Here is a 72,089-nt window from a genome sequence, read left to right as displayed (position 1 = left end):
GGCCTACCTCCAAATACCTTCTGATGAGCCTTCCACTAACTTGGCCGTCATCAACACACTTTTTGGCTGTTCCGGTTGAACCGTCTCATGTATGGCATTGGTAGTGCACCAGCCATATTTCAGCATTACTTGGAACAGCTCTTGCGGGATGTGCCCAGATGTATCAACTACCTCGACGACATCGTCGTCACCGGCTGTACCGTGGATGAACATCTCAGTCATTGTTCCTGTGCCTGCGGACTGCGGGCCTAAAATGCGACCTTGCTAAAAGCTCCTTTTTTCAACCTTCTATCTCCTATCTGGGTCACATCATTTCCCGAAATGGTGTATCTCCTACCTCCTCCTACATCACCACTATCTCGTCCAAGCGACGTCCACCAGTTGCGGTCTTTCCTGGGTACAATTGCGTACTATTGAAAGTTCATTCCCTCCGCCACTCACGTTGCAGCGCCCTTCCTTCGCCTATGCCGAAAGACTGTGCCATTTCATTGGTCCCCGGCTTGTGAATCGGCTTTCCGAACCTTAAAGTGGGGGTTACGCTCGGCGAGTGTCTCACGCCGTATACCCCCTCTCTTCATCTTCTATTGTCTATGGATGCCTCAGACTATGGTGTTGGGGCTGTCCTTTCGCACCATCTACCAGATGGATCGGTAGCATACATATCTAAATCCCTTACAGGGGCCCAATGCAAATATTCCCAAATTGAGAAGGAGGCCTTCGCCATCAAGTTTGCCTGCACCAAATACCTCCCATACCATTATGGTACGTCTTTTCGTTCAATCACTGACCATATGCCCCTTCTGGCCTTATTTTCACCAGTAGCCCAGTTACCCACGAAGACTTCCCACCGCCTGCAGCGATGGGCCCTATTTCTTTCACGATTTAGGTACACTATCCATTTCTGACCCACTGCCCAGCATGTCAACGCCGATGCCTTGTCTCGGCACCCCTCCAGCCAGGATTCGGCATTTGACTCATCGGACATCCTAATTTTTCAGGTCGATGAAAACATACAGGAGGCGTTAGCGGCATTCCGTGTCACAGCTGCGCGGGTGGCCGCCACGACAACTGCGGATACGCTCCTGCAACTGGTGCTCCGCTATGTTATCCGCTGCTGGCCGACACTTCCTCCGCCTCGTATCCAGGCTGACCGCCGATTCTTTTTCTCCATCTGCCATCAACTGGTGGCTACTAATGGGGTGCTCTTCCATGTGGAACATGATGCCAATTCTAGAGTCATCATACCAAATTCCCTGCAGTCCTGGCTTCTCAACGTCTTACATCAAGGTCACTGGATGTATTGCCCGGATAAAAACCCTTGCATGTCACCATGTCTTCTGGGTAGGCATGGCGGCGGACGTGAAACGCATGGTCTGGGGATATCAGAAGTGTACCTAGGTCCTTCCTGCTCCACGCCGGTCGTTCCAATTCTGGCCAGACGCTTCCCTCCCCTGGGAACGCATCCATGTGGATTTTGGGGGACCCTTCCTTGGCGCTTACTGTTTGTACGTCACGGTTGCCTGCTCCCACTTCCCTTTCATTGTCTGATGCTCCTTTATCACCTCGGAGACTACTATCTTGGCGCTGTCCAAAATATTTTCCATTGAAGGCCTTCCCGTCACCTTGGTTGCTGATAATGAACCGCAACTTCACAGCCAAGAGTTCGCCAAATTCTGCCACGATAATGGAATCCACCATGTGTTTACTCCGCCTTTTCATCCACAACACAATGGCGGGGCGGAGAGCCTTGTTCGCACATTTAAAACTCAGATGCAGAAGTACACGGAGGACCGTTCTCTGGAAGACGCTCTTATGTTATTTCTCATTTCCTACAGGTCCACGCCACTGTGTGACAAGAGTGCAACGGAACTGCTCCACGGTCGCCAGCCTCGGATTCTACTCCATCTCCTCCTGCCGTGGGTGGCACCTCGCGCCCGGTCCGGTGCTTACAGATATTCATCCGGCTCCACAGTGTGACCGCGCGGTTTTGGGTACCGGCCCCGCTGGCTGCCGGGAGTCGTTCTCCGGCCCCGTGGTCGACAACTGTTCGACATCCGCCTGGACGACAGGATGGTTTCGCGTCGCTGCAACCAACTTCGTCCTCGTTTCCTCAACTAGCTGCAGCCCCAAACGCCGGCTTCTCTCCCGTTGCTGGTCCCTTCCATGAGGCCTCTGTTGCTGCCTTCTCCTCAGTTAGTGGGGGATCTTCCAGGAAATGCCAATAGCCGCCGGCTGCTAGCTCCGGGCCACCGCCGCCTCCTCCGGACCTGGGGCAACCCCGGTATCTTCCCCGAGATCCATTTCCCGGCCCCTCTTCGGCGGCGCCCCGGTTGGACGACGCGAACATTCCCATGCCACTTGCCCAGTTCACCGTCGCCTTGCAAGTGCCACCGCTTCGACGTTCCCTCCGCGGAAGACGGCGCCCTACTCACCGGCGACCGGTTTCCACAGCCTCCTTCAGGACGACTTAGTTGCTGATCGACCTACGGCACCAGGCTACATTGGTGCTCTGTCCCCCGCAGTCGCCTGTTCCGCTCCAGCTCTTCCAAGGGGGGAGGAGTGTTACGCCGTCGCCAAGGTAGACCCTGTGGGCCGGCAACACATCTAACACCACACAGGACCGAGGTTGTCTATGCCCAAGGTGTAAGCAATGGTAAACATCGGCTGTTTTGAAAACAGGCATTCCGCGTACTACTTCCTACAGAGGCAGCTCGAGGTGGCCTGCAGAAAGTATTCTACAACAACATCTGATTGACTGGCCATTACTATTTAGAGGCCAGAACCAGCACAGTTCACACCGAATACCGACCTCAAGGACGCCTCCACAGAAGACTACGTCTTCGCCATCGGAATTGGACTTGTGGTGTCACCGCCAGACACTACACTTGCTAGGTAGTAGCCTTTAAATCGGTCGCGTTCCGTTAGTATACGTCGGACCCGCGTGTCGCCACTATCAGTGATTGCAGACCGAGCGCCGCCACACGGCCGGTCTAGAGGGACTTCCTAGCACTCGCCCAGTTGTACAGCCGACTGGTTCACTGACTACATACGCTCTCATTTTCAGAGACGACAGTTAGCATAGCCTTCAGCTACGTCATTTGCTACGGCCTAGCAAGGCGCCATATTCAGTTACTATAATTACTATCTTCAAGAACGTATTCTGAACAGATAATATAGTGAATCATGTACCGTCAAGAGCGACGTTCATCATCAATGGGTTAAAGTTAAGTATCAAACTAAATACGTCCGCTTCCTGAATTCTCATTCAAAAAAATGGTTCAAATGGCTCTGAGCACTATGGGACTTAACATCTGTGGTCATCAGTCCCTAGAACTTAGAACTACTTAAACTTAACTAACCTAAGGACATCACACACATCCATGCCCGAGGCAGGATTGGAACCTGCGACCGTAGGGTCACGCAGTTTCAAACTGAAACGCTTAGAACCGCACGGCCACACTGGCCGGCAATTCTCATTCCTTGTCATGTTCCAGACCTCACGTCAGTATAGTTCTTCCCTCCTCACGCCAGCCTGCGTGAGCTAAAAATCGTGCATTTCGGCCTCCACTCGTAACACGGTGTTGGCTCTTCTGCTAACACAAAAGAATTAAGTGTATGTGTGTTACTTTGGACTCTTGTGGGAAACTTAGAAATTATCTTTTGTTGCCTCTAGTAGGAAATTCTTACTCGCTTTGTGATTGTGACTTTTCGTTGTTATTCAGTCATTTCCATGTAGACTCACGTAAATAAAAGTTGTGTTGTAAAAACTTGCAAATTGTCAGTTACATGAGTAACCTAAAATCATTTCTGACTTGTGTGACTTGTGCACATAAATTACAGTGAAGAAGAAAACGTCACAAGCACTGGAAATTATATAAACACTGAAAAGTATTTTAATTCGCGTCATACTCTTTGGCTATCTTGTAAACAAGTTTGATAAGGGGCGAAATGAGACTACCTATTTGTAGTTTTCCATTGGAAAAGACAGAAATGCGGAAAAATGTCTGTTGCGGTCCGTAAAGTATTCGCTAATGAAGACCGAAAAGAGCATCTTAAAGGACATGCCTCTCGTAGGAAATCATTTCGGCTTTCCCCTTGAGAGATTCTATGAATAAAAATCTCTCTGAGTCGACACCGAGCACAAAATCGTTCCCGAGGAAACACAGGGAAATGACAAGTAACGGCATCCATTCATTCTCTCTCCAGTGGAAAACCGCTTATTCCAGCAAGAGCCCCAGGTTCCGTAGGACTGTCACTGTATACAATTGTCACTTCGTACAAATTCCAAACCCGCACTAACCTTTCTACTGCTTTTTATGCCGTGAGGTGGGGGGCGACTCCCCGGCTCTTACGTTGTCCATTCTGAAATGGTGCCACTCGAGCACACCGAGACAAGAGGTCTTACTTCTTGCCATTGTGGTCACAAAGCCAATGTGAAGCATAAAGCTTATTTTCCTTCAATGGTCCACGCCATCTTGGGACTATATCTCTCATAATATGTTTAGTGGGTATCAAAATTATCGGAGCCTTATCATTTGATGATCCTATGCTTCAACAACACATCGGCCAGTCCGGAATCCCTAGCAAAATTAATGTCCTAGAAGAAATTTCCTTATTAAGTTTTCCAACTCATTTGTTATGCACGCTATCGATGTGTGATCGTAGTCTATGGTTTCATAATATCCCTTCTGTGCGAATCTTGATTGGATTTTATGTCAGCTGAATAATTCGACACTCTTCCGTTGTAAGGGCTGGATGAAATGGTCGCTAAGGCTTCTCCATGAGTTTCCGAAACATCTAAGAAAATTCTCAGATTCATGATTCTACTACTCTGTTAAAGAACTCTTTTGTGTATTTATTTATCTATTTCTTTATATGTTATTTATTTAGCCTGATCAGATTAGAACTTTACGGCCTTCTCTTACATCTGATCAGGTAATAACTAACACAAATAATAATAATGATAAAAATACTGAAGGTCCTTAAAAATTATATACAGTGTGATCAAAAAGTCAGTATAAATTTCAAAACTTAATAAACCACGGAATAATGTAGATGGAGAGGTAAAAATTGACACACATGCTTGGAATGACATGGGGTTTTATTACAAAAAAAAAATTGCGACAGATGGCGCTGGACAGCAAAACTGCTACCGTGACGGTTGACAGGTACGCCGATATGTTTCAGAATCGCATCATCCCCAGCCTGGCTGATATACACCTGCTGGAAATTACGATGTTTGTGCAGGATAGCACTCCACCCCATATTGCTAGAAGCGTGAAAGATCTCTTGCGTGCGTCGTTTGGTGATGATGGTGTGCTCAGCCGCCACTTTCGTCATGCTTGGCCTCCCAGGTCCCCAGACCTCAGTCCGTGCGATTATTGGCTTTGGGGTTACCTAACGTCGCAAGTGTATCGTGATCGACCGACATCTCTAGGAATGCTGAAAGACAACATCCGATACCAATGCCTCACCATAGCTCCGGACATGCTTTACAGTGCTGTTCACAACATCATTCCTCGACTACAGCTATTTTTGAGGAATTATGGTGGACGTACTGAGCATTTCCTGTAAAGAACATCATCTTTGCTTTGTCTTACTTTGTTATGCTAATTATTGCTATTCTGATGAGATGAAGCGCCATCCGTCGGACATTTTTTGAACTTTTATATTTTTTTGGTTCTAATAAAACCCCATGTCATTCCAAGCATGTGTGTCAATTTGTACCTCTATGTCTACATTATAATCGTGATTTATTCCGATTTTCAAATTTATACGGACTTTTTGATCACCTGGTAGATTAGTTTAGCACATATGATCCCATCCATTATAGAAGCGGATGGGATAAAAAAAGAGGAGAAGATGGAAATGGCAGAGAGAGTGGCTGTTAGGAAGAACAGAATTCAAATAAAGAACTCTGCTGACATTGGGGAGGGAGAAGGTTTGACGAGATTAAGCTGTAGGCTAGCATATGGAAGAGATGTCTATTGTGACAGAAGAAGGGGCCAATAACTGTATTTTGAAGTTTGGAAGAAATTTAATTTCTTGACATTTTGATGAAGATTTTCCGGAGAAAGCTTCCTAATACAAAAAATGACTTAGAGAACATGGGAGAGTTACATGATGGTACAGATATTATTTTAATTCGTTGAGAACGAATATTTCTGCTGTGCTTTTCAGGTAGCAGTTTAAGAGTTGGAGTTATATAAGGGGGAGTGCAGTGATTGAGAAGACGCTAGAGCAAACATACAATGTAACTACTGTGTCCAGACTAAGCGCCTGCAACTCTCGCTTCCCGCGAAGCAGACCGGTACAGCGGGCCCCGGACCGGGTAGGGGTCAGTCTGGCCGGTCGTCCCGGAAACACTGACGCTTCTCAGAGACCACAAGGAGGCGTCCACGGCGCCGCAAGAGGTCGCTACAGCCGCGGACCTCTATCCTTCCACTCGACACGTGACTGCAAATAGAGCCAGCTATATCCACGCGCCAAGCAGTATTTAGGCTGGCGCAGGAGCCTGGAGAGGGGCCGTATGTGGGGTCTGGACCCCTCCACCATCATCCACACCTACATATCCCTCATCCGCTCTATCCTCTGCTACGCCCATCCTGCCTGGATCTCCGCCCCCCCCCCTAACTTTTACAAATCCCTTCAGATCCTTGAACGCCATGCTCTCCGCCTCGCCTATCGCATCCGTCTCCCCTCCACCACGCGGATCCTCTACGACCTAATTCCGATCCCCCACCTCCTCCTTTTCCTTGAAGGGATATGGATCCTCTACACCTCCCGAAAACTCGATCCTCCTCACCCGCTTGTCTCCCCCATCCTCTCCCACCCCCGCCGGCTTCCGTGCCTGTATTCCCATGTCTCACCTGCTCTCCATCTCTCCACCCTCCTTACCCTCTCCCAAGGTGGCTTCCGCCAGCTCTCCCTCCCTGATGATGCCCTCCTCCCTACCATCTACCCCTCCTACCAACTTTGATCCTCCCTCCCTCTTCCTGTGTTTGTTCCTTTCGGCATCCTCCCTCCCTTCTCTCCCCCTTCCCTCCCTCCTCCATTTCTCCCCACTCCTTCCCTGGGCTTCCCCTCCCATGTCCCTCTACTCCTCCTCCCATCTCCTCAGCCATTGGCATCTTTGTTCTCCTCTCCCCCCCCCCACCTCACCCTTCTTCCCTTCTTGGCAGGTCCCCGGAATCGCACACGCTATGTGGACATTCGCGCGCCGGAGATCATCGCCATTAGCGTCTCGTGTGTGCCGTCGTGTTTAGTGTTCAGTGTTCACCGTCACACTCCATCGTTTACCTGTGCCATCGACATCTTCAGTGTTTGTGCGTCGTGTCAACGGTTTGTAGTGTGGATTATCGTCGAGTGTGAACGGCTCCATGTTTGTAATTATGTGTCTACTGTTTCATTACCCACCGTTATGTAACTTATGTGTATTTATCTGTTTTCCCATTTTCTATTCGATGGCTGAAGAGCAGCGTAGACTGCTGCTGACAGCCTGCCTGTTGTCCAGGTTTTAAAATAACAATAAAGAAAAAAAACCCTGGAGAGGCAGTTCACGCCGAGCGAGCCCACTGGTGCCATCGTAGCCGCCGCGTCATCGTCAACCGTCGCCAGCGTACCGGAGCCATCCTCGCAGGGCCTCTACTCGTCCTCGGACTCCGGTGACGGCAACGTGGACTCCGCGCCGCTCTTCACGAGAAGCCCGGGTCTTGGTTTGCTGAAGTTGTATGGTTACTACAGACAGTTTACGTTTGGAAGAATCTCTGATTTAGTTATTGGTAGGCTTGGAGGATCAGTCCTACCTCACGAGTATTGTTTTGTAAATTTTGAAGAAAGACTTTAGTTTAAATAAAAACGCAATAAATCACACTCTGAGATTTTCCTATCCGCGGACGGCGGATGTATTAATAACTGTCTACACTTATCGGCACGCAGCCATGATAATTATTCATAGACGTGAGCAGGATGGTAGAAATGGCGTACGTCACAAATGTATCTCACACAAGCATTCATCGGCAGTTCTAGCCTGCGTGTGGTTTCGTACGTACGTTCTTGGAGAATAGCAACACCATAGTTCAGTATGGGGAGTATAGCTCGCCCGGCTAGCAGCGCAGTCTAACGCGCTGTTTCCTGTGCCGGAAGGCGTACCTGTTCCCGGCACGAGTCCACCTGGCGGATTAGTGTCGAGGTCCGCTGTGCCGGCCAGCCTGTGGATGGTTTTTAAGGCGGTGTTTCGTCTGTCTCGGCGAATGCGGGCTGGTTCTCCTTATTCCGCCTCACTTACACTATGTCGGCGATTGCTGCGCAAACACTTGTAAGTAGGCTGTTTATGTTTTCTTAGTGGCAACGTTACATAGCGCTCTGTATGAAAATCACTGGCTGTGCTGTGTGCAGTCTGTGGCTAGTTTGCGTTATTGTCTGCCATTGTAGTGTTGGGCAGCGGCAGCTGGATGTGAACAGCGCGTAGCGTTGCGCAGTTGGAGGTGAGCCGCCAGCAGTGGTGGATGTGGGGAGAGAGATGGCGGAGTTTGGAAATTTGTAAGACTGGATGTCATGAACATGTATATTATGGTTTTTCAACACTATTAAGGTAAATACATTGTTTGTTCTCTATTAAAATCTTTCATTTGCTAACTATGCCTATCAGTAGTTAGTGCCTTCCGTAGTTTGAATCCTTTATTTAGCTGGCAGTAGGGGCGCTCGCTGTTTTGCAGTAGTTCGAGTAACGAAGATTTTTGGTGAGGTAAGTGATTTGTGAAAGGTATAGGTTAATGTTAGTCAGGGCTATTCTTTTGTAGGGATTTTTGAAAGTCAGATTGCGTTGCGCTAAAAATATTGTGTGTCAGGTTAAGCACAGTCTCGTATACAATACTTCATAAGGGGACGTTTCACACTGTCTCCACGTACTCGTACACCATAATTGCTCTACCACGCAAATATTTGGGGTTACACTCGTCTGGAATAACCCTGGGTTTGGTGTGGGGCGGCGGTGAGATGGGTGGCCTGTTGTGGGGTTGTGAACCTCTGAGGGTTACGGCGGGACGAAGCATCACCTTCGTTTCTAGGTTCCAGGTTAAATACACAATACACACAATGGGGAGTATTAGTGACTCTAAGACCTTGTTTTTAAGGATATTGAAAATCTTTTATCTTGTGCAATTCCTGAGAGAATCGGGTTGGTACTTACTAATATCATTCTGGTAAGAAATTCCATATCTCATTTTCAGATTACGTAACACTATCACGGTCAAAATTTGATAAACTTAAATTATATTGCTTGGTAGAGGTAACGTTTACTCACGACACGATCATGATTAGAAGTGTTTGTTTCCATTGTGACAAAAGTAGTGTTGTAGAGCTGGATTACTACAAGTTCTAGTTGCATGGTTACATTTTAGATATTCTGGGATAGGAATGCTACTCCTGTCTACTCCTGTGGAGTATGAGTCCTCTGGGTTAAGCGCTGCGGCACCTCTGTTGGTCTCTGGTCTCTGTTTATCTTTATGTAATGGAGGGTCACAATATTAGATTTTGGGCATCTCACAGAGGATATGTTGTAGTATTACAGGGCTGGAAAGAAAGACACACATCAGGATGTTACTTTTCATTAGACTCTTGCTGCCAGTCACAATGCCACTGCTAAACAAAAATGACGACTCTGCTGCCGGATTTTTCCATTCATCGAGCTGCCCGATTCACCCCGAGAGAGCGAGAGAACCCCACCTGGCTGATGTAGGTCAGTGCACCCTCGGGAAATCGATTCACACAAGGGTGTGAGCGACCCCACCACCTCCATCTCTGACTAACCTGTTGCGTACAGCAACAGGTCTGAGACAACCAGTGCCGAGGACACCTTGCTGTTTCCTGCCTTGCGTGATCCCGCAAACGATGACGTGAAACGGCTCCCTCTCTAGCTCTGCTGTGTCAGAGCTGAAAAGATCCTTGTTCGTATAATGTGACTAGCAGAGAAGCATGTGCTGTCCTGGTCAGACTATGCCACATATTTCATGTAGAGAGCTATAAATATATCTTAATGCTCACAGAGGAAGAGATCATGAAGCTTGGTAACGGCTACCAGCACTGCATCACTATACACGGTGAGCCACTAACTACTGTCACCTAGAATAACTCCGAAAGTATGATAGTAGCTGAAAAGTTAGTGGGACAAATGTTGCATGGGACAACGGGTGCCTCATAATGACGTTGGTTTTTTGTTGCTAGGTGGGGTCGCGTTAGAGATATGAAGGTCAACTTTGTTTTTTTAATGGGATGCTATAGTTTGGTAGTTTTTTTTTCTGACAGCGGCTATCGAGACGAATCCAATGATGTGTAACGTAACGTCTTTGAAGGTCAACTAAGGTCAAAAAAGTGGCATGGACGTCCATTTACAGATGGTGCCAGAAGTGATGACCATTGGTATCAATGCAGTGCTGCAATCTTCTTATCATGGATGGAGTGGTATTCCTAATCACTTTGGCACTTATCAAAGCACATGCTCTGAGAATTCTCTGTCCTTCTCATAAGCCGCACATAATGCCCGTAAATGCCGAACGACGCCTTGCTTGGAGTAAGGAGAGTAAACATTGGACGACTGAACAGTGAAAAAATGTTGTATGCAATGACGAATCACGGTACATAATGTGGCGATCTGATGGCAGGTTGTTTGTATGGCGAATGCCCGGTGAACGTCATTTGCCAGCGTGTGTAGTGCCAACAGTAAAATTTGGAGGCGGTGGTGTTATGGTGTGGTCGTATTTTTCATGGAGGGGCTCGCACTCCTTGATGTTTTGCGTGGCACTATAACAGCACATGCCTACAATGATGTTTCAAGCACCTTCTTGCTTCCCACTGTTGAAGAGCAATTCGGGGATAGCGATTGAATCTTTCAGCATGATTGAGATCCTGTTCGTAATGCACGGCCTGTGGCGAAGTGGTTACACGACAATAATATCCCTGTAATGAACTGCCCTGCACAGAGTCCTGACCTGAATTCAATAGAACACCTTTGGGATGTTTTGGAACGCCGACTTCGTGCCAGGCCTCACCGACCGATATCAATACCTCTCCGCAGTGCAGCACTGCCTGAAGAATGGGCTGCCATTCCCCAAGAAACCTTCCAGTACCTGACTGAACGTGTATCTGCGGGAGTGGAAGCTGTCATCAAGGCTAAGAGTTGGCCAACGTCACATTGAATTCCAACATTTCCGATGGAGGGCGCCACGAACTTCCATTTTCTACTACTGAGGTCGCTGATATGGAGTACCTGGCAGCGGGTGGCAGCGCACTACACCTAATGTGAAAAACGTATTATTTGGGGGTGTCCGGATACTTTTGATCACATAGTATAGGAACAGCAGAAATGGTCGACCAGTAGAGCTCTATGACTTCGAATGTGGACTAGTCATTACATGTCAGTTGCGTAAGAAATCTGTCGGTGAGATTTCAACCTTTTTAAAGCTGCCCAAGTCGACTGTTGCTGATATTATGATGAAGGGGAAACGCGAAGGAACAACCACAGCTAAACTAAGACCAGGCTGACCATATGTGCTGGTGGATAGGGTCCGTGGAGCATTGCGGTGGGTGGCCGTAAAAAGTCGCGTGAAATCCACAGAATGAATCACCCCTGATTGTGAAAGTTCTACCATCAGTCCAGCTAGCATAATGACTGTGCGTATGGAATTAAAAAGGTAGGGGCACAATGTTCCAGCAGCTCCTCATTAGTCAAACGTTTCTGCAGTCAGTGCCTTGCGTACGTTGAGATAGAGTAAAGAGTTACGTTACTAGTCGGGGTTGACTAGAAGTGACTAATTGGGAGTGCTGAATCACGCTATACCCTGTGGCAATCAGATGGAAGAATTTGGGTTTCGCGAATGCCTGGAGAACTTCAGCCCACCAAGTTTTCCGATGGCGCTAACGCGCTGCTTCATGGACTCGGATAGGTGCGCCGGCCCCGGATCAAATCCGCCCAGTTGGTTAACGACGAGGGCCAGTGTGCCGGCCAGCCTGGATGTGGTTTTTAGGCGGTCTTCCACATCCAACTAGGCGAATACTGGGCTGGTGTTCATGTCCTGCCTCAGTTACACAACTCGCAGACATTTGAAAACTTTCGCACTCTTTCACGGCTTCCACTGGACACAGACAGCTGGGGTACACTAATTCCGTCCCAGGGGGTTTGCAGTGGCGGCGGGAAGGGCATCTGGCCACGCCTTAAATTTAACCACGTCAAATCCGACCATAACCATGCCGACCTTTCGAGAACTACTGCACAAAGGAAAAGAAGAAGAGAATGCCTGGAGAACTTTGCCTACCATCATTCGTAGCGCTAACAGTGAAGTACAGAGGGAGTGGTTTTTTCAGTATGGGGATGTTTTTCATGATTTGAGAGTGGGCTTCTTACTGCGCTTAAGAACACGCTAAATGCGAAAGGATACGAACACATTTTACAGTATTTTGTACTGTGTGCAGTAGAGGAACAATCCGGAGACACTGATTGTTTGAATCAGTATGACAATGAACCCTTTCGTAAGGCAGCATATGTGAGGCCCTGGTTTTTGGACAATAAAATTCCTGACATGGACTTGTCTGCTCAGAGTCCTGACCTGACCTGAACCCAGTGGAACACCTTTCGGATGAGACAGAACGTTGACTTTGCTCCATACCCCCAGCGTTCCCGACAGAGTTAATGCCGTCATAATGGAAAATGGAGTAAACACCCCATATTAATATCCTCTAATAGTTGTTCAGATACTTTTGATCAGATAGTGTACGAGTGACCTACAATGGCCTCAACAGACAGCGAGGTCTATAATGCTACCACTACTATTGTAATTTAGTATGATTTTACCTAAATAACAGAAAACACTTTCTCTATCTTTCCACGTATAGCCCTCTTACTAAATTTAGTTTTGTTTCCAAATAAAGCAAGCTATGGGAGGATAGTCCTGTTAATAGGAAAAGCTAATCAACAGAGTTACTTTTTTTACAGGATTTGACCGTGTGTTATGTGTAGAGAAAAGTAAATCAGACTATTCAATTCTTTTCTTAAGATCTTACCCAGCGGTTAGAAAGAAACGCAGTATGAATAGTATTATATTGAAGCTAGGACAACTCAGTTCCAAGTTCATTTAGTGTTTTAAAACATGTACTAACTGTCGCCAGCCTATCCAGGTAATGAAACAGTGAAGAATTGGAAAAGCAGAAGTATGAATTTGGCCTATTTTCTTGCTTTCGTTTAAGTTGCTTCTTCAAATAAGTATTACTCCACTTAAACAATGTTGGACTACACCCTTATACATTACGTTTTTAAAAGAGAAAAAGCCCAGTAGATACTTCAAGGAAGCTAAAAAAAATTGGCCAGGGGGGACCTTTAGAAAAGCACTTTCCGTAATCAACAAACTCAAATACTAAAATACTTAGATACTAAGCACAAACGTTTTATACAGAACATTTCACTTCACGAAGACCTCTTGCTTACTGGAACTTAGTTTCAAAACCTATTATTCTTTGAACTAACTCTGTATAGTCATTTAACAGATTCTAGTAACTTGGTTTCACTCTCATTGAATTGTAAGTAAGCAAACTTTCATTATAACACTTTGCAAAAGTTGAGAAAACTTTGTTATTATTAACACAAAGACAAGTCAAAATGGTGCCTCTTTATATTAACTTGGCAATTCATAAGTCTGTAAAAAAAAAAAAAAAAAAAAAAAGGATTCTCGGATTAATCAAACACCAGGAAGGGACCCTATATTGGTGTATGATTAGGATGAAATGACGGGGTAAACCAGTTTCTTTAAAGTTGAAGTGTTTAATTGAAACACAATTTAAATTATTGGTCCACGCTGTACAAAAGTAAAATTTAAAGAAAAAATCTTATCTGTTGGCTGTAGGCTTGGGTGTGGGAGACAATTATGACGGCTACACTACCCACAGTATGGCCTGCAAGTATCTTGCTGTATGGGCTCAGTTTCTCTTCTTGGCGTCGTTCAATTTTACATACAATAGCCCAACAACTCGCAGCTATGACTTAAGCCTTTTGCAGTCCTCGTCCGAAGCATTTGTGTGCAAATTTGCAGGCAAAGCTTCTCCTGATCTAAAAGGGTGTTGCCTCAATCGCTGCTGCCAGACATTGTATGACTTACTTCGCACGCTTGCTCTAGGCAGCGCGCCAATCCGTCCTTACCACCTTTTCCACTCCTCAGAGTCATTTTCGTTTCAAACAAAAGCACACTGGCTTTTACATAACACCTATCTCTTAAGTTGTCCTAAGCGTGACCATTTCTTACAATTGTCAAATTTACATCAACATGAACAGTTTATACACACAAATATTTTTAAATGCAAATGTTATCAGAAAATTATTTAAGGTAAAAAACAATTTAAATAGTATTTTACATACATTAGCATAAGACATACATAGTATAAGACACTTTACATATACATAAAATATAGTACCAATAAGCTAAAATTTGAACCATAAACAGATACTATTGTAAGTCCCCAACGAAACTGCAGCCGTCAGCAACCAAGTGTCCCGCAGCTCCTACATGAGGATCCAGTACGTTAATATTTTGTATTCTATATTAAAGTCTCGTAATTTGTTATTCTGCCAATACCTGTCTGATGCTTTCCAAACCACATACAAGCTTTTCTGCATACCTTGTTACTTTAGCACCCTGCCCTAAAGCTCCATATTTGCAAACACACTACTTTAAAGTAAATGATTCATTTTAATAGCAATCTTCCCCATCACTGAGAATGGTACTGGCAGTATTAGACCCTCCGGCAATAGGCGTGACCGTATTATATGACATGGAGATACACTATACTGCCCATTAGTTCCTTTAACAACTGGAAATCGAAGAAAGAGATTCCGTCTCATGGTGTCTGGAAATGTCAGTTTGTACAATGATTAATCAAGGCTAACCATGGGAATGTCCATGAACAGAAAAGGCCGACCATACTATAGTCGTAAACCTGATAAGAGCTCATATTTCACACGATGACTGAAGTCCAGCGCGCGCCAGATTTACATACCATCAGGTTTCTCTGGATAACAAAAATATATATTTTAAATGCAAGCTTACAAGTTTATATCTTGTGATATTTTCAGTGGCACGAGAAACACTGAGCGATAGTGGAACTTAGCTAGTCTGTAGGTAGCAGTTGACTCCGGGTTGCCGATTCATCTCTCGATTAAATCACGAAGTCGTTTTGTTCCATGATCAACATGAGATGCTCTTACTAATTCTCTGAGTGCATACGCTCTCACCTCAAGACTATGCCAACGAGGTTCATTGCGGTGGATACCTACTCCACGACCTGAACTTTAAATTCATCTGCCTTAAAAAGCCAATAAGAGCGTTCCTGACGGGTCCTGTTTAATAACTCGCTTCCAGAAATAAATGATACTGTAGTCATTGGTATTAATTTCATTTACAACCCTAACTGGACGTTACTACAAGAAATCGTTCACTTTTACAAGTGAGGTCTGACGGAACTCTGCATATCTGTTAGATTTCCATTGTCTGGGTGGCCCTAATCGTCTACGTATCTTTACGTTCGTGGTTTTCTAATTCACAGAAAGAGACTGCTTAACGATTACCATATTCTTACTGAAAATTAATAATTGCGAATTAGAGGAATTACATGGTACTAAGATCACCCAAAAATACTTTCATACGTAACGAATTACACTGGGTGGTTATAATTAAAGTTAAACTTTCAAACCGCTGTAGAAAGAACACCACTGGTCACAATGACATAAAATTGCGACAGAATATTATCGGAGAGGGAGAAAACGCATGAAAAATAAAACTAAACTCCTCCCACACAGCCCATGAAGGCCCAAAGGTACCGACTGGCCGCCGTTTCATCTTCAGCCCACAGGCGTCACTGGATGGGGCCATGGAGGGGCATGTGGTCAGCACACCGCTCTCCCGGCCGTATGTCAGTTTCCGAGACCGGAGCCAGCCGCTACTTCTCAATCAAGTAGCTCCTCAGTTTGCCCCACAAGTGCTGAGTGCACCCCGCTTGCCAACAGCGCTCGGCAGACCTGATGGTCACCCATCCAAGTGCTAGCCCAGCCCGACAGCGCTTAACTTCGGTGATCTGACGGGAACCGGTGTTACCACTGCGGCAAGGCACAGAAAATGTATGGCAGAAGAAAAATAAATAGTTACAGATCAAGCAATAGATGGCGCTGAATGCATAATAATTTTATAGTGATCGACTACAAATGACAAATGAATCATACAACAATGGCCAAGGTGTAAGTTTGGCGTTAAACAAATCAGTGTGGATGGGTGTACGGGTGTTATACTGTTAGTTACATAAGCCCATCCACCACGGCAAGGTCATATCACATCACGAAGGAACTTGCCCCCCGCCCCCTCCCCCCACTTCTTGCAGCGGTGTACCGTAGGTCTCTAGAAGAGCGTAGCGTTCCAAAGGATTGTAAAAGGGCACAGGTCATCCCAGTTTTCAAGAAGGGACGTCGAACAGATGTGCAGAACTATAGACCTATATATCTAACGTCTATCAGTTGTAAAATTTTGGAACACGTGTTATGTTCGAGTATAATGACTTTTCTGGAGACTAGAAATCTACTCTGCAGGAATCAGCATGGGCTTCGAAAAAAGACGATAGTGTGAAACCCAGCTCGCGATATTCGTCCACGAGACTCAGAGGGCCATAGACACGGGTTCCCAGGTAGATGCCGTGTTTCTCGACTTCCGCAAGGCGTTCGATACAGTTCTCCACAGTCGTTTAATGAACAAAGAGCATATGGACTATCAGACCAATTGTGTGATTGGATTGAAGCGTTCCTAGATAACAGAACGCAGCATGTCATTCTCAATGGAGAGAAGTCTTCCGAAGTAAGAGTGATTTCAGGTGTGCCGCAGTGGAGTGTCGTAGGACCGATGCTATTCACAATATACATAAATGACCTTGTGGATGACATCGGAAGTTCACTGAGGCTTTTAGCGGATGATGCTGTGGTATATCGAGAGGTTGTAACAATGGGAAATTGTAGTGAAATGCAGGAGGATCTGCAGCGAATTGACACATGGTGCAGGGAATGGCAATTGAATCTCAATGTAGACATGTGTAATGTGCTGCGAATACATAGAAAGAAAGATCCCTTATCATTTAGCTACAATATAGCAGGTCAGCAACTGGAAGCAGTTAATTCCATAAAGACGGCCGGTGTGGCCGTGCGGTTTTAGGCGCTTCAGTCTGGAACCGCGTGACTGCCACGGTCGCAGGTTCGACTCCTGCCTCGGGCATGGATGTGTGTGATGTCCTTAGGTTAGTTAGGTTTAAGTAGTTCTAGGTTCTAGGGGACTGATGACCATAGATGTTAAGTCCCATAGTGCTCAGTGCCATTTGAACCATTTGAATTCCATAAATTATCTGGGAGTACGCATTAGGAGTGATTTAAAATGGAATGATCATATAAAGTTGATCGTCGGTAAAGCAGATGCCAGAGTGAGATTCATTGGAAGAATCCTAAGGAAATGCAATCCGAAAACAAAGGAAGTAGGTTACAGTACGCTTGTTCGCCCACTGCTTGAATACTGCTCACCAGTGTGGGATCCGTACCAGATAGGGTTGATAGAAGAGATAGAGAAGATCCAACGGAGAGCAGCGCGCTTCGTTACAGGACCATTTAATAATCGCGAAAGCGTTACGGAGATGATAGATAAACTCCAGTGGAAGACTCTGCAGGAGAGACGCTCAGTAACTCGGTACGGGCTTTTGTTGAAGTTTCGAGAACATACCTTCACCGAGGAGTCAATCAGTATATTGCTCCCTCCTACGTATATCTCGCGATGAGACCATGAGGAATAAATCAGAGATATTAGAGCCCACACAGAGGCATACCGACAATCCTTGTTTCCATGAACAATATGAAACTGGGATAGAAGGGAGAGTCGATAGAGGTACTCAAGGTACCCTCCGCCACACACCGTCAGGTATGGATGTAGATGTACATGTAGATCGGATGGGAAAAATAGGTTATTAACTGTCCTGAAGCCAAAAACCGAATACAAAGCATCAATCAAAATCAAATCGGATTATTAATTTGCCTGTGACTGGTGCAAAACATGTTCAGTATACTGTCCACAGTTTTCTGCAACAAGCTGAAATCGAGAAACAGCATGTTCCACAAATCATCGAAGTGTTTCCGGGGTCACGTTCAGAATGCGTTGCGCAATGCATGCCTTCAATGCAGCTAATTTTGCAATCGGAACTCTGAACACATCTTTCAGACAGCCCCACAGACAGAAGTCACACAGATTAAGATCAGGTGATGGGAACGCCCAAGTTGTAGGGACATGGTCGCTAATAATTCTAGTATCTGCGAAATCACGCTTCAGCAGCTGATTAACTGAATTTGCAATGTGCAGAGGTGCTCCATCTTGCGCAAACATGATCCCATCCACACATTCACGCTGTTGGAGAGATGGAATGACGTGGTTGGGCAAAAGACATTCACAGCGCTTACAAGTGACGGTATAGGTAACAGGACCGGAAGCACCTGTCTCTTCGAAGAAATGTGGCCCTCTAATAAATGATGCCGTAAACCCGCAATACTCAGTGACCTTTTCAGGATGAAGTGGTACTGGTTGATTTGCGAGTGATTTTTCCGTTGCCGATATTCGACAGTTCAGTGTACTGACGTATCGTGTCAGATGGAAGTGGGCTTCGTCTGTCCACAAAATCTTCCACGGCCAATCATTGTCCACTCCCATGGGAGCGAGAAATTCTAAAGCAAAGGTCTCTCTTGCTGGTAGGTCAACAGGGAGCATCTCGTGCACATGGGTAATTTTGAATGGATAGCAAAGAAGAATGTTTCATAGGATTTTACGCACCGTGCTCACGGATAGGTCCAATGTTCGGGCAATTCTCCGTGCACTACACATTTGCACACCGCCACTCGTCTCCTCCTTCATTGCTGTGACAACTGCTTCCACTGACGTCGAATAAATTTATTTCCGCCGGCCGAAGTGGCCGTGCGGTTAAAGGCGCTGCAGTCTGGAACCGCAAGACCGCTACAGTCGCAGGTTCGAATCCTGCCTCGGGCATGGATGTTTGTGATGTCCTTAGGTTAGTTAGGTTTAACTAGTTCTACGTTCTAGGGGACTAATGACCTCAGTAGTTGAGTCCCACAGTGCTCAGAGCCATTTGAACCAAATTTATTTCCTCCCTCTACCAGGCTGCACACCAGAAGAACCCGTCTTTTCGAATTTCCGAATCAGTTTCTCCAGACCCACGGCAGTCATAGGACCAAGGCCTTTTTCAAACTCTTCAGTGTCCGAAACTTCTGCAGAGCGACGAAAGCACAGTCATCATTCTTGTAATACAACTTTACAAGCAGAGTGCGACCCTGCATTGAGACTGTCACGGCGAACGTCCCAGAAGGGAAAGGAGGAAAAACCGTGTGCAGTGGGTCGTGCGCATGACAGATGTTTTCATTTACACATTCTGACACGTATAGCGCCATCTATTGATCAATTTTCACACTATTTTTTCTTCTGGCATACGTTTCCTCCATTCTCCGAAAATATTCCGTTGGAATTTGACGTCATTCAGACCAGTGGTTTTATTTCCATAGCGTTTTGAAAGTTTAGCTTTAATTATAATCATCCTGTACACTCCAAGAGATAAAAAAATGGGCACCTCGAAGGAGTTATCCGAATGGGCCGGAAATCGCTAGATGTGTTTTACATGTACACAAAAACAAATAATTACAATTTCAGAAAAAATTGGTGATTTATACATGAGAATGATCTCCACAAGTTGATGAAGTCAATAATGTGTTGGTCCAGCTCTGACCTTTATGCAATTAGTTATTCTACTTGGCACTGACTGATGAAATTATTGGATTTCTTGCTGAGGGATATCGAGCCAAATTCTATCCAATTGGCGCGTTAGATCGCTAAAATTCCGAGCTGCTTGGAGGACTCTAGGGGGGTTGCCTATAATGTTCAAACTTTCTAAACTTGGGAGAGATATAGCAAACTTTTTGGTGAAGTTACGATCCAGCAAACACGAAGACAAGCAGTAGAAACTCTCGCCTTATGCGGATGGTCATTACGTACCTGAAATGTAAGCCCAGGATAGTTTGCCATGAAGGGCAACAAAATTGAGCATCGAATATCGCCGACGTACCGCTATGCTGTGAGAATGCAAGGGACAAAAACCAAACGGGTCCCGCTGCGAAAAGAAATGGCCATGGGGCGGGCGGCAAACAGATTGGTATGCCGCCGCTATCCAGGGTATCTCCAGACACATATTCGGCCTGTAATCTCTTGGACTGGAGTATAAATGTTTTCCCAGTGAATCCCGCTTCGAACTGACAAGTGAAGACGTGTCTGCAGTCAGGAGTGATGCTCTGGGATACGATTCCTTTCCGTAGCAGGATAATTTTGGTTGTCATCCGCGTCCTTACAGTACAGCGGTACGTCGACGACATTCTACGCCCCGTTTTGATGTCCTTCATGGCAAGAAATCCTTGGCTTACATTTCAGCAAGATAAGGTCCACCCGCACACGGCGAGAGTTTCTATCTATTGTCTTCGTGCTTACCAAAGCCTACCTCGGCCACCAGTATACCAGGATCGCTCCTTAACTGAGAACGCTTGGAACATTATGGGCAGGGCCCTCCGTATAGCTTGGGATTTTGACGATCTAACGCGCCAGTTGGACAGAATTTGGAACGATGTCCTGCAGGTCATCCAACAACTTTACCAATCAATACCAAGCCGAATAACTGTTTGCAGAAGGGCTATAGGTGGATTAACGTGTTGATGACTTGCTCAGTTTGTGAAGCTCTTTCTCCTCAATAAAGCGTCCATTATTTCTGAAGTGGTAATCATTCGTTTGTCTGTACATGTACATCACATCTAGCGATTTCTGTCCCATTCGGATAATTCTTTCGTGCTGCGTCGCTCTTTTTGTCTTATAGCGTATTACCTGATTTCTGTTCGTCTTTCGTCTCGGGAACATTTTGATAAAGATTATTAAAATTTTAGCACTAATTAATTAATACTTACTCTTTTAACAAAATATCACACTTCCATTCAACTCCGTGTACCTGCACCTTGGCAGCACAATAGCATTAAAATACAGGGGACAGGCAAAATAATGTGAACACCTGTACTTACTTGGGAATGGTTTATTAATAAGGGGTTGGACATCCATTTTCCTGTAATACAGCTGCAATTCTTCTTGTATTAATGGCATATAATGACTGTATAGTATCTAGTGGAATGTTATGCCACTCTTCAATTAGAACCTCTTCTAACTCCTGTAGTGACGAGGGTGGCGGAAATATGCTCCGGAGTCTGCGCTCCGACATCGTCCACAAGGGTTCGATGATGTTCAAGTCCGGGTACTGTACTGGCCAGGAAAAACGCTGCAGTTCAGTTTCATGCTCCTCATACCACGACTGTACTGTCTTGGCTGTTTGAATGGATGTGGGACAACATTAGAATCATGGGGTGCACCTGATCACCTAAAATGTTCACATAATCGTTAGCTGTAACACTGCCTTTGAGAGTAATGATGGGACCGCCAGAATACCATGATATAGCTGCCCACACCACTACGCTTCCACCTCGATGCATAACCGCCGGACTCATGCAATCACGATCGTAGCGCTTCTTTTGGCGTTCTCCAGACGTAAACCCGGCCCGGTGTTGGAAATAACGAAAACATTGACTCGTCGGAGTATATGACGTGTTTCCATTGATCAGCCGTCCAGAATTTATACTAGTGACACTATGTTTTACGCTTCTTTGCGTTGGTTGTTGTCACTAATGGGTTCGATGTAGCCGCCCGTCCGTGAGTGTTTGCTTTATGGAGTTTTCGGCGGACAGTGTTGATAGATATGGTGTCTAGCAGATGGATATTGAGCTCTGAAGTCATTTTAGCCGCCGTAATTTTGTGCTCCTTTGACGCAATTCGTGTTAGGGTACGACAATCTCTATCATTTAGTTTTGTATTGCGCCCACTATTACGTTTACACGGTAAGGTCTTTAAGTTTTTTTAATTTAGGCTGTCTTTGTTACTGATGCTTCAGCTTATCGGGCCCCCACAGCCCGCCCTCTACGGAGCTCTGTTAGGTCTTTCATTGCACGTCGTCCTCGGCCTCTGAATGCAAATACGAGGTATGCACTATTCGTCAACAACCTGCACTGAGTCCTAGTCCGTATTGAACACTCAAAGTCCTGCGCGACACGTGCCTTACCTGCGTTGTTGACCGTCAAACACAACCATCCCATTACAACCCCTGTTCACATTGATTTGCTTATCTCCTGTACGCACGCCTTTTGGTGTCACACTACAGACTGCTATATTAACAAACGCCAGCAGCATTTACGGCATGGAATAGTATATTGTTTCATTATGCTATTTTCATCAGAATAATAAGTATACAGGTTGGTCCATTGATTGTGACCAGGCCAAATATCTCACGAAATAAGCGTCAAACGAAAAAACTACAAAGAACGAAACTTGTCTAGCTTGAAGGGGGAAACCAGATGGCGCTATGGTTGCCCCGCTAGACGGCGCTGCCGTAGGCCAAACGCATATCAACTGCATTTTTTAAAATGGGAACCCCCACCTTTTATTACATATTCCTGCAGTACGTATAGAAATATGAATGTTTTAGTTGGGCCATTTTTTTTCACATTGTGATAGATGTCGCTATTTATGACAGCAGTTTGCGCTACAATGACAGTCTCATATAAAAAAATTTCACAGGTCGAGAATTTGCGTTACAAATGTGTAGAAACACGTCTTGTTGTAAGATAATCTCTGTTATTACTTAAGGGTAAATAAGTGCCAAGTTCTATATAAGTCAATGTACTTATCTCATAATAAACAAAAGTGAAATGATATGCGTATAGATATCGTAGTTATTACGTACATTACCGCGATGAAGTAAGTACTGTACTGTAACGTATTGTTGTGCTACAGAAAAGGCTGTCTCATTGTAGCTACACCACAAAGTTACTAATAAAACATGTTTTACTTTCCAGAAGAATTCAGAAAAAATGTGCAGATATAAAACAGATACAGCGCAAAAGCGATAATATAAATTGCGTCACTCATTAGTAGTGTCGTGATATAATTGTGTAGCTGTCAAAGAAACTAAATACTAAGTCATCTTTAATCCCACAGAAAGTACTTTGAATATAAAATGTCTTTCCAAGTAAACCAAAATGTTGCATCAACATCTCATTAGCAGTACCAGTATATGTTATAAGTATGTAGGCCTTATAGTCATTACATAATCGTGCAACTAACAAGCAAGAATGTACACACACAATAACACTGTGTCCTCTGTTCACTATAACAATGCATTCGTAATTACTGTCTAAATAAGTTCTGTAGGTTCTTTACTGGATAGTTAACTTTAAAACATTGTTGTATGTTAATAGTTTCTAAGTGTGAGAAAGCGTACTAGTAATGTGAAGTGAAAAATTTTATGGCAAAGACTAAGTTAAAAAGCAGATTACCTCTTAATAAACGGTTTTACATGTGAAATGTGGTGCAATCTCTTACCCTTTCTAGTGCGCAGAGTTTCAACCTCAAAGCAATTATCATGTTGTATACGTCGGTAAGGAATGGTAAAATTTTTCTCAAGATTAGCGTCTATGTTATTTTTCTATAACCCAGCCGGCGCACGTGGCTGCCTGCGGTGCGAGTCTGATTCTGTCTCTTTGTTGGTGGGCATCGTTATTAGGATTAGGAGACCTAACTTCTACAAATTCACCCTGTCGAGAGGGCCCTGCCCTATTTGAATCCCACCAGTTCTGCTGAAATTCAGGTCTGTCGTTACGATTATACCGTCTGTCGTCATGGTGGTAGATTCCATAGTTTCTTTCTCGTCGATCACGTGGTGGAGAATTTCTCCCTGAATCGTAACTGCGTGCTGAACTGCTGCGTCTGAAGTTATTCTGTCTCCCTTGATAATAATTGTTTTGGTTCCCACATTGTCTGTTTCTATGGTTGTCTCTGTCACATTCATTACTATGGAAATGCGATCTTTCTCTGTAACTATTATTCTGCCAACGGTTGTCATACGGGTGGTGTCTGTTTTGGTCACGATTTGCGTTGTAAGGATAGCCTTGTCGTGTCCAGTTATTATTTCTGTCATCGCGGAATTGTGACGGATGTGACCTGTAATTGTTGTGTTCCTGTTTTCGCGTCCCGCGATTGTCAGTATCAATTTCAAATTCTTCTAATAGTCCCTGAAAAGCTTCAATGTCGTCTTTGCAACGTTCTGCCAAAATAAAATGTCTTAAATGTTCAGGCAATTTGATTAAGCAAATGCGGATGAGTTCTGAGGGGCTGTATGGGTTTGACAGGTACTGATTCTTATGCAACGTGTCTTCAAAATATTTGACAAGAATGGAAAATTCAGATTGATCAAAGTGTTTCATCATCATGATGCTATGTTTTACGCTATGTTGAGTAGCTTCAGACCAATATGCTGACAGGAAGGCATGATAAAATTCTCCTTCACTGTGACAATCGTGAATGACCGATCGCATTCTTAGAGCTGGTTCATTCTCTAAATAGCCACACATAAATTCTAATCTGTGCTGTAATGACCAGTTGGGAGGAAAACAATGAGAGAATTGATGAAACCACAAGCCAGAATTCTTAAATGTTTTGAATTTACGTGTAGTAATGAACAGCTTATAGTTAAAGTCATACTGTCGGCGAGTCGCATGTCGGTCATTGTTACGTCGTGTCGGCGGTTCCATCTCAAAATTCGGTGCACCTTGCCAATTTCTTTCATAATTTCCAAAATTCCCTGTGTTATTATTTTGAAGTTTTTCCGTATTTCTAAGTCCCTCATCCCGTGTTGGAGCGCGAGTGTCCTCTGAAATACGTAATTCTTGTATTACTTGTGCCAACTGATCTTGTACTTCCCGGATTTGTCTTTTGTGTTACGTATTAATTTGATATTGATTTTGTTTAAATTTCTTAATTTGTTCATACTCTTCTGTGTCAGTGAAGGATACGGATCTTGTATCGTTTAGATCATCATCTACCTTTGTAGATAAGTTAGTGAACTGATCCGAAAGTTCGGCTACTTTCTCCGATAATGAACTGATTTCCTCAGTGTGTTTTTCTGAACCAAGTTTCAGAGTGTCCATTTGTGTTGAAAATGTATCTACTGTGTCCTTTAAGTTTTCCTAAGTTTTTGCAAGTTTCGTAACCGCATAGGTAGATGCAACTGAGTTAATTTTAGCTTGCAGGATGTCGTGATTTTCATGAACAATAGTTTGCAATTCCTTTATGGCTGCTTCGTGGTTCTGTAATGCATTTTCATGACTCAAAAAAATAGGTTTGAAATGCTCACAAATTTGTGTTTTTACGTCATTACAGACTTTTTGACATTTATATTCGATTTTAAGTAACTCAGCAGTTAAACCTTCACGTGTTTGTTCAAGCGTTTGTTCCAACGAGTCTAACTTTTAAAGCTGTTGCTGTGTTTGTCTCTGATTTTGTTCCATTGTGTCTAACTTTTGAAGTTGTTGTCCCATTTGTTGCATTAATTGTATTAACAATGCACTAGTGTCTGAAACATGTTCCTCTGAACTTTTCGGCAGTGCATTTGCACCGGCAACATTCGCATTTTGAAAAGCAGAAAATGTGTCTTGACTTGATTTAGAAATGGGTAATGACGCAAAACCTGGTTCTACGGTATTTGCAAAATTTGTCCTGTCATTTTGGATCCCTGTGGCAAGGGGTTGCCGACCGACCGATCGACAATACTACCCTCTTCACTAGCTGTTTCACTGTCTACACGATTATTTATTGCCTGATCCATTTCCCTATGCACAATTACCAAATTACTATGTTGAACATTAGTTAATTCATTACACGGTGGCGCTAACACACTACTCTCGTCTTCACTGTCATTTCTCAGTTTACTTTGGAGCCTAGTATTACGTTTTTCACACGCGACAATTGTCACAATATTTCACACAGTAACAAAGAAAAGCACAATTTGAAGAGCAAAATAAGAAAACACATCAACATAACACCAAAAATAATATCTAATTAATTGCAATCGCAGCTGCGAAATACTTGGTGCAAATCTACATGCATGCCACAAATGTTTTACAGTACAACAATGAAAAATTACAACTACAAAGGAGATTCTCTCTACAATTACGCGCTAGTAATAAACAATAGCTATACTAATTACAAAAACTGCAAGAAAAAATCAGAAGATTCCAGTGAGGTAACCTCGGCAAAGGGTCGACATATGAAACGTCCCCTTAGAAAAAATTATGAATGACAGTGCTGGTAAGACCCTTACGTTAATTGATTTTCAAACAGCTGAGTAAAACTGAACGTACTCAGACATTTCTCTCTTTGCTTATTCTGATCAATACTAAACTGACACACAACATTCTTAGCGCAACGCAATATGACTTTCAATAATCCCTACAAAAGAATGGCCGTGACTAACAATAACCTATACCTTTCATGAATCACTTACCTCACAAAAATCTTCGTTACTCGAACTACTGCAATACAGCGAGCGCCAATACTGCCAGCTAAATAAAAGATTCTAACTACTGAAGGCTCTAACTACTGATAGGCATACTTAGCAAATTAAAGATTTTGATAGAGAACAAACAATGTATTTACCTTAATAGCGTTCAAAATTCATAATATATATATATATATATATATATATATATATATATATATATATATATATATATATATCAATTCATGACATCCAGTCGTACAAATTTACTCTTCCTGCTGAACACACGTCCAGATCATCCGCTCTCAAAACTCCGCCATCTCTCTTCCCACATCCATCACTGCTGGCGACTCACCTCCAACTGCGCAACGCTACGAGCTGTTCACATCCAACTGCCCAACACTACAATAGAAAATATTCCAACAATGCAAACCAGCCACAGACTGCACACAGCACAGCCAGTGATTTTCGTACAGAGCGCTACGTGGCGTTACCAACATTAAAACCTAAACAGCCCACTCGCAGAACGGAGGCGATACTCCACGTGCAAGTGGTTTAATTGAGGGATGGTGCCAAAAGCCTTCTGGAAATCTAGTAATATGTAATCTATTTGAGAGGCCGTGTCAATAGCACTCATTCATTGCTTGGTGTGAATAAAGAGCCAGTTGTGTTTCTCAAGAATGGTATTTTCTGAATCTGTGACATGTTTCGATAGATTTCTTCGAGGTAATTCATAATATTCGAACGCAATGTATGTTCCAAAATCCTACTGCAAATTGACGTCAGTGATACGAGTCTGTAATTCAGCTGATTAAACATATTTTCCTTTTTTGAGTATTGGCTTGACCGGCGTAAGTTTCCACTCTTTAGGTACGAACCTATCGTCAAGTAAGCGGTTATATATGACTGCTAAGTATGGAACTATTATATCAGTATAGTCTGAAAGGAACATAACTGGTATACAGGCTTGGCCGGCAGACTTGCCTTCATTATGTGATTTCAGGTACTTTGCTACATCGATTATATCGACTTCTGATTGTTGCAACTGCACTTGACTAGAATGCCGGCATATTTGTTTCTCCTTCCTTGGTGAAGGAATTTCAGAAAACCGTGTCCAGCAACTCCTCCTTAGTTGGAGTCACACGTTCCAATACCACTGTTAATGCGCAGTGGTGTTACTGATCGTGCCTTGCCATTGGTACACTTTACATCAAAATCTCTTTCGATTTTCTGCCAGATTTCGAGACAGATTCGTGGTGGAAACTATTAAAAGCATTTTACATTGAAGTCAGCACTAGAGTTCGAGGTTCTGTAAAACGTCACTATCCTTGGAGATTTTGCCTCCTTTTAAATCTGCCTACCGGTTTTCGTTGCTTCTGCAGGAGTCTTCTGACCTGTTTTGTATACCATGCGGGATCAGTCCGTCGTTTATAAAATTATTTTGTAGAAATCTCTCAGTTGCTGTCAATACTACTTCTTTGAATTTAAGCCAAGTTTAGTAATTGATCTGTAAGGAGTGAAGACTGTCCCTTAGGAAGGCGTCAAACGAATTTTTATCTGCTTTTTTTGAAATAGATACTGAAAGCCATTCAGGATGCTAACGTCCCCAAATAACTAGTGCCCGAGAGGACAACGATTTTTCTATCGCCTGTGCATGATCGTACTGCCTTGTGACATGCTTTGAGTCAGGCAGTGGGCTTGTTATAGCAACAACACAAGTATCAGCACCGACAACTCCACGATATCTGGAGCAGCACGGACTGTCAGCACGGCCACCATTGTTGCAGCTTTCCTTTGATGTGGTTGATGAGAGAGGCACGTTGACATGGTGCTGCCAGAGGCAAAACTGGACGCAGGCGAGGCACAATGTAGTGATTTTAGATGAGTCTCGGTTCTGCGTACATCACGTTAGACGTGTGCTTGTGGAAAGCTACGATTAGAACGAACGTTACCATATTGCATTCGTTATCGTCATATGCGCCTAATACCTAGCGTGGTGGTATGGAATAACACTGGATACACTAAATGATTTACTGTGGTTTGCATAGTTTGTAATGTGGTTCAGTGGGCGCTATATTTGAGATGTTTTGACGCCAGTGGCTTTGCCTTATGTTGCCATGATTTACTGACCTACTTATATCGCTCCTGTCTAGAGCCTGTGTATCGTAAGAATGATTCATGTGTGCACAATGACAGATGGTCTGAAGCGGGTTCTGTCGAGTACGTAGTTCTTATTTTCATCCACCAGAGTATAGTAGCGGACAGAGACATTCAAGAAATAGGTCAGGATAATGTTTCTGCGAGTTATTCTGTTTATTTTTTGAAGTTTTTTTGTTTATTTATGTTTGTACAGTTTTTTATATGCTTTTAGTAGTGTGAATGATGCGTGAATGTGTTCTGAAGGCCGGCCGGGGTGGCCGAGCGGGTCTAGGCGCTACAGTCTGGTAAGAATCCTGCCTCGGGCATGGATGTGTGTGATGTCCTTAGGTTAGTTAGGTTTAAGTAGTTCTGAGTTCTAGGGGACTGATGACCTCAGAAGTTAAGTCCCATAGTGCTCAGAGCCATTTGAACCATTTTTATGGTCTGAAGTAAATATGTAGATCATTGTTCTACTAATCAACGCTGTAGTGTGAGAAACTTTTAAGGCAGTGTGAATGCAGACGTCAGGAAATTTTCTATCATAACATGTTAAGTAAGTTTATCGTAAAAGGAAAGCTATTTCGAGTGCAAATGAAAATAGTTAATAACGTAAAGTATAAGCAAAATATCAGAATTTTAATTTTTATTTCGGGAAAAAGTACAGTTCCAAAGTGTTTTATTTGTTGATTGGTTAGTCATGAAAAGCGCGGACTAACGCGGGAGTATAATGTTTTTCTATTGGCCTTAAAGAAAACTGACCAATCAGAACGGAGTATTCTTCGCGCGTCTGTTCTCTTTGAGATATAGAACGATTATAGCAGTCTAAAGTAGTCGTAGCCCTGCCTTTCAATGGTACGGTCGTGTGAAGTATGAGCTCCAAAGGATGTTACAGTTCGCCGGTTTAGTTGTGCTACATGCCTCAAAAGTGCTTTAAAGTGCAGGCATATTTATTCCAGTGTGTTTTTTTTTAGAAAGTACGGATTTTTAAAGTAATTTTGTGTATGAGAAAAGACAGTAATTCCGCGTGGCATATTGAGCAGTTTGGTGACTAACAACTTGAGTGTATTAGACACCGATAAACGAGCATTTTCATTTAAGAACAATCCGTGCTTAGTAGCTGTTCGGATTTCGGGAAATACGTTACCATAAACTTAATAACGTGAATGAAAGGGTTTGTGGATAACTGTGTTAGGATTAGAACGGGCTTAGCAGTGAACTTTTTATTCTCGACTTCAGAATATACCGAAGTTTTGCCAGTATTTCCAAAAATGGTTCAAATGGCTCTGAGCACTATGGGACTTAACATCTGAGGTCATCAGTCCCCTAGAGCTTAGAACTACTTAAACCTAACTAACCTAAGGACATAACATACATCCATGCCCGAGGCAGGGTTCGAACCTGCGACCGTGGCGGTCGCGCGGTTCCAGACTGAAGCGCCTAGAACAGCTAGGCTACAACCCTAGTATTTCCATCTTTCATTCAAAATTAAGATCTTTTCCCGATTTATTGAACAGTTACGTTGTATGCAACCTGGTGCGAGTTGCAGTGCGATAGGTTTCCGCTCGGCTTTCCTACCGGCGATTTGCTGCAACGAGGTGCAAGTAAATGGATGAAAGGAACGGCCCGCCGCACTACTTAGATACATATGGTGTAAAACTGTTGCTCTGGCTAGCACGTTCTCCACAGCTGTGACCCACTGAAGTAGTCATGGGTTGCTCAAAGACTATCACACCGCCACTCACAAGCCACAACGATTGATGAACCGTGGCACAGAGTTGAACTAACATGGAATGACATACCTGTATCTGTCATCGAAGCTCATTTAGAGTTGGAGCCTTGAGAGATGTCAGCTCTAAACTACATTTCGCAACGTGTGTGCCACCGAAAGATCACCAATTTGAATCATTTATTCTTCCTACAGTACTGTACACGCAGAATCAATAACATTTCGTTATTTGGTATCATTTCTGGTGTTGTGATGTTGATGGTCAGCAGTATACCATCACAATATAATCTTGCTGTATAACATTCAAACTTACACGCATTCCGAAATTTTAAAAAAGCGAATTTAAAAAAAGAAAAAACGGTTTATGAAAAGAATGTAACTGAGAACGAATGCATAGGACGGGGACAGCAGAGGCAGGAAAGCGAGAGGAAGGAGACAGTCGGAGATGTACAGATGCTCGGCGGCTGCTGCGCAGTTTCTCGGTTTGTCGATAATCTGGGACGTTCCATAGCAAGGGGAGGATGGGAGTTAAAGGTGGCCCGCCTAACCGGTGGAGGCGCTGTGTAAACTCTGCAGCCTTAAATACTCATCGCCAAACTCTCAAGATTTCCGTCTTGTGCTGATCTTTAACATTGCTGGTCCTCTCCTCTTCCACATCTTCCTCTGCAGGTTAATCGTGGACCACCTTCAAAAAGCTTAGTCAGAGATATACTTCCACCAACACTCCTTTAACTGCTATTTTTTTCTGTCTACTACCCTACTTGTAATTACATATTAATCAGCGCCCCTCTCTACGATATCATAAAAAAGGTGAGTCGCTCGACCTTCTGCTGCAGCGTGTCCCTTTCTGGTATGAGATCGCTTCTACTGATGAGCACTTACTTATCTTGCGTTTGACGGTTAGTTAGTTACATGTTTCACGCAACGTTTACACGGTACAAAAATGTAGCTGGATGTAACCCTCTGCCGCTAGACGACTCCGAATTGTAGCGTGTAACATAGCGGTGGTAACGTAACTACAGGTGACTAAAGTAATGGGATACCGATATGTACAGTCATGCTCAAAAGTATCCGAACGACCTGAATTGCATTTCGCCTGATTCGAATCCAAACCACATAGCGCAGCTGTCTAGCAGGTCCTCTAACAGCCCCTCGGTACAGTCGTTTGACTATTGAAAATGGTTTCAACAAGTCACCACTAGAAAACACTACTCTGTATCGCAATAACTCAAGATGTAAAGTAATACCAAGGTATTACAAATATCAGGGAACATCTTATCACAGATAAACGGTTCTTAGGGCTTGGAAGCTCACATTTATTACAATAAATGACATACATGAAATGTTACCACTCTCATTATTACGTCAGATATGTTATTCACTTAGTAAGTTCGTCGTATTCATGATTTCGTCTTAAAAATAACATACCATACTTATTATTTAACACAAAATGACATAAAAAATTTAAGTTATTCACGAGCAGCTCGTTGCGAATATGTATGAACTTCAAATGACACGACGAACCGTCTCGTTCTGCATATGGATTCAAACCCAGGTCATGCAGACTAAGCAAAGACTAAGTGACTAACGGAAACTAACAGTCATTCCTGACTAGGTATACAGAGAGTGATATACCTTGATTTTAGACAGTATCAGTGAGCAAATATCAACTTTAAATTACATAACGTAAACATTTTTAACAGGCGCCAATTCCTACCCAACATCTATTGTCCTTGTTAACGAACTACGAGAGATGTTAAATATTGCTTCTTCACAAGTAACTTACTTGAAATGCCGTGAGGTAAAGCTTTGTGTTGGACAGGAATTCGAACCCAGACCCTAATTGGATTGTCATCGAAGCACAATCAACTTTGACATATCGGATTTTCTCGGCAGTAGCTAGATGTTTTAACTGAAATGACGAGACGAAACATTAATTTTTTCTTTCCCAGGACTCCGACCTGGCACCTATCGCTGTTATATTCTAGAGAAAATGAACGTTAAAAAGGGGTTTGTTACACCAGCAGCGACATGTGAGCATGTTTGAACTAGAAATAATATGACGAAGAGTTCAGTGCTGACTGGGAATCGAACCCCACACATATCGTTGTTGACTGCACACAAAGAGACGTCAGCTACCGAATTTTTCTCGACCAGCAGCTCGGAATAACATCCTTGAATTTACAATGATTTCACAAACAGTTCTGTGTCTCACTGGGACTCAAAAACGTCAGATACCGTTAGTGTTGGCAACGAATGAAAATACATTAAAAATCAAAATTATTACCCACCAGCAGATAGGTGTTCTCATGCTAGAGCTTGATAATACATAATGAAAGCTTTAGTGTCGGGCCAGAATTCGAACACTTTCACGCGCAATATGTGGAGATGTAGAGGAATCTGCAGTTCTGAACAAACAACAAATTGCAGTCGAACTGTATTGTCACGAAAGGATCAAATTTCACGTTAAGAGCGGTCTCAATTGCATTCCCAGTTCAGAACCAATTTTATCGACGTACAGAAGCGCAAATAAAAGATGGAATGAGAGTCCTGTGACCCTACATCATGTTTGTTTCGTCACTAGAAATAAATAACTAGTATAAGGAAAGTAACTGTTGACAGAGTTTCTACGTGTCGCGACTCCTGACTTTATTGTATTTCAATCTAACGTCTACTTGGTAGAGAAGTACTATCATGTTTAACATGAATGTCAGACCACAATGCCATTATACCTCCTTCACTTGGCGTAGCCAGAAAAGAACAGAATCTGTCTCTCCTTATCAAAAATCATCAACAGAAGTTGAAATGGAACCCAGACCATAAGTATATGAACCTAGCATCATTCCAAGAGACCACAGATTTCTCTTCTCTATCACTGATTTTTGAATCATAACAATATTGCGCCACACTGGATGAGAATTCTGACACACAGGCTCCCTGTAGTGGTTTGCAGCATGTTCAGTACATTCATTTACTTGGTTGACCAAATCGCTATAAACTAGCTGCCTTTGCTACCCAGTGCATACATTCGACTCTATTTTGTAATCACCGAAATAAAATCACGTAAATGACACCTACACAGAACTGCCAACAGTGTAGAATGCAGAAATTTAAATAGGAAGTGTTCCTTTCGACTTGAGCCACTCTATTGCTCTATCTGTTTGTTAAAAACGTCGTGCAGTGCAAAAGAAAAGCCGTAAATGTCTGTCTCTCAGAAGTCTAGATCCGGCCATGCGCATTATCTCACAGCACTGTGCATTGCGGAAGTTCTGGAAGAATTTTTGTTGAGTTCTGGAAGTATTGTAGCTATGTGTCAACTAGTAGTGTAACGGTAAGCGTCGTGCACTGTTGATAAGACGTCCCGAATTTGGGTACGTTTTTTAAAACGCCATACTGCTGTCTGCTGAAGTTCTCGATCTAGTGGAACTTTGAACATAATTCCCTTCACTTCTCAACCCAAAATAGTCGCATGTGGGAAAAGGGCTAACTTCTGCGACATTTTGTTATTTTCAGGTTTAATGGATGTCGAGGCTGCAGATGCACTCGAAACTTTTGTATTATGTATGGGGAGAGCGCGTTGTGTCAAAATACGTCAGAAAAGTATTTTCTACATTAGCTGTCGTGTGGCAGTGGCATTTTATTCTTCATCAAACCTTGTTTGACAGCTTTAACTCAGAACAAGTTTTCTACATGCATGTAATCAATAAACTGCATGTACATTGCCAGACTGTTATAGATAACATCAGAGAATTCGCATATATCGTTGATGATTAATTTCTCTCTAATGTTTTAAATACACTAAAAGAAACCATGCGAAAATTGTGCACTGTATTTTAAGAAATGAAATAAAACTACCCACGATAACCTTACAACGAAAGTCTGTTTCAATAAAACTGAGTATCTGTACACAAGCGTGCCTCTATCGGCACGAATTAGTAAAATACTACTCACTTAGATTTCGATTGGGTCTGTGTTTGATTGGTATGCTGTGTCATACTCAAGTGGTATGCAAATGTGACATTTCACAAATAAAGTTATGTATTGCTAGAAACCCAAAATTTGCTTGTCAGCACCGGAAAGAGGCGTTACCTGTTGTGCAGCATTGTAAGTTTTTCACTATTGCACTATGAGCCGAAAGTATTTTCTTGCGATTCCCTTATCGATGTGTGATCTGACTGCTTGTAGCTCTTTCACAGAAGGGATAGAAACATTACAGTCAGCAATACTGGAACCGCAAACGATAACAGACGCTTTCTCACAGATTAGCACGTTTCCACAGAGCTACGGAAAAGGCATGCGTCTATACTTCCTCTTATGAGACCACTATTGGCTAGAACTCGTAAACCGCTATTTAAGGGACGAGATTAGATGCGATTTTCACGTGCAACAACTTTCCTGGGCTGAATTCCGTAAATTTACAATCTTTTGTTACAGCTCAAGCGTTAATAATAACTCAGATTATTTAATGTGAACTTTGAGGCTTAATTCCGTGCACACCAGGAAGTAACTCGTCGATCACAGAGTTGCCAAATATACCTTGCCTTGTTGCCAAATCTCAGCTACATTACCAGCAGGAAGAAGACGAACCGATGTGATCCTACAGTGGGCTGGGAAGTGACCATAGCTGACGTCTCAAACTCGCGGCTGCTACGGCCTGGAATACGTAATCCGTCTGATTCGCCTTTCTGTAACTGGGTTTAGGGACGGGAGCGTAGTTACTAACAATATTCAGAACTGTCTGCAAACCAAGCTTCACAAATCAGTAACTCTCATAGTTGTTTTTATATATCTTTCTTAAGTGTACACAAAAGTAAGAAATTCATGGACGAACGTTTTCGTGCCTCGCCGATAGTCGAGCACAACAAACAAATAAAAATAAAAAAAGACTGTGTGTCTGTGTGTGTGTGTGACAGAGAGAGAGAGAGAGAGAGAGAGAGAGAGAGAGAGAGAGAGAGAGAGAGAGGGAGAGGGAGGGTGAGGGAGAGAGATAAAAATAAAAAAGAATGAGAGAAAGCGTAAAAAATTTTTGCAAAGAAACTGAATCATGGTATGTAAATAAATCTTTCATTAAAATGACACATCATTATGAAATGTCGTATTCATGATCAATGGAACAAGTATTAATCTAATCTAATCTAAGCTAATCATGTCATATTGCTTACTAGTCATGAAGAGGCACGAATTACAAAAATTTTCCCCAATATCAGTAACCAAATCTAAACTTGAAAATAAAAGACGACAGTTTTTGTAATAAACCGGGTCTCCTGTAAAGAGCCTTTCGTCCCTGTTAACTAACCTCGAAAGATTTGTGATATACCTCCATTCAGAAGGAACAAAGTGTTGATGCATTTAAAGATGAAGCGCATGATGTGAAGTTCTGTGATGGAGATACGAACCCAACACGCAATCGGATTGTTAACTAAGTAAAATCAAATGTTATGTATCGGTTTTTCTTACCAGCTGCTAGATGTTTGAATCTAAAATAAGGATACAAATATTTGTGCCTGAGCGACAATCGAACCGCATACCTACCGTCCTTCTTTATCATCCACGAACATAGCTTAAGTAACACTTACTTACCCACCAACAGTAAGAGGTGTGCGTGTTTGACCAGAAATAACGACACCTATTGCGATTGTTGGCAACACATGAACAGACATTAAAAATGCACGTTAATTTTCACTAGCAGACTAGTATGCACGTGATAGGGCTTGAAATGAAATTATGAATATTTGTGTACTGGATCAGGATTCGGACCCACATACTTACCTTTGGAGGAGACATAGAGAAGACTGCATTCTCGGGAAAAGGAACGAAATGATTGAACTATACTGTTCCGAGAGATTCAGATCCTCGAAAGATGAGACGCGAATTCGAATCACAGTCCAGCACCAAATTTTTCAACGTCTCTAGTTCAATCAAGCACAAGAAAAATAAGAGCCATGTTCCTTTAAATGGCTATCGTTTCATCAAATAAAATAAAATTTTATAATGTAAGTAAGTTTACTGGAGACAGTATTTCTGTTTACCATGACTTCCGCCTATGTCATTTCCCAACGTAAACCGGCTCTGCCCAATTGGTAATGAAGGAACGTGATGTTTAATGCGGATTCTGGATTATAACGTCTTTCTGTAGAGGTTACCAGAGGTAAAGTAAATCTGTTTGTGCCTCTTAAAAGTAAATGCCTGAACCCACGCACTGTTGGCAGTTCTGTGTAAGTGTCACTTACGTGATTTTATTTCGGTGATTACAAAATAGAGTCGAATGTATGCACTGTGTAGCAAAGGCAACTAGTTTATAGCGATTTGGTCAACCAAGTAAATGAATGTACTGAACATGCTGCAAACCACTACAGGGAGCCTGTGTGTCAGAATTCTCATCCAGTGTGGCGCAATATTGTTATGATTCAAAAATCAGTGATAGAGAAGAGAAATCTGTGGTCTCTTGGAATGATGCTAGGTTCATATACTTATGGTCTGGGTTCCATTCCAACTTCTGCTGATGATTTTTGATAAGGAGAGACAGATTCTGTTCTTTTCTGGCTACGCCAAGTGAAGGAGGTATAATGGCATTGTGGTCTGACATTCATGTTAAACATGATAGTACTTCTCTACCAAGTAGACGTTAGATTGAAATACAATAAAGTCAGGAGTCGCGACACGTAGAAACTCTGTCAACAGTAACTTTCCTTATACTAGTTATTTATTTCTAGTGACGAAACAAACATTATGTAGGGTCACAGGACTCTCATTCCATCTTTTATTTGAGCTTCTGTACATCGATAAAATTGGTTCTGAACTGGGAATGCAATTGAGACCGCTCTTAACGTGAAATTTGATCCCTTCGTGACAATACAGTTCGACTGCAATTTGTTGTTTGTTCAGAACTGCAGATTCCTCTACATCTCCACATATTGCGCGTGAAAGTGTTCGAATTCTGGCCCGACACTAAAGCTTTCATTATGTATTATCAAGCTCTAGCATGAGAACACCTATCTGCTGGTGGGTAATAATTTTGATTTTTAATGTATTTTCATTCGTTGTCAACACTAACGATATCTGACGTTTTTGAGTCCCAGTGAGACACAGAACTGTTTGTGAAATCATTGTAAATTCAAGGATGTTATTCCGAGCTGCTGGTCGAGAAAAATTCGGTAGCTGACGTCTCTTTGTGTGCAGTCAACAACGATATGTGTGGGGTTCGATTCCCAGTCAGCACTGAACTCTTCGTCATATTATTTCTAGTTCAAACATGCTCACATGTCGCTGCTGGTGTAACAAACCCCTTTTTAACGTTCATTTTCTCTAGAATATAACAGCGATAGGTGCCAGGTCGGAGTCCTGGGAAAGAAAAAATTAATGTTTCGTCTCGTCATTTCAGTTAAAACATCTAGCTACTGCCGAGAAAATCCGATATGTCAAAGTTGATTGTGCTTCGATGACAATCCAATTAGGGTCTGGGTTCGAATCCCTGTCCAACACAAAGCTTTACCTCACGGCATTTCAAGTAAGTTACTTGTGAAGAAGCAATATTTAACATCTCTCGTAGTTCGTTAACAAGGACAATAGATGTTGGGTAGGAATTGGCGCCTGTTAAAAATATTTACGTTATGTAATCTAAAGTTGATATTTGCTCACTGATACTGTCTAAAATCAAGGTATATCACTCTCTGTATACCTAGTCAGGAATGGCTGTTAGTTTCTGTCAGTCACTTAGTCTTTGCGTAGTCTGCATGACCTGGGTTTGAATCCATATGTAGAACGAGACGGCTCGTCGTGTCATTTGAAGTTCATACGTATTCTCAACTAGCTGCTCGTGAATAACTTAAATTTTTTATGTCATTTTGTGTTAAATAATAAGTACGGTATGTTATTTTTAAGAGGAAATCATGAATACGACGAACTTACCAAGTGAATTACCTATCTGACGTAAAAATGAGAGTGGTAAAATTTCATGTATGTCATTTACTGTAATAAATGTGAGCTTACAAGCCTTAAGAACTGTCTTATCTGTGATAAGATGTTCCCTGATATTTGTAGTACCTTGGTATTACTTTACATCTTGAGTTATTGCGATACAGAGCAGTGTTTTCTAGCGGTGACTTGATGGAACCATTTTCAATAGTCAAACGACTGTACCGAAGGGCGGTTAGAGGATCTGCTAGACAGCTGCGAAATGTGGGTTGCATTCGAATCAAGCGAAATGCAATTCAGGTCGTTCGGATACTTTTGAGCACGACTGTACACTCGACAGCAAAAAAAGTAGGTCACGCCTGAATTCCAACGTGTTGGCTGCACCTGAATTTATGCAACCAACATAGCATATCTGTGTTGCACATCGTCGCAACCCCCACTGTACAGTCGTTCTAAGATACACAATGGGTACCGCTAGAGAGTGCTAGATTACACCGGTCTCTGTGACAGTGCGTCCAGATGTAAAGTAACAGCACGATAGTACAGAAGAGATCAGACAGTCCTTAACGTTTGTAAACTAAACTTAATTACGATAAGTGACATTTGAAATGTTATGGGACAACTAATTTTGTCACATAAACTGTTCAGTAATCCTTAGGCACAATTAAATATTTGAGACAGTATATGGATTTATAAAGTTGTATGGCAATTGGAAACACATTCTTTGCTGTCTAAAAGGTTTACCCAACACATGCTGAACGTCGTTCAACGTTCAACGGGGTGTGGTTTCGCATCAAATTTATGTAATACTAAGAAGTTAAAAGAAAACGTGATTAACGGCGGCAAGCACTCTACGGAGATCCCAACATTAACAGCGAATCACAAGTACTTAAAGTGACATGACCAACGTCTTCGTTCTGGATCCAGATGCAAACCCAGAACGTAAAGCCATTGTTAACCAAGCAAAGCTTTTTGCCTTATCGAGACTCGATCACTAGACAGAAACGAACGTCAAATATTGATGTTAGCACCAGTATCAGTTATCAGTTCTCAACTTGAACGTAAATGACGATAATGTTTGTACGAAACCAGGAACACTAACATGACAATTACCTTCTTGGTAATTAACCTCGGCTCGCATTCGGGTGGACGACGGTTAAATCCCGCGTCCGGCCATCCTGATTTAGGTTTTCCGTGATTTCCCTAAATCGCTCCAGGCAAATGCCGGGATGGTTCTTTTGAAAGGGCACGGCCGACATCCTTCCCCGTCCTTCCCTAATCTTATGAGACCGATGACCTCGCTGTCTGGTCTCCTTCCAAAACAACCCCCCCCCCCAACCCCCCCTCGAGAGACGTTGTATATTGTTGCATTGTCAAGGAACAAAGGCTGCACATGTTTAAAATTGAAATGCCATCATGTAGTGCTGGTGACAAGGATGCGAACCCAGCACCTAATCGGACTGTTGAATAATTACGTAAAATCAGAATGTAGATATCACAGTTTGTCACCAGTAGTGAGGTTGGAACCTGAAATGACGACTGAAGTTGTATTGCCTGACGGGGATTCGAACCCGGCGCCTACCGCCGTCGTTGTCTGACCAGGAACAGACGAGAAATATCCTATGTTCGTCCACCATTAGCGAGATGGGCGCACGTTTAACTAGAAATAAGGTGACGAAAACGCCTATGCTGACTGAGAGTCTAACGCCGCACTCATGGTTATGAAGACACGTTAATAATCAAATTCTTCTTCAGTAGTAGCCAGGAGTAGCATGTTTAGTTGCAAACCTTAAGACCTTTCTCGTCCCTAGTAACGTGTTGCCTAGTATCTGCGATATCACGGTGTTAATTTACAAGTGGATTGACTGCCGTAAAGAGCAATGTGCTCTAGTAGTCCTGTATCATTGAGATGTAAATGAAGTGCCTCAGCAGAAAGTATTTTCCGTCGTGCACCACGTATTGTTTCAGAGACACTGAGTACATGTTATAAGTGCACAAACGTGTATTATACAAGGTGCTACAAAAAGGTACGGCCAAACTTTCAGGAAACATTCCTCACACACAAATAAAGAAAAGATGTTATGTGGACATGTGTCCGGAAACGCTTAATTTCCATGTTAGAGCTCATTTTAGTTTCGTCAGTATGTACTGTACTTCCTCGATTCACCGCCAGTTGGCCCAATTGAAGGAAGGTAATGTTGACTTCGGTGCTTGTGTTGACATGCGACTCATTGCTCTACAGTACTAGCATCAAGTACATCAGTACGTAGCATCAACAGGTTAGTGTTCATCACGAACGTGGTTTTGCAGTCAGTGCAATGTTTACAAATGCGGGGTTGGCCGATGCCCATTTGATGTGTGGATTAGCACGAGGCAATAGCCGTGGCGCGGTACGTTTGTATCGAGACAGATTTCCAGAACGAAGGTGTCCCGACAGGAAGACGTTCGAAGCAATTGATCGGCGTCTTAGGGAGCACGGAACATTCCAGCCTATGACTCGCGACTGGGGAAGACCTAGAACGACGAGGACACCTGCAATGGACGAGGCAATTCTTCGTGCAGTTGACGATAACCCTAATGTCAGCGTCAGAGAAGTTGCAGCTGTACAATGTAACGTTGAGCACATCACTGTATGGAGAGTGCTACGGGAGAACCAGTTGTTTCCGTACCATGAACAGCGTGTGCAGGCACTATCAACAGCTGATTGGCCTCCACGGGTACACTTCTGCGAATGGTTCATCCAACAATGTGTCAATCCTCATTTCAGTGCAAATGTTCTCTTTACGGATGAGGCTTCATTCCAACGTGATCAAATTGTAAATTTTCACAATCCACATGTGTGGGCTGAGGAGAAACCGGAAGCAATTGTGCAATCACGTCATCAACACAGATTTTCTGTGAACGTTTGGGCAGGCATTGTTGGTGATGTCTTGATTGGGCCCCATGTTCTTACACCTACGCTCAATAGAGGACGTTATCGTGATTTCATACGGGATACCCTACCTGTGCTGCTAGAACATGTACCTTTACAAGTACGACACAACATGTGGTTCATGCGCGATGGAGCTCCTGCACATTTCAGTCGAAGTGTTCGTTCGCTTCTCAACAACAGATACGGTGACCGATGGATTGGTAGAGGCGGACCAATTCCATGGTCTCCATGCTCTCCTGACTTCAACCCTCTTGACTTTCATTTATGGGGGCATTTGAAAGCTCTTGTCTACGCAACCCCGGTACCAAATGTAGAGACTTTTCGTGCTCGTATTATGGACGGCTGTGATACAATACGCCATTCGCCAGGGCTGCATCAGCGCATCAGGGATTCCATGCGACGGAGGGTGGATGCATGTATCCTCGCTAACGGAGGACATTTTGAACATTTCCTGTAACAAAATGTTTGAAGTCACACTGGTACGTTCTGTTGCTGTGTGTTTCCACTCCATGATTAATGTGATTTGAAGAGAAGTAATAAAATGAGCTCTAACATGGAAAGTAAGCGTTTCCGGTCACATGTGCACCTAACATATTTTCTTTCTTTGTGTGTGAGGAATGTTTCCTGAAAGTTTGGCCGTGCCTTTTTGTAACACCCTGTATACTATGTATATACTATTATTTGGAGAAGCTGCCGCCAAACCTGTTTACTTTTACTACCCGCTTAGTTGTCGTGGTTGAATACACGTTTTCTTAAGGCTACATCTAATGCAGAGCGCTTACAAGAAAGAATAGTTTCCTGCGTCATCCTATTGCTAGCTAGGTGAAATATTTTGTGGTAGCTATGTTTAAAATGAATGTATTTTTGAGCGTATTGTTCGTCAAATATTTGAATGAATTTTCAACTGTAGGTGTGCCTGCACATGTTATACACTCCTGGAAATGGAAAAAAGAACACATTGACACCGGTGTGTCAGACCCACCATACTTGCTCCGGACACTGCGAGAGGGCTGTACAAGCAATGATCACACGCACGGCACAGCGGACACACCAGGAACCGCGGTGTTGGCCGTCGAATGGCGCTAGCTGCGCAGCATTTGTGCACCGCCGCCGTCAGTGTCAGCCAGTTTGCCGTGGCATACGGAGCTCCATCGCAGTCTTTAACACTGGTAGCATGCCGCGACAGCGTGGACGTGAACCGTATGTGCAGTTGACGGACTTTGAGCGAGGGCGTATAGTGGGCATGCGGGAGGCCGGGTGGACGTACCGCCGAATTGCTCAACACGTGGGGCGTGAGGTCTCCACAGTACATCGATGTTGTCGCCAGTGGTCGGCGGAAGGTGCACGTGCCCGTCGACCTGGGACCGGACCGCAGCGACGCACGGATGCACGCCAAGACCGTAGGATCCTACGCAGTGCCGTAGGGGACCGCACCGCCACTTCCCAGCAAATTAGGGACACTGTTGCTCCTGGGGTATCGGCGAGGACCACTCGCAACCGTCTCCATGAAGCTGGGCTACGGTCCCGCACACCGTTAGGCCGTCTTCCGCTCACGCCCCAACATCGTGCAGCCCGCCTCCAGTGGTGTCGCGACAGGCGTGAATGGAGGGACGAATGGAGACGTGTCGTCTTCAGCGATGAGAGTCGCTTCTGCCTTGGTGCCAATGATGGTCGTATGCGTGTTTGGCGCCGTGCAGGTGAGCGCCACAATCAGGACTGCATACGACCGAGGCACACAGGGCCAACACCCGGCTCATGGTGTGGGGAGCGATCTCCTACACTGACCGTACACCACTGGTGATCGTCGAGGGGACACTGAATAGTGCACGGTACATCCAAACCGTCATCGAACCCATCGTTCTACCATTCCTAGACCGGCAAGGGAACTTGCTGTTCCAACAGGACAATGCACGTCCGCATGTATCCCGTGCCACCCAACGTGCTCTAGAAGGTGTAAGTCAACTACCCTGGCCAGTAAGATCTCCGGATCTGTCCCCCATTGAGCATGTTTGGGACTGGATGAAGCGTCGTCTCAGGCGGTCTGCACGTCCAGCACGAACGCTGGTCCAACTGAGGCGCCAGGTGGAAATGGCATGGCAAGCCGTTCCACAGGACTACATCCAGCATCTCTACGATCGTCTCCATGGGAGAATAGCAGCCTGCATTGCTGCGAAAGGTGGATATACACTGTACTAGTGCCGACATTGTGCATGCTCTGTTGCCTGTGTCTATGTGCCTGTGGTTCTGTCAGTGTGATCATGTGATGTATCTGACCCCAGGAATGTGTCAATAAAGTTTCCCCTTCCTGGGACAATAAATTCAATTTCCAGGAGTGTAGCATAATAGCTGTAGCTGCGTTAGTTGTTCTGTACTATCCGCGGCTCGCGAGCTACGGGCCAGCCAGGCTGGCCGAGGCGAGACGGAAGTGAGCTAGCTGGCGGTGGCGTTGGTGGGCCAACAGCCCGGGACGAGCCAGCACGGCTGCGCCGCATGCCCCTGCCTCTGCCGCTCCGTTTGACGTAAATATGTTCACCTCCTCTCCTGGCATCAGTATAAGAGCGGCAAGCAGAAATACACATCAGGCTCTCTGCCGTAATGGCTCACTGGGAGAGGTCTATTTGAGATAGAGTCGTCGCTCTAATTGAAGAAGGAGGATGTTCCATCAGAGAAGCTGGCAGACGGAATGGCGTACCACATACCACTGCAACGAGATGGTGGAAGATCTGCCTTGAAAGAGGCACCACCAACAGGGCTCCTGGCTCAGGCAGGAAGAGAGTGAACTGACAGCAGGAAGACAGGGACCTAGTGTCTAGGAACAGAGAAAATCCCTTCCCGAACGCGAAGCAGTTGCGGCGGGAGACCAACTTCCCCGTCTCCAGTGACACGATTCGCCGAAGGCTGAGGGACGCTGGACTGCATGCACGACGATCCACCGTGAAGAAAGAGCTCAGCAAAGACAACGTTTTATACCGGCTAGCAGTTGCGGAGCTCCATCTGAGGGCGTCGTGGGACAACATCATTTTCACTGATGGGAAGGTGTTTTCCACCAGTAAAGAAGGTCCACGAATAGTTTACAGGCCGCAAGGGACTTCTTCAGGCTGTTACGTCCGACGGCTTATACATTCTATGCCAAGATGCATGATAGAAGTACAAAATAAAGAAGGATTCTGGATAAAATATGAGAGTCCTTAAAATGTTATGTTATGTCTTCTTTTTCGTCATTTTTCCTCATTGTGCTATTGGAAGATCCCGTGGCAACAGAAAAGATACAATATGGGTTAGTTTTCCTTTGAGTTGCATTTTTAATTCAAGTGGATTTCTTTTGAATATACAGTTTGTTAAATATTCTATTTTGTTTTCATTTTACCCTGTCTAGATACTTACAAACTAATCAGCGTAGATGGACTCTGTCATAGTAGTTTTTGTTATTTCAAATACATCTCCCTTCCCCTCCATCCATGAATACACCCTCCGTCCTCCACACAATACGCAAACGACTTCATACTATGTTTACTCGTTGTTAATATCTCCTCTATTCTCTCTTACACTCTCTCTCTCTGACTCCATCGCCGCAAGTACCCTTCTATTCCATTTCCCCAAAACTTTATAAACAAATCTAGCGGATTCCAATGACGCTACATTTTCTCTTTTAATTGCTGCTGTCTTTAGTCTCTATCACTCCTCTCAACACTTATGAAACAGTATTCTTTGATCTCCCCTTCCCTATAACCCATTCTTCGTTCTGAAAACAGTCCTTCCTTATCTCTCGGTCCTAAGATAAAACGCACTGTGCCACACATCTAAGTAAGCAATACTTTGCAAGCATTTCAGGCTTATATTTTGCACTTCTGTAGTTCTGTCCATTCCCAGATCCCGCCCTCCTTCCTGTTACCCGTCCCTTGACATCTGCATCTACATCTAAATGAATACTCTGCAATTCATAATTATGTACTTGGCAGGGGGTTCTGTGGTCTGGTGCATTAATCTTGATGTGTAAAACGTGTAGGTTCACATCTCACGTCAGGCGTAAATTTTTAACACACTCAAGTAACTCTCCTCCAGCCCTAGTAACGCCAAGTGCAGAACGTCAGTAAGCTCCGTAGTTCAACATCCGCAGTAAAGATAACTTCCCTTCGCTGCCGACTGGGGCAGAGCGGCATTCGTTTGAGCTGTGACAGATGGAGAAACCCCGGAAGGCAGAGACTCTGTCACCAGCAAGCTGTCGTAAACTAGAAAACTAAGTTCACAAGGCTCTTACTTTATTTGAAACTGAGACGTTGAAAATTGTGGTGCTGGACTAGGATTAGAATTCGATTTCGCTGTGTTCCCCGAGATTGCAAACTCTTCTAGGCCTCCTCGAAAGGTACCTATCTCATTTCGAATCCTGATCAGCACAAAATATTCATTATTTCATTTCAAGCCCTAGCCATGTGCACTCTGAACTACTAGTGAAAAATAGTTGCATTTTCAACGTATCTTCGTGGGTTGTCAGCTGTAACGTGTTCGTTTCAACTCACAGCCACGCGATGAGCTTTTTATCACAACATTACGAGATCAAACGTTTCCTTACATCTTTCCAAGTGCAAACATTCCTCTCCATCTTACTGGCGAAAACGGATTTGGGTTTGACGTTGTGTTCGTTGTGATCACCAACGACGATATCCGCGACTCGTGGTCTTGCAGTAGCGTTCTCGCTTCCCGCGCGCGGGGTCCCGGGTTCGATTCCCGGTGGGGTCAGGGATTTTCTCTGCCTCGTGATGGCTGGGTGTTGTGTGCTGTCCTTAGGTTAGTTAGGTTTAAGTAGTTCTAAGTTCTAGGGGACTTATGACCACAGCAGTTGAGTCCCATAGTGCTCAGAGCCATTTTGAACTTGTGGAGCGGCGGCCGATCCGCCCCGCGAGGGGTCTCCCGGCCACCAATGAGATGCGCTCATTATTATTACCAACGACAATATTTTGTGGATTCAACTTCTAGCCAGCAGAGTATTTTCCATCACATCATTGAAAGTACTCCTAGCTATTATTGGAAAAGAATTTGATAGTTAAAGTGTCTTCATAACCACGTGTGCGGGGTTTGAATTCCATTCAGCACAGAACTTTTCGTTGCCTAATGTCTAGCTAAACATGCGAACATCTCGCTGCTGGTGAACCAACAATAGCTATTTATCGTCTGTTCCTGGCTAGAAAACGACGGCGCTAGATGCTGGGTTCGAATCCCAGTCAGGCAAAAACAATTATATCGTCACTGAAGGTTACAACATCTCGCTATTGGTGAAAACATTTAATACTTAAGTTCTGATTCTACGTACTTTGTTAACAATCCGATTAGGTGCTGGGTTCGCATCCTTGTCACAAGTTTTACATGATGGCATTTCAATTTTAAACATGAGCATACCTTGTTCCTTGTGAGTGTCACCATATTAAACGTCGTTGGGGGTAGTTCCCAGGGAGGTAACTGTTATGACAGGATTCCCAGTTAAGTACAGACATTTTCGTCATTTATTTTGAGGATCTGAATTGATAACAGATACTGGTGCAAACGTCTATACTTCACGTCTCTTTATGCCTAGTGATCGGGTCTCAATAAGTCACAAACAAAGCTTAGCTTAAAAAAATCTCATTCTGGAAACATCCCCCAGGCTGTAGCTAAGCCATGTCTCCGCAATATCCTTTCTATCAGGAGTGCTAGTTCTGCAAGATTCGCAGGAGAGCTTCTGTAAAGTTTGGAAGGTAGGAGGCGATGTACTGGCAGAAGTAAAGCTGTAATGACGGGGCGTGAGTTGTGCTTGGGTAGCTCAGTTGGTAGAGCACTTGCCCGCGAAAGGCAAAGGTCCCGAGTTCGAGTCTCGGTCCGGCACACAGTTTTAATCTGTCAGGAAGTTTCATATCAGCGCACACTCCGCTGCAGAGTGAAAATCTCATTCTGAAAGCTTAGCTTAGTTAGCAATGGGTATAGGTGCTGCGTTTGAATCCAGGTCCAGAACGACGACGCTGGTCATGTCATTTAAAGTTCAAATTTGTGTGAACGTAGCTGTTGATGTGTTATGAGAACAATGATATTACTGGTGATTCGCTGTTAATGTTGAGATTTCCGTAGAGTGCTTGTTGCCATTAATCGCGTTTTTTTACTGGTTCGTCCAATATCCAGTTTCCAGAGCTACTCGCCGTTGAGCGACGTTCAGCACGTGGATGGAAAACCTTTTAGAGAGCGAAAAACTTTTTTCCAATTGCCGTACAGTGTTGTAACTCCATATATTGTCTCAAGTATTTAATTTTGACTAAGAATTACTGTACGATATATGTAAAATAAACCGTTTTCTCAGAACTTTTGGAATGTTACTTGTTGTAATTAAGGTTAGTTTATGAGTGTTATGGGATGTCTCATCGCTAAGAACGTGTTTTCGAAAATGTTTTGCATGACGATATTACTTGACGCTTAGACTGGCTGCCATAAAGACCTTTGGTCTCTAGTAGTCTCTTGCGGTACCCATTGTGTGTAGTCAAACGACTGTACCCCACGGGGTTTTGGTGTTTAGAGGACCTGCAACACAGCTACGTTATGTTGGTTGTATTCAGCAGTTACCCACGTTTTTTGCTGTCAAGTGTACATACACAGAATCGTGTACGCAAGGTATAAAAGGGAGGTGCATTGGCGGAGCTGTCATTTGTACTCAGGTGATTGATTTGGAAAGGTTTGCGACGAACGTATCCGTCAGGACAAGGCGCTGAAATTTGGCGTTAATGGGCTACGGCAGCAGATAACCGAGGCGAGTGCTTTTACTAACAGCACGACGTTGCCAGCAGCGCCTCTCCTGGGCTCTTGACCATATCGGTTGGACCATAGACTGGGAAACCGTGGCCTAGTCAGATCAGTCCTGATTTCAGTTGGTAAGAGCTGATGACAGAGCCCAAGTGTGGCACAGACCCCACTAAGCCATGAACCCAATTTGTGAACAAGGCACTATGCGAGCTGGCGGTGGTCCCACAATGGTGTGGGCTGTGTTTTTCTGGAACTGACTGGGTCCTCTGTATGTTCAGCTACTTGGAGACAATTTACAGCCGTTCACGGACGTCATATTCCCAAACAAAGATGGAATTTTTTTGGTTGACAATGTGCCATGTCACCGGGCCACAATTGTTCGCGATTTATTTGAGAACGTTCTTGACAATTCGAGTGAATGGTTTGGCCTCCCTGATCACCCGACATGTATCCTATTTAACATTTATGGGACATAATTGAGAGATCAGTTGGTGCACATAATCTTGAATGGTCAACACTTTCGCAATCATGGGCGGCTATAGAAGCAGCATGCCTCAATATTTCTGCAGGGGACTTTCAACGTCTTGTTCAGTGCATGCCACGTCGATTTCTTTGCCGTCAATAAGCATGTCCGAGACGATATTAGGAGGTACTCCATAACTTTTGTCACCTCTGTGCATGTGGGTGCGTGAGAAACAGCGAGCAGTAATCGAAAGTACGAATTCGGAGAGTTCGTCCACACACGGATCACCCTCTCCCTCAAGGATGATAATACCAGACCATGCGCGAGCGCTGCGATATCTGCATCAGCGACACTTTGGGTTCACTGTCACCGATCATCCACCATCCGATCTCCAGCTGTTTCCGAAACTTAAAAAACACCTTCGAGGCCTTTACTTTGACAGTGATGAATCGGTGCAAGCAGAGGTGACGTTGTAGCCCTGTTAACAAAGTCAAACCTTTTTTTAGTGACGGTATTAAACGAAGTGGTCTCTCGTTGGGAGAAATGTGTTCCATGCCAGGGTGACTATGTTGAGAAATAAATATGTAGACGTGAAACATAAAGAAGCAGATGTTAATAAAGTTTGTTTTATTTAAAAAGCATTAAGATTTTTCACATTATTTTCAGCACGCCGTCGTAATCAACGTTAGCATCGCCAAGTATATGCCCTATATTTCACTTTATGTAATACCGCAGATATTTCACATCAAAGGCACACGATATAATAGTTCTGCCGCAACTTAATTCAGTCATATTTTAGTAAATGGTAACTTCAGAGGAATGTGATGAAAGTAATTTTTTCGACTACCGTCGTCATTAGCGTAAAGAGTACGTTAGCCAAACAGTCTTGTGAGTTCCACATATAATAGCATTTTCTGCTCTAAAAGGGAGGTAAGTTAATAGGACAGCATGCCCGGTGCAAGCCGAGATAACGATCTTACCACATTCAGTGTCATATACCACATCCAGTGGCAGGTCACACACTTGGGCTCCTTGATGCCCCCACTCCTTATCCCCTGGGGAACCACTAGGAATTGATCAAGGTCACCCTGGGGAATCACCCAGGCCGTTGTGCAACTTTATTCAAGGTCATGACGTAATTATATAATAGTCACGTGTTATAAAAACGGCGGAACACTCTTTCCCTCCCCTCTCCTCCCCTGTCCACCCCTCCCCTACCCTGCGCTTTCCTTCCCTTCCCTTCCTTTCCCTTCACTTGCCTCTGGAACAGTGATAACTGGGACACTTGAGTGAGACGAGCTATCCTGTAGCTGGACAACATAGGAAGAGGATGTGTTTATTTGTTAATAACAATATTACGTGACACCGGCAGAGACCACATCCAGGCAGATCTGTAAGCACATTTTTATGTGATTTCCAATGTTTTCGTCAGTTTTAGTATTTTTACCGGTTTTTCCTATTTTGTAACTGGGGAGGGCACTCTGAAGCTGGGGTGCATAAGGAGAGGTCGAGTCTATAATTTAACAACACATTACATCACTCTAGGTCCATTTGTTAATAACAATTTAGTAGTACGTAGCACCTGCAGAGACCACACCTTGGTAGATATGTAAGTACTCTCGTAATTCCATATTGTAGCGCATTTTACACATTTTGCCCCCTTTAGTATTTTTTTCCAATTAGGCAAGATGCACCGTCTGTTCCTGACCTCATGATGATCCCAGACGGTCTCAACGCTGCTAGTGCCTGAATTAGATGTTAGCTATATTGAGACACACGTTCCCCACCTTCATCTTTTATAACTGGGGCACCTGAGTGCGTACCACAGGCTGTAGGTTGTGTGTTTTGTTAATAATAAATTAGGTCACTAGAGGTATATTTGTTAAAAACAAATTAATATTTTGAGACACCAACAGATAGCACATCCAGGCAGGTATGTAATTATTCTCATATTTCCACAATTTTACCATATTACCCGATTTGGATGTGTCAACATTGTGTCACGACGTCCCATCACCACGTAGCATCATGACGCCCATCGTGTCGCATAGATGTGATGATGCTCTCAGCATTGCCCACATTTATGTTCATTGCTAAGCCACCACTCCATTAGTAGTGTGTGACATCATGGTTTTATAAACGAACACATTGGCAGAAAAAGACGTCATGTCGATGACGTCATAGAGAGTTCTATAACTACTACTGATTTCTTAACAAAGACTTTGTGTAAGAGATACCACACTACATAACATGTTTGTGTGACGTCATAGAATAATTAGGATGTCGCCAACCTGCTGTATTTGTAGCATAGCACTGCAAAATACGTAACAACTCTAGCGAAAATTACGTCGTCTGCAGAGTAGCCCGTCCCCTCAGACTGCGACGTGTGGCTGTGTAGTCGTGAACGTAGATGCTTGTGGACGCAGTGACAAGCAATGGTCGATAAATTTGCGATATAATGCACACCTGTCTGGTGCCTGACACTGCTGCTATATCAGTTCTGGATTATGGATCTCCCGCCCTCGTTAATAATGACAAACACATCTCAAGACGTCAGTGAAAATATCAAAGTCTGGTGCAAATAAACATCACTCTCCCAAAAATGGTTCAAATGGCTCTAAGCACTATGGGACTTAACATCTAAAGTCATCAGTTCCCTAGACTTAGAAGTAGTTAAACCTAACTAACCTAAGGACATCACACACATCCATGCCCGAGACAGGATTCGAACATGCTACCGTAGCAGCAGCGCGGTTCCGGACTGAAACGGCTAGAACCGCTCGGCCACATCGGCCGGCTACCGCTCCCCCCCCTCCCCCCCCGCCCCCCCCTTATATTCGCTGGATAATGCCAGTATGGTATGCAACTCATCGTACGTTCGTGATCACCAGATCACCTATTAAGCGGGTGAATTCTCCATAAAACCAGTAACGTAATGGTGGACTTGTTACTGATACCGTCAATCAACATGCTAGAAAACACAACTGAGAATCGACATTCAGAATCAACGTAAGATAAGAGAAAATAGAGCGATCCTCTCTCTAGCACCGTTTTTTCTGAGAGGCTCCTATACTGTGTGTGTGTGTGTGTGTGTGTGTGTGTGTGTGTGTGTGTGTGTGTGTGTGTGTTTGTGTGTGTGACAGAGAGAGAGAGAGAGAGAGAGAGAGAAAGAGAGATAGAGAGAGAGAGAGAGAGATTTTGTTCTGAATCATACATATGTAAGCACTGGACGGTCAGTAAAATAGGCTTCTGTGGAACTTGTCTTGCGGTACACAGAGCCCACATCCGTTAAACCAACATGGTAAGGGTCTTAGACTATCTATAAAATATCGTAGTTTGTCGTAACACACCACGGCAAGCCTAAACATGTCACGCATGCGATAAATAACTATTGAATCATCGTAGGTAACAGCATACTGACTTTAGCACTGTGTAGTGGGACCATGACATCTGAAAAGACCACGCTTCCGCGAGGTATAGCTGCGAGAGCATGTCAAGCTAGTTCGGAGTCTTGGTTCTAGAGGAGAAGACTGTGTCATGTGGAAATTCAACCATTCCAAAATAGATGCAAGTATAACTATTTTGTGTAATCGATTTCCACGTAAAAACTATAGGCACACAGCACCTAGCTTTATGAGCCATTATAGGTTCCGATTGTCTCTTTTTACGTATAGTATCGAGAAATGGTATTAGATCCTGCATTGGATTGCCCGTTCGCCCAACTTGAATCCCATCGAGCAAGTGTGATATGCGCTGGGGGAATGTACTCGTTCTGCAGCACCTCCACATGGGCCAACAACCATCCATCATCTGTCGACCGCCCTGGTGGAGGAATGGAAAAAAATGGTTCAAATGGTTCTGATCACTATGGGACTTAACTTCTGAGGTCATCAGTCCCCTAGAACTCAGAACTACTTAAACCTAACTAACCTAAGGACATCACACACACCCATGGCCGAGGCAGGATTCGAACCTGCGACCGTAGCGGGAGGAATGGAATCCTTTACCACAAAAATATCTCACCAAACTTATGGCGAGTATGGAAACACGTTGCTGAGTATGGATTGCTCTGGCAGTCTGCGTTAGTATCGTAAAAGTGGTACACAAACACTGAATTGCGTCATAGCATCACAATATGACCACCAACAGCAAATGCTTTTTACTAACGATGATTATTCACTGTAGTAGCAAAAAAACATCGGGTACAGGTCATGATGGCGAGACTTCCAATCACATGATCTACTTGTGATTGAATTCACACTATGTAAGTAGGCTGTTTAGATGTTTATATTGGTAATGCCACGTAGCGCTCTGTATGAAAATCACTGGCTGTGCTGTGTGCAGTCTGTGGCTAGTTTGCATTGTTGTCTGCCATTGTATTGTTGGGCAGGTGGATGTTAACAGCGCATAGCGTTGGGCAGTTGGAGGTGAGCCGCCAGCAGTGGTGGATGTGGGGAGAGAGATGGCGGAAGTTTTGAAATTGAACTGCTATATATGTTATGATTATTAAGGTAAATACAGTGTTTGTTCTCTATTAAAATCTTTTATTTGCTAACTATCCCTATCAGTAGTTAGTGCCTTCAGTAGTTTGAATCTTTTATTTAGCTGGCAGTAGTGGCGCTCGCTGTATTGCAGTAGTTCGAGTAATGAAGATTTTTGTGAGGTAAGTTATTTGTGAAAGGTATAGTTTAATGTTACTCAGGGCCATTCTTTTGCAGGGATCTTTGATAGTCAGATTGCGTTGCGCTAAAAATATTGTGTGTCAGTTTAAGCACAATCGTGTACAATTGTTCTAAAGGGGACGTTTCATATGTCGACTCTTAGCCGAGGATACCTCACTGGAATCTTCTGATTTTTTCTTGTAGTTGTGTAATTAGTGTAGATTTTGTTTACTGCTATTGCGTAATTGTAGAGAGAATCTCCTTTGTAGTTGCAGTCTTTCATTGTTGTACAGTAAAACAGTTGTGGCATGCATGTAGATTTGCACCAAGTATTTCGCAGCTGCGCTTGCAATTAACTACATATTATTTTCAGTGCTATGTTAATGTGTTCCCCTATTTTTGCTCTTCAAATTGTGTTTTTCTGTGTTGTCGTGTGAAATATTGTGACAATAATGGCGTGTGAAAAACGTAACACTAGGCTCCAAAGCAAACTGAAAAATAATAGTGACGACGAGCGTAGCTTATCAGCACCACTGTGTAGTGAATTAACAGACATTCGAAGTAGCAATTTGGTAACTGTGCATAGGGAAATGGAGCGGGCGGCAAACAATGGCGTAGGCAGTGAAACAATTAGTGAACAGGGAAGCATTATCGATCGATCGGTCGGCAACAGCTCGCCTCAGGAATCCGAAGTGACAGAACACAATACTGCAAATACTGTAGACTTCGGTTTTGGGTCCTCACCGTTTTCTCAAATGAGTCAAGACACATTTTCAGCTTGTCAAAATGTGAATGTTACCGGTGCAAATACACTGCCGAAAAGCGTAGAGGAACAGATTCCAGACACTAATGCATTGTTATTACAACTAATGCAACGAATGGAACAAAATCAGAGACAAACACAGCAAAAGTTAGACACAATGGGACAAAATCTTCAAAAGTTAGACACAGTGGAACAAAATCTTAAAAAGTTAGACACCACACTTGAACAAACACGTGAAGATTTAACTACTGAGTTACATAACATTGAATCGAAATGTCAAAAAGTCTGGTAAATACAGTGTTTGTTCTCTATTAAAATCTTTCATTTGCTAACTATCCCTATCAGTAGTTAGTGCCTTCAGTAGTTTGAATCTTTTATTTAGCTGGCAGTAGTGGCTCTCGCTGTATTGCAGTAGTTCGAGTAATGAAGATTTTTGTGAGGTAAGTTATTTGTGAAAGGTATAGTTTAATGTTACTCAGGGCCATTCTTTTGCAGGGATCTTTGATAGTCAGATTGCGTTGCGCTGAAAATATTGTGTGTCAGTTTAAGCACAATCGTGTACAATAGTTCAAAGGGGACGTTTCAACTATAATGCGTGTGCTGTGACGTGGACACCCAAGAGTCGTGGGATAGGGGCGTGGAGTCCAGCAACGACGAGGAACATGCGTAGTGCTCCTCTGGACACCAAAAATGGATACTTATCGGTCTGTATTTATTAAAGAACCAGCCCACATGTCTATACAAATGTGAGATACAGCTCCCACGCCCGACAACCGTACAGAACAACCTGATAACGCTGTCCTAGGATCGTTATAGTATATGGATGACTTTCATACAGTTGTAAGTGGAAATAAGACGTGTATTTTGATGAAATGATACGTGTAATCTAGACTTAACCCTATCAATATCAAGATGTTTTGATAACGCGCATTATCAAGTGGGATAGGAGGTACTTTATGCTCACCCGAATAAAATTAAAACAAAAACAAAATTCCTTAATTGCTGACTTGTATTGGCATCATGTTATTTTAAAGAGCCACTGATCTGAAAGTAGGGTCCAGCACCTGAGAACACCTTTCAGAATACTCTTAGCAATATCAGTGCACGTTCAACAATGAGCACTACCAACATCGTGATCACCACAAAAAGAATTAAGAAATTCAAATGTAGTCCATTCTTGTTAACTTTTTACTCTAAACATACATTTTAAAGAGAAATTGGTGTGCAAGTAAAATCCTGAACCAGGAAATATTCAATATATCATTCTTTGGTGAAAGTTAGATCTGCTATTGAGACTTAAATTTTTGTATTAACTTTAACAGAAAAATATAAAATATGTATGGAATATGGTAGCAGAATCCTTAAAAAATATGTTTTCAAACTTTAGAATGTAAAATAACTGATTAGATTACAATATTTTCAAGAGGTAAGCAAAAAGTACCATCCCCACCCCCCTGGTATTGCCAGGGTTAACTCCTTAGTCCAATATTTACGCAACCACTGTAGTAGCCTTAAATGGCTCGGAATACATTTTTATACGAGCTTGAACCACCAGCACGAGATTGCGTAATCGATTTCCAAATTAAAATTATATACAGATAGATAATATCTTGTACACGTCAAAACCAGTTAGTTGATTATCCATATTTATAACAAAAACATGTTAGTAGAGAATCCAGATGACAGCACTTTTACGAGAATAGGGTGGATGCGAGTTTATTTTCAGTGCGCATAGCGGCATACTAGAGGAGGAAATTCACTTAAAGACACCTTACCCACTTTATAGCAAGAGAGTAATTGCTTATTTTAATTATAATAAAACATGACGGTAAAATGTGAGACAGAATAGGTACGGGAGGTCACAAACAGACAAATATAGCAATCGAGATGACCCGAACGATTAATTTCAGACTACCCAGCCACATAGCGTTAGAGCAATGGGACACGAAGGAGTATCGGCGCCGACGGTGCCTTAAACTATCCTTCGCCGACACACTTTCGCTCTCCACCAAGACACTTCATTGTATATGTCTGGAAATCAGTAAATTTGACACAGTTGATACAGCCGGAGAGAACACTGTATGAAAAGGCTAAACGTATGATAAATGGCTTTAAAAAATAGACAAACACCAAGCAGTAATATTAGGAGCTAAGTCATGTATTATATATAAAACTAATGCTATACACGTTGCCCACAGAGTCCCTTTGTTTCGTCGTTTGCCAGCAAACTTCTCATGATTCGCCTATAGTAACGTCAACACGCTATCAGTGTGTTTTGATTCTGAAATGATACCAGTTTACACTGCATCCAACTATTTTTTTGATTACAAATGCATATAACGTGCAACTAGTATGTATTGGCCCGGAGAATGCCACAGCGTTCAGAATAAAGTAACACTACCGTTCCCTCACACACGCGTAGAACTATGGTAGTATGACAATTTCGTCTTGCCTCTCTAGATGCCTTCGTCGTCGGTGGAGGGAAGGAGTGGTGATACCTGCTGGAAACCAATAGGCAAACTGGCATAACTGTGTGTACATAGCAGAATAACGTCAACACACTACCTGCAAAAGCAATCCATTAACGTGTGTGTGTGTGTGTGTGTGTGTGTGTGTGTGTGTGTGTGTGTTTGTGTGTGTGTGTGTTTCTACCGTTGGTAATGGCACTTAGAGTAGTCATTTGGAGGACTTTGGAAGACTAAGTATATACCCTGGCTGGGTTGGGTTCTGTACCGATGTTGGATGGCACAAAAAAATAGCAAGCTCTGTCTGCTCTTGGTTGGTTGATTTGGGAGAGGGGACCATATTTGCTCATGTAAGCAATAAGAACATATTTATATTTGTACACTTACACATGGAAAAAGTAGATAAAAGTCAAAAATATAGAAAGGGTCAAAAATTCGGTAAATAATCTGGATATTAAATGCTCATACAGGAGATATCTGAATTTACACGTCCGAGAAACAACAGAACGATTCACACTAAGCCATCGGGCCACATCAGTTTGAGACTGTCCTGCTTCCGTTCTTTCTATGGCCATCCACCGCAGGGAGTCTGGTAGGTATCTTCCCTGTGCCATACTTCACCGTCTGTGACTGTGTATTGACGTAAGCAGCAGATCAGAGTGTCTGGAGATATGTCTTGGATGCTTAGCTAGAAAGCTCTGGATGAGTGGTCTATTACAACCATCACACAATCTGTCTCCAAATTAGCTGAGATCTGTGCTCAAGGTTGAGAGAAAGTGAACTCATTATAGATTAGTTTGAATATATTAAAGCAACATATCGTTATTTCCCCGTCCTGTGTCTTATTCACGATATTAACGTACAAAATGTCAACCATATGTCCGTACAATCCTGTTCTCCACGGAAGATGGCATCCTGGTCAACGGAAAATTGTGCCAAAGATGACGTAACGACGTCTAGCAAACGAGGTGCTGTTTGCCGGGTAGTCCCACATTCACAATCGCTGCGTACACAGTCACAGACGGTGCAGTATGGCACATAGAAGATGCTTACCAGATTGTCTGCGGTGGACGGCCATAGAAAGAACGGAAGCAGGACAGTCGCAAACTGATGTGTGAATCGTTCTGTTGTTTCTCGGACGTGCCGACAATTTATAGAGACCGAAACTGTATCCCGAAGACTAGGGCAGGACTGACCACGTGTGACTTCAGAAGAGAGGACCGTCATTTGGCTTTAATGGCACGACAGCACCGCCTTAGTATTGCACAGTAACTGGCATGTGAGCTAGCAGCATCCGATGGAGGTACTGTATGGAGTCAAACGGTGTGCAGAATGCTTCGGCAGAGTGGCCTTTATAGTCGCAGACCAGCTGTATGTCTACCTCTGACGCGTCTTCACATAAGAGAACGTCTTGGGTGGAGTAATTAACACGCCAACTGGGCGGTCGAAGAATGGGCCAATATTGTTCTCACAGATATGTCTCAATTTAGCCTGGTGAGTGGTTATCGATGGCTTTGCATCTGGAGGGAACGCAAAACACAGTTTCGGGACCCAGACAATGTGGAAAGAGACCGATATCGAGGAGCATCCCTAATGGTGTGGGCAGGGATTATGTTTACCACTCGAACCCCTATTCACGAAATTGTGCGGGTGAGTCGGCAAGCTTTAACTGCTGTCAGGTATCGTGACGAGATCTTGGGACCTCATTTGCTGTTGATGCGAGGTACTGTTGGCCCAGACTTCGTATTGATAGACGATAATACTCGACGTTACAGATGACGGGTGGTTGATGTTTTCTTGGAAACGGAAGATATTGCACGCATGGCTCGGCCTGCTCGCTCTCCCGATTTGAATCCCACAGAGCATATCTGGCATGTATCGGGGAGACGGCTTGTATGACGCCAGCATCCACCGACCACTCACCAAGACTATGAGCAGCTCTGCAGGAAGAATGGGCGTTATTGCCTCAGCATGAGACTGATGGCAGCATCCACAGTATGCCCTTTCGTTGTCAGGCTCACGTTAACTAGTTGTCTAAATGTGTGTGCAAATCTGTTAAGTTGGAAAACACGAAGAACATTTTTTTCTACCGTTATGCATGTTGCAGTTGTTTACATACTGAATTGTTTGCGTTTTTTTTACTTTACCGTCACCTGTTTATAGTGTTATGAGCCGAAATAAAAGGAGGCTTGCAAAATTTCAGTTTGTTGCTTTAATTTTGGACACCAGTGTATATATACAGAGGGAGGGAGAAACATAGCGTTACAGATATACGTAGGAAACAAAAATCACTATGCAGATGATGTAACAGGTCGAAGGGAGTAGTGACGAGTAAATATAAGAGGGGTAGTGACAGCACCTTTGCATTACTAGTGGAACGATGGTGCATTCTGGAGAGACAGGATGAAATTATCATACTCCCATTAGTTCTATGTGACTGTGTGAGAGAGAACGGTATCATTATTTTATTCTGAATGCTCTGGCAGTTTGCAATCCAAATACGTTTTAGTTGCAAGCCATATGTCTTGGAATCGTAAAAAATAGTTAGATGCAGTGTAAAGTTGTATCATTTTAGAATCGAAACACATTGATTGCATACTGGTATTGCTATAGGCGAATTATGAGAAGTTTGCTGATGAAGTATAAAAAAGGACTCTATAGGCAACGTGAGTAACACAAGTTTTATCTACATCTCTCAGATTAGCTCCTAATACAACTCCTTGACGTTTGCTAATTTTTAACCCAATTTATCGTACATTTACTCTTTTTGTCGAAAGTTCTCTCCGGCTGTTTCAGTTGTGCTTTCGAAACATATATAATGGCGTGTTTTCGTGGTGAGTGAAAGCGTGTTTGGTAAGGATGGTTTAAGACGCCGTCGACGTGGATACTGCTTAGTATCCCAGCGCTACAGCGCTGTATGGCGAAAGGGTGTAAACTTAATCGTCAGGGTCGTCAAGATAGCTACATCTGTCTGTTTGTGAGCTCCAGCGTTATTATAATTTAAATGAGCAACTACTTCCTTGCTGTAAAGTGGGCAGTGTTGTATTCTAAAACTGTTTCTTTAACGTAACTTCTTCTACAATACAATAGCTGGCTGTACAACAGATATAGACGTCCGTCGATCTAGCCGGATATGTTGTTCCTCTCTGTCGACTGGTACTTCGATCGGCGGTGTAGTACAGCGGCTTCGGTGATATCTTCTCGGAGACTCTGCTATAGCGGTTGCCATTAGCAGCGGACGAAGACTGCTCTGCCTTCGACCGGCCGGGCCTATATAGTGAGCAGGAGCCACTAGAAACCTGGCGTAGGAATCCGTGGCCGGATATGTCGCGGCGACCTCTGCAAGGAAAGGTTCCTGTTAATCGACTGGAATCTTCGGCGTGTTTACCTGATGTCTTCGCCTGTTTGGCTGTTGGTTTGTTTCCCTCATATCGTGGCTGTTATGCGGTGCTGCCTGTCATTTAGGGGAACCTGATGGCAGACAGTACACACCTCACTTCCCGGGGGGGAGAGGAGGGCGACGTCGTCCTGGTCGGCCTTGGCGGCCTCGTGGAGGATGTGGTAAAAACTCGCCCCCGCAGAGTAGGGCGCGGCGTGGCGGGACAGACGGTCGGAGCTGCGTCGCGGAAGAGGCAGGGAAGCTGGCCGCAGCGGCGCCAGGGGCATAGGTTCATCGACGTCCGCGGTATGCTGCCCGGAAAGTGGACCGTGCGGGCGTCGCTGGCTAGGCTGCGACATAGGCGGCGGCGGTGCCAAGGGCATGGGGACATCGGCAATGATGGCGGATGGCGCAGCCGGACGGGCCGGCGGAGGAGCCGGTGGAGCCTGCAGCCGCTGTGGAGACGACGGCTGTTGCTGCTGGACGGGGTCTGGCGCCCCTGTACGCCGACCGTGGGAGGAAGGAACCAAATCCGGGTGACCGGAAGAAGGCGGCGGAGCGACTTGCCGGAAAGAAGAGGCGGTCGGAAAACCCTGATACCGGCGTCGGAGTTGGTTGCGGTGCCGGCGGACCACTGTGTCGGCGATGCGGACGTCAAATAGCTGACGGCCTCGCGGCCGGATGATCATCCCCTGAATCCATTAGGATCTCGGGCCGAAACCTCGCGCCCAGATAAGGGATCCCGGAACAAAGGGACCCTGTGCAGTCGGAACCCGTTGTTTGGGTCCGGGCCGGAGGAGGTGCAAAGGGGTACGCGGTTGCCGGCCATGCAAAAGTTCCGTCGGACTACGGGAGCCGATGGCCGTCGATCGATAGGAACTGAGGAACAACGTCAGTGACTCGTCCAAAGTGTGGACGTAGGCATATTTCGTCATTTGGGCCTTAAATGTCCGGACGAGGCGTTCGGCCTCGCCGTTCGATTGCGGGTGAAAGGGCGGAGTGAGGACGTGTTGGATGCCGTTGGCAGAACAAAACGTCGCTAATTCCTGGCTCCGGAATTTAAGGGCGTTATCGGTAACAATTGATAGCGGCAACCCTTCCAAACAAAAAACTTTCTGGAGAGCAGCGAGGGTCGCTTCCGAGGTGGTGCTGGTACAACTGATAACGAACTGAAAATGTGAAAAGGCAACGGTGACGAGAAGCCTTTGGTAGCCGAGGAAGAGGCCAGCGAAGTCCAAATGAATGCGATCCCAGGGACTCGCCGGCGTAGGCCAAGAGAGGAAGGTTTGAGGGGGCCGGGACAGCTGTTGCGCGCACGTGGAGCAATTCTAAACCATGTGAGTGACGTCCCTGGTAAGCCTGAATCAAAAGACGTGACGCCGGGCCAATGCCTTGGTGCGAGCGATTCCCCAATGGCCTTGATGTAAGAGACGCAAGACTTCGGTCCGTAGATGCTGGGGAACGACCACACGCAGAGTGGATGTACGGTCTACCCACAAAACGACACCATCCACCGCCGACAGCTGATGGCGGATAGAAAAAAAGAACCGAAGGTGCTGCTGGTCGCGGGTGGGGGCACAGCTGGGCCACCTGCGCTGAACATAGGAGTGGACACGGCGCAACAACGGGTCACGCGTGGTCGCAATTGCCACCGTGGAGGCCGTGGTGGGAAACCCGCGCAGGGTGTCGTGGATCGCTGCATCAACTTGGAACATGAGGATGTTCGAAGAGTCAAACGCAGGGTCGGGACCAAGAGGAAGGCAGGAAAGAGCATCCGCGTTGGCGTGATGGGAAGTAGATTTAAAATGCAAGGTGTAACGGAATTGCGAGAGGAACAGGGCCCATCGTTGAAGCCTCTGAGACGTCTTCGTAGGAAGCAGGGCCTCCGTGGAAAACAGGGAGAGGAGGGGCTAGTGGTCAGTGACGATATGAAAGGCCCATACATATAAAAAAAGGCATGAGTTTGGAACAGGCGAATACAATAGCCAATGCCTCCTTTTCGATCTGAGAGTACTTCAGCTGGGTGGCAGTTAGGGCCTTGGATAGAAAAACCACTAGACGTTCTGTCCCACCTGGAAGCTTGTTGGAGAGGACAGCCCCAACCCCATAAACAGAGGCGTCCGTGGCCAGGAGCAACGGCAGAGACGGATCATACGGCATCAGGCAGGAGGCCGATTGCAACTGGCGTTTGAGGGTGGAAAAGGTCGTCTCACAGGCCAGGGACCAACTGAAGGGGGCTGCCACCTATGCGGCCGACGGAAGGAACTTCCGGTAATACGATATTTTTCCAAGGAAGGATTTCAGCTGATGGATGACCCGTGGGGGAGGCAGGCAGCGTATGGCGTCCACATAGGAAAATGATGGAGAGATGCCTTTATGTCAAATAACATGTCGTAAAAAGGAAATAGAAGGTTGAAAGAAAGAACACTTCTCCTTATTGCATTTTAGCCCAGCTTGGCGGAGGCGAAGAAACAGCTGACGCAAGTTGGTAAGATGGGATGCAGCAGCAGGGCCCGAAACGACAATGTCGTCGAGGTAAGTAATGCAACCGGGAATGTCGTGCAGAAGTTGTTCAAAGAAGCGTTGGAAAAAGGCTGGGGCGCTAGCCAGGCCAAACATGAGGCGTGTGACTTGGAAAAAGCCGGCGGGCATATTCAGAACGGTGAGGGCTTGAGAAGCTTCATCCAAAGGAACCTGGAGGTACGCCTCAGCAAGATCAATTTTGATAAAGTAACGACAACCAGCCAATTTACGGAAGAGATCATCAGGCCGAGGGAGTGGAAAGCCGTCCACCTGGAGCTGGGGGTTGGGGGTCGTCAAAAAGTCCCCGGAGAGACGGAGACGCCTGCCTGGCTTCTGGATGATGACGAGAGGCGTGGCCCAGGGGCTGAACTGAACAGGCTGTAGCACCCCTTCCTGTTGCAGACGGTCCAATTCGTCACGCAGTGGCTGCTGGAGAGCGATGGGGACCTGCCTCGCCCGGAAGTATCGAGGACGGGCTGACGGCCGGAGGTGGAGGGTCGCTGCAAACCCCTTGGCGCACCCGATGCCGGGGGAGAAGAGATCCTGGAATTCGGTGCAGAGAGAGTCAACTTCGGGAAACGGCACCTGTGGAGAAACCAGATGTACATGATCGTCGGTTGTGAACTCGAACATTTGGAAAGCATCCAACCCAAACAGATCGGTAGCATCGGAACTGTTAACTACCGGAAAAGAAATCGTACGACTGACAGATTTGTAAGAAACCACCGTCGTGAACTGGCCCAACAAAGCGTTTTCCTATCTGTTGTACGTAAGGAGGCGTCAAGGAGCCGGTTGAAGGCTTGGCGCTCCTAAAACGGTATAGGTAGTGTAATTGAGCAGGGATACCGCAGCCCCTGTATCGACCTGCAGTCGAACTGGCTTACCCAATATGGTGACATCAATATACAGTTTGGGGGACGCCGAAGACACAACTTGGTTGATGTCCATGGACGCCTCGGTGTCGGAGCGCCTGGAGATCGGCGCCGTGGCACAGCAAGAGACAGATGCAAGGTGCCCGTCCCGACCGCAACGGCGACACGTCGCCCATCGGTCAGGACAATCCTTGCGTTCATGCTGGGAGTAGCATCCCAGACAATATGGAAGGCGCAGGGGTTCCCTGCGGCGGCGTTGCTGGCCCGGAGGCGGCTGCTGGTTGTCTTCCTGAAACGACCGTCTTTTTTTCTTTTCCGTACGCCGAGTAGATGCCGGGGTGTTGCGCCGGGGAGTGCGGCGTGAAGGTGCGTATATGGCCGCGACGTCCTAGTGGACGTCGGAAGTCTCTTCTCGGATGGCTGCGACGTCGGCCCACGTTTCCAGTCTGCGGTCAGCTGCAGTGGAAACTTCAAACTTGAATGCAAGTTCTATGATTTGATCTAGCGACGGGTCCTCCAACTTTCAGGCGTTGTGGCGGAAAGCCACGTCTGGGGCTGCTTGGATCAGGTGATACCGGACCATGTCATCTGCGTAAGATTCCCGGGATATGCGGGTGACAAAGTTGCACTTCCGAGCGAGACCTTGGAGTTCAGCAGCCGATTGTCGGTACGTCTGATCGGGTTTCTTTCGACTCTCGTGAAATTCCACTCTTGCTGCCATGACGTGATATCTGCGGCAATAGTAGGAGGTGAGACACTCACATATGGCGGTGAAGGTAAGACTGTCAGGATCACGGGGCTGGAGATTCGTCAGAAGCACGTACATACGGGAGACATTCCAAGAAAGAAAATAGGCTCTCTGACCATTTTCCTGGGATACCTGATGAATCCGGAAATGTTGACGAATCCTCTTCGTATATTTCCCAATCTTCAGCGCCTTCATCGAATGCCGGGAACGCTGGCAGTGTCGGTGGATGGTGAAGACTTTGATTTCCGGCAATCAGTTGCTGCTGCAGTATCACGAACTGTTGAAAAAGTTGATTCAGTACCTGCTGCACTGATAGATTCTGCTGTTGCAGTTGTGGTTGTGCTTGTTGTTGTTGTGGTTCCATCTTCTTTGGGTTGTCGAACCCTTACTCGTCGCCACTGTTGTATTCTCCAACAGTTTATTTAACGTAACTTCTTCTACAATACATTAGCTGGCTGTACAATAGATGTAGACGTCCGTCGATCTAGCCGGAGATGTGGTTCCTCTCGGTCGGCTGGTACTTCGATCGGCGGTGCAGTACAGCGGCTTCGGCAATATCTTCTCGGAGACTCTGCTATAGGAGTTGCCATTACCAGCGGACGAAGACTGCTCTGCCTTCGACCGGCCGGGCCTATATAGTGAGCTGGATCCAATAGAAACCCGGCATAGGAATCCGTGGCCGGATATGTCGCGGCGACCTCTGCAAGGAAAGGTTCCTATTAATCGACTGGAATCTTCGGCGTGTTTACCTGATGTCTTCGCCTGTTTGGCTGTTGGTTTGTTTCCCTCATATCTTGGCTGTTGTGCGGTGCTGCCTGCCATTTAGAGGAACCCGACGGCAGACAGTACAGGCAGAGTATCATTAAAATGAAGTACCTCCATTAATATGCCGTCATGTATACAGAGAATGAAGTCGCATCCACCCTACCCTTGGCCTTGGAGTATTCACATGAATGAGTGTAATTACAACCAAACTTACACGTTATCACTGAAAGCACCGTCATCTGGACTCTTTACTCATATGTTTTCGATTTCAATATGAATAATCGTCTAACTGTGTTTGACATGTGCAAAATATAACTATCTGTCTACAAAATTAATTTGGAACTCTATTACGCAAATTCGTGCCGTTAATGCGAGCTCGTATAGAAAAAATTTTGAGCCGTTTACTAGTTAGCACACTGGACTCGCATCGGGTGGATGACACTTCAAACCTGCGTCCGGCCATCCTAATTTAGGTTTTACGTAGTTTCCCAAAATCGCTTAAGGCAAATGCCAGGGTAGTTCCTTCGAAAGGGCACAATCACTTGCCTTCTCTATCCTTCCATAATCCTAGCTTGTGCTCCGTCTCTAATCACCTCGTTGTCGACGGGACATTAAACACTAATCTCCTCCTCTTGAGTCGTTTACTACTACTACTACTACAGAGATCGCATAAGCGTTGTACTACGGACTTAAGTCTAGAGTATGGGTATTATTTTGCCAAAATACGAACGAAACAATACGTTGATATGCTACCTGGCTGAAAAAGGAGTACCCACGTTAATTTTAAAAGCAGAACGGTTGGGGGTATTAGGGGAATTATAGTTCTGATTGGCCCAGGAAGAAAAGTTGGTGGTGAGGGATATGCTTGGCGCTTAAAATGTTAGCAGCGATTATCCACAAAGGCGTCGGTGAGTTACGACAGGTTTTGCTGCCTAGAATGACTGACTGTCATTTGTGCCAGCTACCATATCGGAGTTGATTACAGATACACTGTGCAAATTTCTCTACGACTCCTGGGGAGTTGTGGCACACTTCAGTTCGCGATCCGGTGATCACGATCGTACGAGCAGTTCCATATCGGACCCGCACTATCCAGCAAATACAGGGGGGAGAACGGTGTGTGTTGCACCAGTCTATGACATTTCCACCTACAGCTTGCGATCTGTTTGCCGATATTACCGAAGCCGAGGGATCCCTCATTCGGAACTGCAGCAATTTCAGGCGCTACACCAGTAGGCTTACACCAGAACATTGCCGGACTCTGTGACCGCAAGCATTGGCGTTCGTGTCTACATTCCCACACTTCGGAGTATAAGGGGAGGGCTATCCTGCAGACGACATGATTTTCGTTGGAGTTGTTACAGATACTGAACAGCTCTCTAGAGGTGCATTTTGCAGTACAGCGCTGAAAATTCAGTACCTTTGACTGGAGGTATCAGAATTTTACTATGACGTCAGACAATGTAGTAATGTAGTGTGGAATTTCATATACGATATCTCTGGTTAGAATCGGTAGTGCTCATAGAATTCTCTGTGATGCCATTGACACTACGTACCATTTCTGTCAGTGTGTTCGTGTCGGATAGTACGACGTCACACACTAGTAATGGTGTGGTGGCTTAGCAGTGGTACATAAATGGGGATTTGTCGATTTGCTGTAGGTTTTGGGAACATATACTGTGATCGAACACCATGTAGTACCTCGAACAAAACGATTTATTGACACATAGTCAACACGGATTCAGAAAATATCGTTCTTGTGAAACACAACTAGCTCTTTATACTCATGATGTAATGAGTGCTATTTACAGGGGATGTCAAATTGATTCCATATTTTTAGATTTCCAGAGGGCTTTCGGTACCGTTCCTCACAAGCGTCTTCTAACCAAACTGCGTGCCTAAGTAACATCGCCTCAGTTGTGCGACTGGATTCGTGATTTCCTGTCAGATAGGTCACAGTTCGTAGTAACTAACGGAAAGTCATCGAGTAAAATTGAAGTAATATCCGGCGTTCCCCAAGGAAGTGTTATAGTCCCTCTAATGTTCTGATCTATATTAACGACATAGGAGACAATCTGAGTATCCGACGTAGATTGTTTGCTGATGATGCTGTCATTTACCGTCTTGTAAAATTATCAGATGACCAAAACAAATTGCAAAATGATTTAAATACGATACCTGTATGGTGCGAAAAGTGGAAATTGATCCTGAATAAAGAAAAATGTGAAGTTATTCACATGAGTACTAAAAGAAATCCGCTAAATTTCGATTACGCGATAAGTCACGCAAATCTAAAGGCTGTAAATTCAACTAAATACTTAGGGACTGCAATTGTATATAACTTAAATTGGAATGATCACATAGATAATGATGTGGGTAGAGCAAACCAAAGACCGCGATTAATTGGTAGAACACTTAGAAGGTGCAACAGGTCTACTAAAGAGACTGCTTACACCACGCTTGTCCACCCTATTCTGGCGTACTGCTGTGTGGTGTGGGGTCCGCATCAGGTGGGACTGACGGATGACGTTGAAAAAGTTCAAAGAAGGGTAGCTCGTTTTGTATTATCACGAAATAGGGGAGATAGTGCCACAGACATGATACGTGAATTGGAGTGGCAATCATTAAAACAAAGACAGTTTTCGTTGCAACGGCATCTTCTAATGAAATTTCAATTACTGGTTTTCTCCTCCAATTGAGAAAACATTCTCCTACACAGGGAGAAATGATCATCACGATAAAATAAGAGAAATAAGGGTTCGTACAGAAAAATTAAAGTGCTTGCTCTTCCCGCCCGCCGTTCGCGAGTGGAACGGTAGAGAGACAGCTTGAAGGTGGTTCATTGAACCCTCTTCCAGGCACTTTATTTGAATAGCAGAGTGATTACGTAGACGTAGATGTAGACGATACCGAGAGCATCATCACATCGACGCGACACGATGGAGCTCATGATGCGACGTGGTGACGCTACGTCGTGGCGCGATGTTGACACACATAATTCTGGTAATAGGATAAAATTGTGGAAAAATGAGAAAATTACGTATCTGTCTGGGTGTGCCGTCTGCTGGTGTCTTGAAATAATCATTTATTATTAGCAAATAGACCTCTAGTGACGTGATTTGTTATTAACAAACAGACACAGCCTACAACCTGTGGTGCCCACCCATCTGTCCCAGTTGTAAAAGATGGAGTTGGGAGCGGGTTTCTGGGAGCATCATTACGTAAGGAACAGAGGGGTGAATCTTGTCTGATAGAAAACAAAATAAAATGGGTAAACTAGTTAAAAACAAAGAATTCCGAGCGCTCTTACATTTCTGCCTAGGTGTGGTCTCTGGTGGTGCTACGTACTACAAAACTGTTATTAACTGAATCGTAAAGTGACGTGATTTGTTGTTAACATATGGACTCAACCTTCCCCCTTTGCTACCTAGCTCTAGAATGCTTACCTCAGTTATAAAATAGAAAAACTCATTAACAATACTAAAACTGAGGAAGACATCGAAAAATACGTAAAATTGGTATGTACTTACATATCGAGCTGGGTGTGGTCTCCGCCGGTGTCACTAAATATTGTTATTAACAAAAAGACACATCCGCCGTGGCAGGCGCTTCAGTCTGGAACCGTGCAACCGCTACGGTCGCAGGTTCAAATCCTGCCTCGGGCATGGATGTGTGTGATGTCCTTAGGTTAGTTAGGTTTAAGTAGTTCTAAGTTCTAGGGGAGTGATGAACTCAGATGTTAAGTCCCATAGTGCTCAGAGCCATTTGAACCATTTTTAGACACATCCGCTCCCTATGCTGTTCAACTCCATAGTAACTCCTGCCACAAAAGTGTACTAGTTATAAAAGATGAAGGTGTAGAGGGGTTGCATGATTCTCATTGGCCCAGAGGGGCGGTAGGTGAGGGTAGGAGGACAACGGGTTGCCGCCACTTTTTTGACATCTGACGACTATACATTCACGTCCTTACCTTGAATATAAATAGTACAATTGCCTGGGTGAGTTTCCTGTGTGAGCGTGATCAATTCCAGGTGATTTTCCGGGGGATATGAAGTAGGGAAGCAAGGAGACCAAATGGATAACCTGACACTAGATGCGTAACATGACACCTGAACGACTGGTATCTTACTTACGTTTTGCAGGTTATCTTTCTGTATACATCCAACATGTATTCACAGAGTATTGCACAACTTCTATTACAGGCTTCTAGGTACTGTAGAGGAACTTAATAGATAAAATTTTGATAAGAAACCCATATAAGTTTGAAGATAGGATCACTTTCACGGAACGCACCCAGACGAAGAGTGAGTTCGTATCTGTGTCCTCTACAGGAGTCCATGATATGGCTAATTTTTCGATCACTAGCCGTCGGGTTCTCTTCTACATAACAAAGTACATCCTCTTCAAAATCAAGACTGAGACGCGTCTGTGGAGCACCACGATCAACCCTACCACCTGCAGAAGTGCTAATTTCTCGAAGGCGTTGTTAGAGACGGAGGAAAACAATATGTGTTGTCATAATTACGACATAGACTGACGATGATTGGTTGATTTGTGGCAGGGGACCAAACCGCGAGGTCGTCGTTCCAATCGGATTGGAGAAGGATAGCGAAGGAAATCGGCCCTGCCGTGTCAAAGGAACCAACCCGGCATTTGCCTGAACCGATTTAGAGAAATCACGGAAAATCTAAATCAGGATGGCCAGACGCGGGTTTGAACCGTCGTCCTGCCAAATGCGTGTCCAGTGTGCTCACTACTGTGCCACATCGCTCTAAGATTTACGACGGCGCCCTTTTCTGAGTTTATGTGGTAACAGAAACCGGGAGATGTGAAACCGATCCTATCTTCAATGTTATTTGACACCGCCTGACAAAAAAAGTAAAGCGCCCAGAAGGAGAGGAGGAAACGAAATGAAACTTCACTGGCTGAGAAAGTACACTACTGGCCATTAAAATTGCTACACCAAGAAGAAATGCAGATGATAAACGAGTATTCATTGGACAAATATATTATACTAGAACTGACATGTGATTACATTTTCACGCAATTTGGGTGCATAGATCCTGAGAAATCAGTACTCAGAACAACCACCTCTGGTCGTAATAACAGCCTTGATACGTCTGGGCATTGAGTCAAACAGAGCTTGGATGGCGTGTACAGGTACAGCTGCCCATGCAGCTTCAACACGGTACCACAGTTCACCAAGAGTAGTGACTGGCGTATTGTGACGAACCAGTAGTTCGACCATCGTTGACCAGACGTTTTCAGTTGGTGAGAGATCTGGAGAATGTGCTGGCCAGGGCAGCAGTCGAACATTTTCTGTATCCAGAAAGGCCGTACAGGACCTGCAACATGCGGTCGTGCATTATCCTGCTGAAATATAGGGATCGAATGAAGGTTAGAGCCACTGGTCGTAACTCATCTGATATGTAACGTTCACTGTTCAAACTGCCGTCAATGCCCACAAGAGGTGACCGAGACGTGTAACCAATGGCACCCCATACCATCACGCCGGGTGGTACTCCAGTATGGTGATGACGAATACACGCTTCCAATGAGCGTTCACCACGATGTCGCCAAACACAGATGCGACCATCATGATGCTGTAAACAGAACCTGGATTTATCCGAAAAAATGACGTTTTGTCATTCGTGCACCCAGGTTCGTTGTTGAGTACACCATCGCAGGCGCTCCTGTCTGTGATGCAGCGTCAAGGGTAACCGCAGCCATGGTCTCCGAGCTGATAGTCCATGCTGCAGCAAAGGTCGTCGAACTGTTCGTGCAGATGGTTCTTGTTTTACAAACGTTCCCATCTGTTAACTCAGGGATCGAAACGTGGCTGCACGATCCGTTACAGCCATGCGGATAAGATGCCTGTCATTTCGACTGCTAGTGATACGAGGCCGTTGGGATCCATCACGGCGTTCCGTATTACCCTCCTGAACCCATCGATTCCATATTCTGCTAACAGTTATTGGATCTCGACCAACGCGAGCAGCAATGTCGCGATACCATAAACCGCAATCATGATAGGCTACAATCCGACCTTTATCAAAGTCAGAAACGTGATGGTACGCATTTCTCCTCCTTACACGAGGAATCACAACAACTTTTCACCGGGCGACGCCGGTCAAATGCTGTTTGTGTATGAGAAATCGGTTGGAAACTTTCCTCATGTCAGCACGTTGTAGGTGTCACCACCGGCGCCAACCTTGTGTGAATGCTCTGAAGAGCTAGTCATTTGCATATCACAGCATCTTCTTCCTGTCGGTTAAATTTCGCGTCTGTAGCACGTCATATTCGTGGTGTAGCAAATTTAATGGCCAGTAGTGTATGTGATGTTATTTCAGTGATTACAAACTCGTGACAAATTTAGAAATTACTCTGCAGGATGAGACGACCTATCAGTATGACGATGCACCCTTCTCTGGCTAGGTTGAATTCAGTGATTCGTTAGCTAAGCCTTTGTATCCTCCTTGAGGCAAACTGTCCCACAGCTGTTGTAACTAGTCTTTGATATCCTCGATACTGAAACTGGGACGAAGTAGACGCCCGAACGGGTTCCACGCATGTTCTGTCGGGGACAAATCTGGGAGTGTTGTTGTCCAGAACGTTACCTCAACACGACTCAGGCAATTCATACAGACATGAACCGTGTGTGGACGAGCATCGTCAAATTTAAAAAGGCCATCACGATGCTGTCGCACGAGAGGTAATAAATTTGGACGCAGGATATGTGGGATGTATCGTTGTGCCGCCATAGATCCCTCAATAACTACTAGCTATGTCTTGAAGTCATACCTGATGAGTCCCAAAACCGTAACGCCAGGAATAACACCGCCGTTCCTCTCCAAAGTGTTGGACGAATGGGACCTCTTTCCAGGTGCCACTGTACTCGCCAATGCTGGTCGTCCGGTGTAGTGCAGAACCGCGATTCATGGCTGGACACAGTGTGACGCCAGTCATCCGTAATCCATGCTTCCTGGTCGCGGTGCCACGGTTTCACTGATGCTGTGTTCTAGGCAGCCTTCACAAGGGGCGGCAATTCTCTAGTCCAGCTGCTTCTAGTCTCCGATCAGTGACACTGTATGACACGCAATGTTGCAGCTGTGGTGTCACCGCCAGACACCACACTTGCTAGGTGGTAGCTTTAAATCGGCCGCGATCCATTAGTACATGTCGGACCCGCGTGACGCCACTGTCAGTGATCGCAGACCGAGCGCCACCACACGGCAGGTCTTGAGAGACTTACTAGCACTCGCCCCAGTTGTACGGACGACTTTGCTAGCGACTACACTGACGAAGCCTTTCTCTCATTTGCCGAGAGATAGTTAGAATAGCCTTCAGCTAAGTCCATGGCTACGACCTAGCAAGGCGCCATTAACCATTTCTAGAGAGAGTCTCACTTGTATCATCAAGAACGCTGTATACAAATGATGGATTAAAGT

Source organism: Schistocerca cancellata, chromosome 4 (assembly GCF_023864275.1).
Source record: "Schistocerca cancellata isolate TAMUIC-IGC-003103 chromosome 4, iqSchCanc2.1, whole genome shotgun sequence".
Lineage (NCBI taxonomy): Eukaryota > Metazoa > Arthropoda > Insecta > Orthoptera > Acrididae > Schistocerca > Schistocerca cancellata.
Note: the sequence above shows the minus strand (reverse complement) of the source record.